We start from the raw sequence: 71,332 nt of genomic DNA, 5'->3' as shown, positions 1-71,332 counted from the left end.
TCCAATGTACATTGAAAGACGGTCTTAGAGTGTCCTGCCGGGTCACGTGGCCAAACCAGACCAAACTGCACCTTAAAGGGAGTTGCAGGTGTCCCTAGAGGGTGGTGACCGTGTTCAGGACAAATTGATTGCTTTGTGTCTCACTTCAAATGTTCAGAGCGACCTGCTCATACAGTTGTTGTCAAATGTCTGTATTCTCGACAGAGTCCACATTCTACATCAGCAAGATGCGAACTTTAAGAAAAGTCTGTACTAGGCTTGCGACAAGTAGAAGTAATGGATAGAATACAAAGGACGGAAGGACAGCTATGCTGACAAGTGAGACAAAGGGACAACCAGGGAACAAACAATAAGGATGGAGAGTGTCATAAATCTGCAGAGGAAGACGAGCAGGAAGACTAATATGGTGACTGGGGTTAGGAGTAACCCTCGTGGAACAAATGTTTTAAAGTGCCGATTTAAAGGATTCTATGATAGGTTGAAGGAAATGGAATGGAGGAGAGTTCCACTGTTTTGCTGAGTAGTACCTATACAATCTAGTGACCATATGTCGTTGTTTTGATGATAGGGCGTCATCAGATGAAAAGCGGGATATACTGGCAGGGATGTAGGAAAAGAAGTTAAGGGAAATAGTCAGTGCAGGAACCAGTGTAGAAAACGAAACAGATGACTGACATGGTCTTATTTTGCTCTAAGCGCCAGACGTGCGGCGGAGTTTTGTACTTTCTGGAGTGAATGAAGAAGGTTTGAGGGGCAGCTAGCAACCATCAAGCCGAGATAGAACAAACTCACAGACAAGAGTGGCGACAGCGTGTGTAGAGAGAATGTGGCGGAACTCATAGGCGGCTTGACAGACAGCTGTAACCTATAACAATAAGTAGACTTACAGCTGACTATAACTTATCTATCACAACAGTCAGACTGACAGACAGCTGTAACTTATGTATCACAATAGGCAGACTGACAAACAGCTGTAACTTGTCTATCAAGGGTCAACGATGAATCTGAGACTAATGACGGACAACGTGAAGATGATGCTGGTGTCTCACACCCTAACGTACTTGGGTTGACAACATAACAATTATTATAAGTTTCATCTGTTCATTAGTTTATCACCTGGGCGGACTGATATACAACATAATGACCTATTCATTAATTACTATGATCTATTCATTAGTTCCTCACCTATGATATAATCGTATTCTGCATCAATGGAGGTTGTGAGTGGAGTTGGAGACTCGGCAAGCAGTATGACGACCACCAAAGCTATCACAGCTACCAGCACCACAGCAGCAACTGACATCAAGGCCGCCATCTCTCGTCTGAAACAGGTGGATTAGTCTGTAAGGTTTGATCGCTGTTGCGAGCTCGTGTGTGTGAGAGAGAGAAGGAGGGATTTTTAATTGTAGATTCCTATATGTTATAAGTCAGGGTTTGGAACGTCCAGGTCGCCGAGAAAACGGCATATTCAGTAACAAGTAATTATAATTAATAAATACTAATAAAAATAACAACAGTAACAACATAAGTTTTGATGGACAAGGGAAGACCCATTACAAGATAGTATGCAAACGAGTATATGACAAGACATACGCATATGCACATGACTTCTTCATCAGCTGTAGCCCAGAATAATCATAAGAAGATAAAAAGATTAATTTTAAAAAAGCAAAAGCACTAAGAATCAAAGTGCATGAAACACCTGTGAGATGAACTGCAGGACGCGGCAGGTCATGACAGCAGATAAAGGAAGACAATTGAACACTTTTATAGCGCAATGAACTAACCAGACTGTTTTGGATAAACTTGGAAAAGGCAATGAGCATATTTCTCTCTCATCTTATGACAAAAGGCGGATTTGGGTGACTCAGGAAGGCAGGCTGCTATTGTACAAGTTTCAAAAGTTCGGCGAAATTACAGTTTGACCGAATAAAATAAGCTAATTTTCAAGTAGATTATTTTGTATGTTCCGCGAATGTTGTTACAAATAGCAAACGAGCCATTGGAGAAAAAAAGATTCCCCTTTTGTACAGCCAGTCATTCACGTAGTTGTCATTACATATTGGCAGAACACTGGCTGCCTCCTGTACAAAGAAAACTTCCCAGAAAAATTTACATGTAAACATGTTACATCTACAAGAAAATGGTAAGAGTATTTCGGATTTATTTGTAAAAAAATAAAAAATAAAAAAAAAACTTCCTTGTGTTAGTGGCTTTGAATATGTGTGGCTCCAGCAGGGTGCCGGTAGTTATAAAATATTTTTGATTTATAGATTTATTTCCAGCAAGACTGTCACAATGATATATGCACAACATTTGAAAGATTATCAATTCCTTATTTTTATATTTGCTGTGTGTATATTCCTCACAATGGTTTTTAAAAAGTCTTTCATTTTCCTCTCCCAGGTCTGTAGAACATGAACAAAGCTAAAATTGTTTCGCCTCACTTTTGTGTGAGTGTCACATAAGGCAACATCTCACTATTACAGCGGTCGTCCTTCTTACTGTACTTTTACTGTCCTTAACCCTCACCTATGTCTTCCTATCCTTCGTCCTTCTTACTGTACTTTTACTGTCCTTAACCCTCACCTATGTCTTCCTATCCTTCGTCCTTCTTACTGTACTTTTACTGTCCTTAACCCTCACCTATGTCTTCCTATCCTTCGTCCTTCTTACTGTACTTTTACTGTCTTTAACCTCACCTATGTCTTCTTATCCTTTAGGATAAATTATTGCTTTTTTCTGCATTGGAGATACGGTAGTTTGTTTTCTTGGTTTACTCATTTTAGTAATATGTTTACCTTAGTTTTAAAACTTGTATGCAGCTTTATTTTTCGCAACGTTGCTGTAAACAGATGTCAGCAACTTCACGTGACATGCACATTCTGCTCTCGAACGCTTAGTGACATGCGCACACACGCTCACTAATTCTGGGGCCTATCATTTTGCACACAAACATTCTCACAACTTGTTGACACTGTTCGAGATACCGTCAAGTAACCTGTCCTGCGCTATGACCTCTTGTTACTCAGGCACAACGCCCACCCAACGGAGTGTCACGTGACACGTAAAAGTACACCTAGTCGCTGTTACTGAAACACTTCGGTGAAACCGCTACAATCGTGATAACTTTTCTTCTGTTTTCATTCTTGGACACGAAGGTGATACTACCTTAAACTGTACTTGTGCACAGAAACCAAAGCCCACTCGAAGGTTACCATCATGATGCTTAAAAACACCTTTCATTATTTCTATTCAAATCAATATTTGAGGACAAAATAATTTTACTGACATCGGCAGAAGAATACATAAATTTTATTCTATTTCAGGGGACTTGGTTCTGATTTCATTTTTTCTTGTTTACAGACTATTAGCATACAACTACTATTACAGTCCAAAGCTTATGTGAAACAGTCTAAGAATGAAATAATTTATCTGAGATGATTCAATTTTAAATAATTTAATTACTCCGTACAGACTTTCAATAAATTTCCCAGTAAATAGTAAATAAATTAGACTTTAGTCAACATTCTCAAGCAAAAATATAGGATAGGGGAAGGGGTTGGCAGTTTTCTAAAGAGTTTGATGATTAAGATAATGAATAGTCGGAGTTGACAATTTCGGATGCATTGGGATTTTCCTTCAATGAGAGACAGAGAGGAGTCAGTGAGCTTTTCCTGTAATTCAGTCTTTCTTTCATAATTTTATTTTACGATTCACTTGTGGTCTTACGAAGAGGAATAAGGCTTTTGACTGACCAAGAAATGTGGCACCATCATACCATTTACTTTATGGAGGTAAAATAAAGCCGATCTATCTCTTTGGCTCTGTGTTTCTTGCACTATTGGCCTATCCATGGGTAACCACTTAAAGGGCAGGTGAGACTGGTTACACTAATGAATTGTCTGTTTTGATTGTCAATACGACCTCTCCTAAATAGTGGCGTACAGATGTTGGCCTCAAACGTTTCGTTGCATAAGTTTCCCCAGTCTTACTGTTTTCCACAGAAGCCATTATCATAGGACTGGTGGTAGTTAACCTGCAGTTAACCTGCAGTTCACTTGCAGTTCAAGGCCGAGATGTCCTCATATTTCAGCCACCTATAGTCTCAAGTTGCGACTCGGTGTCAGAAGGTCGTTGCTAGTTTTCCTCACCCGACCATCACTCGTGCACGGAGTAAATAAACAATCAAACAAACAAACAAAAAAGAACAATAGCAGCTTAACACTTATTCTGTTGCCTTCGTCGCCATATTCCGACGACAGACATCATTTCTAACGAAAACACGTTTGCACATGTGGTGTCGAACCAGGAACCTCAACTCAGCCTGAAATGCCTGAAGAATATTCCTATCCATTTAAAAAAGTGTTAATACTTCAAAGATATTTATTATTATGTGTTGCAATATGTTGCCTTTGTCGAGGTTTTCATGCGAGGGGATATAGGTAAATTTTGTAGATACGTGATCAGGTTCATGAGATAACATCAACAAAAGTAAACTTCCCGCTAAAATAAACCTCAGTCGCCATGTTTTATGGACATTCCATTCAGACAGTATTAAGTATATTACATTCCGTGACATACCGTTTATAGCCAGGATTCTAGCATTTCATAAACTTTTTGTTACTTATGAAGCGAGGGTAAGTAGTTGCATTGGGGAATATGGAGAGCTCAAGGAAGAGGGTCTTGTTTCTAAAGTTGTAAAGCTTTGTCCATAGACCTTATAACCAGAAACAAGACGCTTCTCCCTGAAGCCACAACAATCCATCGCTTATAACAGGAAGACCACAGTCACGCTTGGTTCGCTCTGGGCACCTCAATCCGTTATCTAAACAATACTTTTCTAAAAGTCGGTACACAACCCTCCTTCAATTACTAATGTTGTCGCTGGCTTGTCACCGAGTCGACCATCTTGACATTTAACATTAACACATCGTCTCCTACACATGTTCGGCTTTTTTGTGTTCGCTCTCGTTTCCTGGGAATATCTAACCCTTCTTTGATGTATGCATTACATTCTTATCACTGATTTATCCCTTATACTTACAAAGACTATTATCTTGCCCTCTCACCTACCACCGTTACCATGATTCTAACCAGCACCATGCAGACATCAGTAACATTCTGCGACAGTTAAAGAAAAATCTTACCAGTTTCTCACTGGGGGCTCTCCTTGATGGCCCGTGCAAAATAAATTCCGTCCCTACGATGCACCCTGCCACAATGCACCCTGCACCGCTTCTGCACTAGCAGCTTGTAAGACTGGGTACCCGCTCCCTCCCTTCTTGTGACAGGAGTCTCACGATTATTTATCCCTCTCACACTGACATTAACCAATTCTTTTATTTCGCTCTCCCAGGTATAAGCACCTGCACTGACGACGCTAGGTCAGCAAGGTCAGAGGGTGAATGTTTGGGTGCAGACTGCGCATGCGTTGGGTGTGAACAAAGAGTGTGTTTTGGGGGGGGGGGAGGGAAGGGTCTGCAGATCCACGCAAGTGGTGTTTGATATCTCTCACTAGATACTCACGTCTGGGCTGTTCTTACAACTGTCACAATTGTTCCGCCTCACTCACTTTGCCCGTGTCACATGTAGCAGCATGTCATCGTTACAGTCCTACTTACTGTACTTTTACTGTCCGTGTTAATCTGAACAGTAACTTGTCAACTTATCTTTTAAGAAACGTTGTTACATGTTGTTCTGCTTCAAACGGTTAACTATCTAAAAATTATTTTACACGTTTTCGTGACATAGTCTTTTTTAAAACCAGGTTGTTGTTTTTTTCGGAACGTTTCTGTAAACAAATGTCAGCAGCCTCGCGTGAGGAAGGAACCTGCAAATTTCTATCCCACACGCGCACTGTTTCTCGCTCATATATACCGTTTTGCACATTCTCACAATACTGGTTGTTACTGGTCTAGACCCAGATACCAACATGTAATCCTCTCGTTACTCAATCCGTCGTTGGCAATCACGTGTTACACTAGCTACGTGGCGCCGTCGCCGTCTGGCTACCATAGCGGCTGGTTCCATTCCAGTCAGTGGATGTTCTTTCAGCGACTGTCATCGGTTTATTTCTTTGTTTCCGCCATCTCCGAGTTACAGAAGGACAAGAAGTTGTCACTGCCTCGTTAGACTTAGATACGAGGCAAAAACAAAATACTTCGGCAACTTTCACACATAAACATTTTTTATTTAATTAAACAGTGATTATTTATATTTTTCGTTTGCCCACACATTTAGTGACTGTTCATAGTATCCACTGTTCATTCCAGCAATCGCTTTCCTGTATTTTGGATTTTTTTATTTTCATGCCAGAGGTTTTGGGAGAAAATAGTAAATTAACATTGTAATCAATGTAAGCATTAAATTGTTTAACCTTGTAAGCAATAAGCATCACACGGTTTATCATGTCACATTTGTCTCAACCTGGTAGACAGAATGAACAATTTCTTTTTCATTTCTTTCAGAAAATCATGCATTTTTCTTTTTCTAGATTTCCAGACAACAGGTTAGGAACAAACTACAAAATCTCTGTGCGGACTAGCGTCTGCTGGTTCAAAAGATGATGCTTCCGAAGTATACTAAGCTCTGAAAAGACTCGCAAAAACGAACATCATCACGTGTCAGTGTCTGATGTGACTCAAGCGCTTCATATGCGATAAGAGACAATATTAAAACACTGTTTATCTGCTTCAAGCAATATGTAAAAATGCTTTAAAAACGAGCAGCTCGCTGTGGATGGTTAATAGCAACTGTAGAACAACTCCATCCACTTTACAGTCAAATATGCAAGCACACACACACATGTACACACAACTCTCTCCCTCTCTCTCTCCACACCCTTAGCCACATCCTCGCCACCGGGATTAAATACTTACGGAAGACGAAATACAAACAACAAATTTACTAATAATTTTAACCTGCATGCATTTAACCATGCTGTACAATACCTAATGGTGTAAAAATCAAGACGGCTGTCGTTTAAAAGTCAGTAAAATGTGCCGTTACAATTTTTAAACATCAGCTTTCTGTCGAGGAAAGTTTTCTGGATAAATGACGGATAGGTGGACGATTTTTTGGATGGGTGGATGATGGATGATGAACAAATAGATGACAGCTGAAGGAAGAATGAAAAATAGATGTGTGATAATGGATGTGGTGTAAGGGTGGGTCATGGATGACGGATGATAAATAGGAGGAGGCTTCTTGGATAACGGAGGATTGGTTGGTGGTAGGTGAATGCAATCGATCACAAATGAATGAATTTAATGTTAGTAAGAGGAATATGAAGGAAAGGAAGGATCAGTCAACGAAAAAGCTTCAAGCAGTTCAAGGTCATGTCGATATAAGTATTCAACACCTCTTCCAGACATTATTCATCACGTGATCTGCTGCTGGCGTCACACGGCGGAGCGGCCTCGGATGAGGTCGGCGGCTTTTTCCGCGATCATGATGACGGGGGCGTTGGTGTTGCCGGAGACTATGGTGGGCATGATGGAGGCGTCCGCCACACGCAGGCCGCGGATGCCTTTGACCCTAAACACAACAGGACAGGTCAAGGTGTCATACTGCGAGAAGATAACTGTAGCAAATAACTGTTGGATTTCGTGATTAGACAATGTCTTTATGATGCCTAAGATACAGTCATTACGTACCACGAGAGTCGAGCTTGAACAAGTCTTTATAGGTTTTTGTCGAGCAAGTCGAGACAAAAAAAAGATAAAGAGCAGTCCCCTCAAGTTGTTACTCGTCCATTCTCAAGTCTTTCGCGGAACTGCATAATCGGAGTTACACAAACTCCAAGTTCATCTTTTTTTATTTTAATTTTTTTTTTTTTTTTGGTATGACTTTCTAATAATAGTCAACCAACGTGTGGCTGCTAGATAGTCCAAAGTCAGACGAACTAACTCTTCGTTTTCTCTTTTCGTTTCTACTTAAAGTCGCGATGTGATTGGTAATGACGTCACTACAGGAGGAGTGTCTTTTATTTAATATGTCGGTTAATACTTTGTCTGCACAGTGAGTACATGAAGCATGCGATAAATCCCGAAAAATGTGAATACCTTAGAGGTATACCTGATAGTTGCCGCGTTCAATTTTGCATTGTGAATAATATGCGGAATATCTATCATATACAGATAAAAAAAAACATCTGATAAGAGTTGCTACTGCACTGTAAGAAACTATATAAAACATTGTTTTCTGTGGCACCGCTCACATGACATAAATGAGTGCAGTGTAGTGGATCAAGGTCTCTGAGACTAACTTGTCTAGGTAAAACACTACATTACTTAATATCTATCTGAGTTTCAAGACGAAATAAAAATAGTGGAATTAGTACACAATTGATAAGCTTATAATTATAAACACAGCAGCATTCCGACACCATACAGGTCGTATCCAGGATGGAAAAGGTTATGGTTGTGCAAAGGAGCCATGATTTATTAAAGTGCGTCCTGCAATTAATTAGCTTTGCGTTAGAGAATTTTTTTCACAGACTAACCGGAGAATCTAGTGTCTTGCGAGCTGGGACCTAATGAAGCTCAAACCTTTACCTCAGCTGACTGTCGACCACCGTGGTGTTGTCAGTGACGTCACCCATTTTGCACGTGCCAGTAGGGTGGTAGCACGTGTGCACGGAGTAGCGAATGGCGCAGCGCCAGTAATCGTCAGAGTCCAGCTCGTACGTCTTCGCGCATGCGCTCACTGGTTTGTCTGCCAGTTCCGCTCCAAATTTCCGTAAAGCAGAAGTGTTCATCAGCTCCTTACAGACTTTTATACCTGACGTTGAAATAATTTTAAACGTATTATTTATATATAAACACACACACACACATAATAGCTCCTTCAATTCTGATAAAATGTTTTACTTGACCTTTAAAGCATAAAAATGATGTCAAAAAATATTTTTTATTGTTAAACTGAACACATGGTAAAATATGTTAGAGGTCTTACAATTTCCTCTTTCTACAGCTTTAGTAAGTAGTCTTTAAATAGCTTGGAGAGGAGGAAGCTATAAAGGAAGAACGGAAGGACGAGTGGTCAGTGCCTCACTTACCGTACAGAATGACCTCCACGTCCTCTGACCTCTCTAAATAGTGCGGGTCAATGACGGGGTCATCCAGAGGATTCCCACTGCGCAGGCGCAGTGACCCCACGCTGAGAGAGTTCAGCAGCGTGGATAAGCATGACAGTCCGACTTTATTTTTTCTTCCAGACTGTCGTTGTAGGTTCTACGAACAACAGCAAAGGTGTCGAGTAAGGCGTGGCTAAATCCTAACGGAGATTCAGTCGAAGGCTGTTCTCGTTCACACTTTCGTGATCTTTATTGCGTTTGTCACATTTTCACTCTTCAGGCACTCATACAAATTATCATTCAGAAATTACCAGAAAAAAAACAAAGTTTGTTTCTCTAGCTGCCTTGATTGATTGGATGGATGTCTTTTTCTCACCTCCTCAGTTAGAATGTGGGGAGCAATAATGGAAAGGGAAGTAAACACATGAAGCTGAACATCTGGCCATCCCAGCTGTCTTTTTTCTTCATTGGTGGCAAAGAAAGCAAGGGTCTCTATGGTGTACGTGGAGCTGAGGATTCCTAAGGACAGAAAAAAAGAATATGTCTAAAAAAAATCAATAGTTTCTTTGGGGGAAGGTGAAAGAGGTCAGTATTTCTAGAGAACAAATTGCTTTAGTCAGAAGTGCATTCCATGTAGTAAAACTATCAGTTTGAAATTTGATGGGAAAGGTCTCCTGACACAAATAAAGCTGAGAACTTAACAGTTACCGTAGATTCTTTTGGAAAAAAAGTAAGTTACCTTTCCCAAAGAGCCAGTACTTGGCACGCTCCCACAAACTGCTTGCCTTCTCCTCGGTCGCACCGATGGACTCGTTGATGCTAATACCGATGTCCATAAAGAGGTGATCCTGCAGGTTATCACCCACGGGTAGGTCAGCGTGAACTTTGATCTGAAGACAGCAACGTGAAAATAAAGAGAGACGATTTCGGGGTGATGAGAGGGTTGCGAACTATGTTGCTTTCGCTGTAAACTAACGGGTGCTAGCTTTTTTCTCTAATCACCAAGAAAACCTCAGTGAAACCTTGCTGAAACCTGAAAGAAACAGGTTAAATCTGAACAAAAAATTACGACAATCAGAGAATGAGGTTGGGAAATAAGCTAAACATCTTATCCTAAACGAAAAAATATTTAAATATGTTGCCCATTTAAATGCATAAACTTCCGGTCCTACAAGCATTGCTTTTCTCTTCCTCACCCCCCGTCTGCTCATCCTTCTGACCTTCTAATATAGAGACCAAAAAATATTTTTTAACCGACTCGATATTAAATGAACACCGTCTCACCTAGCATAGTCTCGCCGTTGGGATCCACCTCGGGGTAGCCCAGCTCCTTTCCAGCAAGTAAGACCTCTTGTGCAAGTTGTGTGGTGTCCGGAATATCCACCTTTAGAGGGCCTCCTTTCCCATGGTACTCTGCGAAGACAGCGCAATCTATATCATGATTTATTATAGTAACATCGCTTTACTGGAAGGAGATGAGAAAAAAAATTTCAAAAAGTGCTGAGTCCAGATGGAAAGCATTTGTTAACGAATGTATCTTAGAAATCCCGATACATATATTTGCTTAACTTTTCTCTCGTTTATTTACCTCTATCTCTCTCACACTTTTTTTAGAATCTTGCAAGCATTATCTTTTTGAGAAAATAAATCTGTTACGCTCAGCTCGTACTGGAATCCAACAAATCAGGACTGAGTATGTCTTCCGACTTCAAGAAATAAGGCAATACATCCTGGTAACTCCAGCCTTCCGCACCGGCTTTGGCCCATTATCATAATCATGGCGACTGCCCCGGATGTAGATCATGCCATTGAGGTTGGAACTTCCCCCCAGAACCTTTCCTCGTGGCCATACCATTTTCTTTGTGGAAAAAGAAAGTAGACAAATGTTTGGTTTTGCACATGACAAACATTTCTTCTCAATACTGAAAACAAATATTTGATTTGTGTGTGTGTGTGTGCGCGCGTGTGAACGTCAATGTGTGTGCCTGCATTTTTCTATATGTGCTCGAGTTGAAAAAGGATGAGAGATGCAAGATAATTGTTTCTTTCACCTTATCAGAGATTTTCTGTCAATTATGCATGTAATATACAATGTAAGTCTCATACAATATCGAATACGTACACGTTATTATATTTATGTAAAACATACACATCCAAAATGCTATATAATATTGAATACGCATGCATGTACACACGCACGCGCGCGCACACAGTTATCCACTTCGTACTTTGCATAGGCTAATACATTCACACCTAATTCTCTCTCTTTATCCTTTTCTCCGTCACATCACTTATGAGATTTATAGATCACTCATCTGTAATTAAATAAATCAGATCATAAATACTATATAAGTCTGTACTCTAATACAAGGGTACATGAATATCAACACTGTGTGTGTGTTCTCTAATCCATCTGTCACCTTTTGTTTATAGCCTTCTAGGCTGTGGTTCTGCGATTCAATGTAAAAGTCCCAGCTGAAGTCTTTGGTCCACATATGCTGCGCGCCATAAAGAGGAACAGAAAAATCTGTCACGCCCTGGTCGTCTGGCCCCGCCTCCAGCAGCAAGACACGCACGTCATCATCTTCGGACAGCCGACTGGCCAGCACGCAGCCCGCTGACCCCGCCCCCACTAAAGCACATGAAAAACAAACGGCATCTCAGACGTGGTATTCATTTAGTGTGCAATTATACAAATAAATAATGTAATCGTAAAGCATGACAATGTACATTGCAACGCAGACAAAATCTTGTTTGGCACGGTTGGTATTCCACCTGAATTTTCTCCCTTAATTCTCTTGCTCCGGTTTGAGTGCATCACTGTGACAATATACATCTATTATAGTATACGCGACAGTAAGGTTATTACACAGCTCTGGCAACTCTCGTGCTAGACTTGCTTTTCATTCATTTATCTCTTGTCTGGTAGCAGTTGAGGAATGGTTATGCTGGTACTGGTTGTCGGAGGGAGCAATTGGATAGACACATAGTGGCTGAACAAAACTTAAGACTGTCGAGCGGAAGTCAGCAATTCCTGTCAGCGTCGACCTCATCCAAGGTAAATAAGGTCTTAGGATAGAGTGCCAGATCACGTGGCCAAAACAGACCAGCAAACGCCACTTGACTGTTGTGAGAAAGGGGTTGCTGGTGTCCACGATCTTACAGATCTTACAGAACTCATGCAGACAGACAGACAGGTGTAACTTGTCTATCAAGGGTCAACGATGAATCTGAGATTAATGACGGACAACGTGAAGATGATGTTGGTGTCTCACACCTTAACGTACTTGGGTGGGCAACATAACAGTTATTATAAGTTTCATCTGTTCATTAGTTTATCACTTGGGTGGACATATACAACATAATGACCTATTCATTAGTTCCTATGATTGATTCATTAGTTCCTCACCTATAATATAATCGTATTCTGCATCAATGGAGGTTGTGAGTGGAGTTGGAGACTCGGGAAGCAGTATGACGACCACCAAAGCTGTCACCGCTACCAGCACCACAGCTGCAACTGACATCAAGGCCGCCATCTCTCACCTGAAACAGGTGGATAAGTCTGTAATATTTGCTCGCTCTTTGTGCGTGTGTTAGAGAGAGGGGGGGAGGATTATTTATTGTAGTTTCTTTACATCGTACAGGTGAAGTTTTTTCTAATGTTTTAGCTTAAAATGTTTCAGTAAAAAATAAAATCTCTTTTATTCTGTTGTTTCATTAATATAGCGACCAAAAGAAGAAATTGTGACTATGACATAAAGTAATCGCCGAAGTTAACAACAACACAATCGCCCTAAAAATGCGTTGACATTAAAGACCAACCTTAACGGTTTGCTATTTTTTTGTTTAAGATATAAGTAAATATAGGCGATATAAAACTAACCAGTAAATTTCAGCTTCCGAAACCCATTCGTTAATAACCCGCTATGATTCGCACCTTCGATCAACGAGCGCCAATAACAGTGCATTCAGTGTAACAGTGCAGTCAACACCAATCAGACAGAATGAGCGACAGTTCGGATTATTCGGACGCTGACAGTATAAATTTCTCGTGGTTCTGAAAAACTGCTACTTTACCACGAGAAATGCAGACTTTCAACGTCCGAATAACCCGATCTGTCTCTCTGACTGGCAATGTTGTGAATGGTGTACCAACGTGACGTACGTAGTACACTGCATGTTAGCAGCGCTCGTTGATTGCAGGTGTGAATCGCGTACTTTGCTAGAGAATAATTAAGTAACGGATTGGTTTTGGAATTTTTTTTAATGTAAAGGTTATGTCTATATCGTCTATAACTACCGATATCTGCACACAAAAACAACAACAATAATAAAGCCGCAAACCATTCAGAAATTTCAATGCCACTTGTAGCGAGGGGAAAGAACTCTTACCAAATTAAGGAATTCAAGTCAGGTTCTTTCCCTTGATCTGTTGGTTTCATGTACAGTGTACTAGGGTTATTAAATGTCCCATGAACTGAACATTTGCAACAAAAAGTAATTATACAAGCTCGAAGATAAATCGCGTATACGCATAAAACTGGTTTACTTGCGAGCCAGACAAATGCACGAGCGGAAATGACTTCAGAGATAAGACAGAACAGATTTCGCTCGGACACCCGAAAATAACTAAACCAGCTCATAGATAGGAATATGCTAAAAGTATACATGAGTACTTACACGTTCGTGCATACACTGACTAGGAAGCTACAAACGTGAATGTCCGTGTCTGCTCATCAAGAATCATAAGAATGAGCGCAGATTTAGCAGAAGCTATAATGAGTTCACAACGGCACGTAGACACTTTGTCAAAGCACGCAGTTATATATATATAGAGTCTATGCACTGCATTGCAAGGTCAATGTCAAGTTTGCATCTGATGCACAGCTAGACCCCTATATTATCAGCTAAATAATAGTGCATCTACTTCATTGCGGTAAAGAGAGAGAGAAAAAAAAAACACAGATACATGTGAACAATATATCTACATCGTACAAAGAGTAGGTATAGGGGAAAGATTGCAAGTTTGCTTCAGCAAGAATATCAACTACAGCTACAGCACGGAATACAAATTACACCAACTTGTCATATGCGGAAAACAGAATGTGTGCTTGTCCGTATGCGTGTATGTGTAAGGGAGTGGGTGAGGCTGGAATGTTTTGCATTATATACAACTCTACATGGTTGATCGACCCTGATCATACGTACGTCTGCTCCTAATTTTGTCTCCAGTGAGGTCACTGACAGTGTTTTGGTTTTGATTTATTAAAATGTTTATGTTAAACTTTACAACTTGATTCCAAACTTTTTTTAATCTACCAAGCAGAGCAAATTGAAAACATCGTCATTTCAAGGATGCCGTGTGAACGCTTGCTCTGAAAAGTGAGCACACTCAGCCTCGAAAATGCCATTTCGGTATACCTTTACTATAGTTTCAGATCGTGCGCATGCATGCATAATACAGACTCGCAAACAGTAAAGTGAACGTCTCAAGGATTACAACTTGTACTCCAGTAACAGAGAATGTGATGAGCAGAGCTAACGGTCATTCACTTCATCGAACTGCTTCTATAGCGAGTAGAATGTTTCCACGTGGACCTTTTTCAGGCGTATCTTTTCAAGCTTTGGCATTACAAAATTTTGTCAGCTACTGGTTAAATGGTGGTTCAATAATAGTAATATCTTTTTTATTCCTTTCTACATGGCTCCAGCAGGAATATATAAACAGTAGTTATAGATGTTCCTTATCTACTTCTGCACATGATAACTTCTGCCATAACTGTTATAAGATCAATGTGTCATGTAAACTAGTAATTTTTTTTTTTTTCTTGTGTTCCATTTTCTATCTATTCCTCTTGTTCCATTTTGCAGGCAACATAATTACGACTATAATCCGCACATAAACGAAATTTCTCGATTTAGGGAGAAAATTATATTTCAAAGAACTGAAAATTATGACCATAAGAGATATGAATGTACACAGCATGCAATATATTCATACAAGGAACAGCAAATTATACAAATGCAAGAGATATGTACACACTGTTTAATAAGGGACAAAGCAAATTATACATGTTAGAGACACAAATGTAAAAGATGTACACTACTACAATACATGCATATGAGGCAATGCAAATTATGATGGCCGGTATCATAAAAATTTAAGAGAGATATACCACAGTCCAATATAAAACATAAGCAAAGCAAATTATACAGGTTGGTAACAAATGTCAGAGATTAAATTGTACACAACGTGCAAAATAATCACATTAGATACAGCAAACATAACACGTTTGTGGCACAGAAATACTAGAAATATGAATCGATATACCAAATACCATATACATGAGTGTGCAGGGTAAGGTAAATTATTTAAGTTAGTGGCAGAATCTATGTACCACATTTTAAAAGTGCACAGAGAACATGAAAAATAATACTATCATTTGTGGTGCTTACTTAAATAAGGTTCATTGATTACATTCCTCGAAAACTTATGCATGTCCAGTTTACAAGGTTGGCAAGCTTAAGGGTGTGGGTGGTCTTTTTCCCTTCTTCTGTTCTTTCATACAATTTTTTCATGGATTTTCAAAATCCGAACCATCTATCCCCAAGTCTTCATTGTTATATAATAGATCAAAATAATATGTAAATCAGTAAAGACAACTGATCAGGTGTTCACAACAAAATATTTAATCTAATGAGAATTACCAGAGCCATCACTTAAATATCTTGTTTTCTTTGTTCTTTCGATAAAGGTTTTCTCCACTCTCTCTCTCTTTTTTTATACCTGTCTTTGTTTAATGTACACCGGCTACAAGTACTCTTGGCTCAGTTTATTCGTCGTTGAAACTCAATGACTATTGCGTTAGCGAGCATATGTACACATACCCTCTGTATGACGAAGCTCTTGTTACATTTCTGGTTAAGTGCATACTTGTATATAGCATACTTCCCGTCCAGGTGTGGACTATTTGTCACTCGCGCCCTCGTGAAAACCAAACCAGTCATCAGTCGACGAAGAACATTAACCAAAAGTCCTCTGCATTGACACACTGTGGGCACGGACGTGCTGTAGGTGGGCTTGCCGCTGCCTGGGACGCGGGAGTGGTAAGAACAATACAGGATACAGATCGACCTACAATTCTCGGTATGTGCAGATTTCTGCTACCAATATTTACCTATTTGTAACGAATCATGTCACTTAATACTTTCCCCGACTGTTATATTGATGAAGTGTTGTCGACTTTTATATATGATTTACGTGTCCTGACTAATAAAGTTTTAAAAAGTAACTTCTATTTTTTGTTCGTCAATTTGCATAAAGTTTTCGGCTCTGTTATAAATATTAAAATATGAATGGTAGCGGAACCAGTTGGGAAATATCATATGAAAACAGCTTGATGAATCGAATATGACCGCAACGGAGTACGTTGTCAAGAGTTGAAGCATCCAGCAAGCATGAAGACATAATCCACATCGGTGTAAATCTCACCTTGCTTATCCTCAAGACACCTATTTCCTCGAGCTTTTACACTGTACGATGTTACTCACCCACTTACATATCATCGAAAGAGGAAATTTTTGCGTATGTGTGCTTGCGTGAGAGTGAGAGAGAAAGAGAGATTATTATCTCATATTCGTTCACTGGTAATCCGTCAAGCATGCGAACACGTTAACTGAACACCACGCTTATACGAAACTTTCATGCAGACGCTGACTTCCGGTGTTAGTATCTCCGCATGTAAATGTACACCGCGAGTTCTTGAGAGGCATTATACACTATCAGCGACAATGTGTTTCGCTCTTAAGTGGGACATAGGCAGAACCCTTGAAAAGAAGCGTTCAAAAATAGGTAGACTGAAGGTTCTTAAGGTGATTATGAAGATGTGAGTAATAATTTTGGCGTGTCTTGTGTCGAGCTGATAAAGACAATGGCCCGCATTTTTGTCACCCCCTTTTCCCACTCCCAGTCCCACATTGCGCTGTTTGGAAAGCTTTTATACACCTCTGGTCTCCGTGAACCCATTGGCACGCAAACTCTGGTAGGTTAAAATGTGTAAGGTCATGCAATGAATCAAGGTGTGGTCGTCTTCAGACAGCTGGACTGTGAAGCATCCTATCTCCGTTACCCCGATTACCTCATACCAACGAAAACGTCTAGAGACACAAAGACTGAAGTAAAGACGAATAGAAAGAGGTAAGATGTTTTAAACATAAGATGTAGTGTGTGAAAAATCATCACAATGCTGTTCTTTAACGAGAAACTAAAATAAGAAACCGTTCCAGAAGAAAATTCCACTGGAACTCATATCTGTGTGTTCATGTGAGCACGGACCTATATAAGAGATTGATTTGGGTGACTGAGGGAGTTGATTGTATTTGCTTAAAATGAAGAAATAATATTGTCAGCAATATTAACTAAATTTTTTACAGTTTTAGAAATATTGCATTACTGTTGTCATCATGTAGCTTCCAACAGAATTCAGAATAATATACCTTTTTCATTAAATGATATAATAGAAAAATTATAATCTAGATTAAAAAAGGCATTTAAATGTAATTCAAATAAAGGCATTTAGATGTTATTCAAATCAATGTTAAAGATTATGGAAGAAGTTTGTCAGGCTTAATCAGGGCTTCTGCTTACGCAAAAAATTGCGTACAGTATGCATTAAAAGTTCGGAGGACCCCTTCAATTTTCGTCAATGGGGTCCCCTTCAAATTTGGGTGAAGAACAGGGACCCCTTAAAAATCTGAAGAAGGGGTCCCTGGGACCCCAAAGAATTTAGCCTTAGCAGAAGCCCTGCTTAATATAATAATTACATTTTATTTTAGATGTCTTTAAGCATGTTATTAATATTCAGATTAGGTTAAAGACTACATGGCAGTTTTTTGTAAGTTAAATAAGATGATTTTAATGGAACTTGATTATTAAAAACATTGAAACCTTAGGTGGGAGGGGTGTTTGCATGTATACATATTTCTTCCATACATAAATGAATGTACACATCATTTATTGTGAATAATTCATCTCAGATATGACCAGATCTATATGTGAGAGGTTATTATACCACGTACACACATGTATTTAACAGCAGGATCATTTATTTGTTTGTTTCCTTTGAGAGTGTGAGAAAATATCAGTGTGATAGAGAGGGAAGCATGGATGGGAAGAGAGGTTCAGTGATTGGTAAACATACTTACTTAGAACTCCCCCTCTCCACATTCTAAAGTTCCACACCTGCGCTAACAAAGACCTTCAGTGGTATTGTAGGAAAGTAATGCATTGATGTTTGACAAAAGTGGATGAACAGTAGGCCTGTAATAAACTGACATTCCATCACACTGTACAAACAGACTTGTAACAGGAAGAAAGCAGCTGGCAGAAGAGAGCAGAGAGAGAAGAGATGTCTACCTGTATTTGTATTTCAAGAATATGTGCAGGAGAGAGAGAGAGTGGAAAATTAAATGTAGATGGAAAACTACAAACTACAAGCATTACAGAGTCAAGAGTGCAACTCTTTAACTTCTTACCTCAATAATATTCGCCATGTCGTCAGGTGACATGACGTGCTGTTTAGTTTGACAGCTTTTATATCTTTTTACCACACTCATTCAGAAGTTATTTTGTACTTATGTGCATTAATAGCTCACGGTTGATCATATAATTATCCTAATTAATATTCTTTAAAAATTACATTTAAAAAAAGTTTTCTAAAATAATCAGGAGAATGTGCTAACCCAGAGAATAAAACTAGCATGTTTAAATTGTATTTTTTAACATCTGCCTTGTTTTATCTAGACATAGATTTAAGGGGTTCTTCTATAAATGGCTTAATTTTTAAGAAATAATTATGTGTTTCTATAATGAGGAATAAAGATAGCTGCTTGCAATATCTTTATCCTGTAATGTACCGTTATTTACAGGGAACCTGAATCTAGCTGCATAAATATGTCTGGGTCAGCCTGATCTTGTAAGTAGAGAAGAGCACACCAGGATTAACAACACAGGCATTTCAATGATGTGTATGCTTTCTGTTATCATAGATCAGATCATTTCTAATCTCCTCCTAGCAGCGCACACTTCACCAAGGACTGCATCCTTTATCTTTAAACTGTTTCCTTCTCTTTTGCAGAGCGTTTAGCAAGGCAGCCAAGAGAGAAGAAGGCTGGTCATCATATGGATTGCACTTGTTTTGATCTTGTGGGCTTTGCTGCACAAGGTAGGTCTAGAGGCTCAGACTCTTTCAGTTTGTTTTAAAAATAACACCAGCCATTGTCAGATCATTTCATCTATGATTAAGCCTTACAAATATGAGACGTATACCTCCAGCTGTTGAAATATTTGTTAGCTGGAGACCACTATAGACAGATCTATTACTACACTACTCACTTGGTAAGTAAGCCAAGACAGACATGCTAAGAATACACTGAGCTATCTCCATCCTTCTTACTCAACAAAAGAAGCATCCAGAGAAGTAGCTAATTTAGCCCTGTTTGAAAGAACATTTTCTCTATTATGAAACATGTATAAGCTAATAGAATGATTGCAGAATTATTTTCTCTTTGGGATAAATAAATGAGAAGAATAAAGTGATTGTTTATAACTCATAAGTATAGAGATTTTTGCATTCTTTTAGGCTATAAATAAAGCAGTCTGCTCTCTCAATAATTCCTCATTTAGTTTATATTTCTTGTAGAAAAAAGCAGTGACAGTATTCTCAAGGACATTCTAGAAAAACGTTTATTTTTCAGTCCACAAACACCCAAAAGCATTTACTAAAAATAAAGGCTGTATCTGAAATAAAAGCTGTATTGATAAATTTTAAGATAAAATGTGGTTAAAAGCTTACATGTCTTCATATTTTTTCCCAGGTCAGATCCAGTTAAACCTCAAACTCTTGTTCATAAATTTATTGCTGTGGGCTGCATGTCACCCTCAACTGGCCCTCAACAGTGCAGCTCAAACTCTGCAGTCTGCTCAGCATGAAGAGGAACTGTCACCAACCTTAGTCTTGCAATCAAGCCTGCTCCCTGATGTTTTCTTTGTTGACAAATTCAACCCAACAGCCCAGACTCACTTTTCGCATGTGGGTCCCTCCCTAGACAGTTTAATAAACACACCAGCCTCAGATTTTCCAGATGCAGCTTCTCAAAGTACAACATTCACTTTAAGTTTGACGAAAGAATTTTATTTAGAATCCTCTGAGAAAACTCTTTTTCCAGTGTCAGCCAGCTTCATTGATTCAGTTGCAGACACTCCACGATGGATAAGTCCTAGTCTGTATGAGACCAGTGGTTTACCACCCTTTGAAACTCCAGCCAAAGTATTTAACATTGCTTCTCCAACAGATATTGTGTCAAGCTCTGACAGTATTCTTGAGAGTATTGAGAGTTCTTATCAAATACTGACACTTTCATCATCATCATTGCTCAGGACACCTTCACCTGTATATAAAGTATCTGATTTGACATCTCAGACAAGTGACAATTTCAGTAGGTTCTTATCTTCCCCGATGTCTGTGCACTGGACAAGCAAACTTTTGGACATTAATGCCACTGTGGTGATAAGCTCATCATCAGAGCATATAATACCTTCCAGAGCAGAGGAAACCACTCCCGCTGACTGGCCATCATCTGCATCTCTGATAACCAGTTTGCCACCTGGTAACCTGTCTTGTGCACAAGGAGGGGATGACTGTGAAGAGGTTAACGAAGGGCTTGATGATGGTGTACGACTAAAGGTCATCATAGGAGTGGTATGTGGGGCTGCAGCTTTGGTTCTGCTGCTTGGTAAGAATTTTTGTTAGTCTTTTTATAGTTGCCATTACCTTTCTATGAATGCTTCTTTCAAGCATGTTTTATTTACATGAAATTTTAATGCATGTAGTGAGCATCACAATCTTATTTCAGCGGTTACATCTATCCAAACTGAGCATATGGCAGAGTGGGAGATTATTTGTATTTTGTGTTTTAGTTAAACATTGTGCTAAACTGAGTTTTTCATTTACTTTTCTGAGTGCCTTAAAAATATCTCATTTGTCTTATGATAACTCCTGATGTATCTTTCAAGATTAAAAACTTCTTTACCACTGGAACAAACCACAAACTTCTTCAACATTGTAAAACATGCTTCACAATAATCCAGAACTTAAAGATTGTGTTTCTCGGAAAGAATAAATGCTTGTCAAATCAGTGAGATATAACTAGATGCGTATTAAGATTTTTTTTCACAATTTTGTCTTTTATCTTTGCAATGTCTGTATTTTTGTTATCTTGTTATCTTGACTGTCTTATGTTTTTACAGTTGTCTTGATTGGCTTTCTGTTTCGACGACGGGGTAAAATGTCTTCTGGATCAAAGATAGATCTTTCCAGCTATTGGGATGACAGTGTCACCTTGAGCTACATTAATGGGCATGCTGATATTCCAAAGGTATTTTTGAAGTTTTTTTATTTGTTTGTTTTCTTAAAATAGGACCCTTAACTGTTATTAACTGGAAAGTGTTTTGACATTTCCTCATCCCCACCTTTCTACTCAACATCCAATACTGTCAAGATTGGATGCCCTGGGTTCATATCTTGTCTCTGGCATGCTTTTTTTTTCTGCATGTGAAACCTGTTTACAAGTGCTTTGTCATTATATAGCCTTACTTTCTTGCTTGGCGTAAAATACCAATACTCTACCTCCCCTCCCACCTCCTTGGAACAAAATCTGAAGTACGTCTTTTAATTGTGAAAAGGTAATTGTGGCTTTGCTTTTTTATTCCAGAAACATAGTCATAGGCATTTGTTATTGAGCATTTTTCTTTCCTATAAGGAGGAATATTATCTGTGTGATAATCTTTCTTATTTGTATGTGTATCTTCCCTGAGCCAAATTTTAAGCAATTTTGAACTGTGAAAAATAGCTGTGGTATGTCTTATCAACTGAGTATATCAGTGTGTATTGTATCTAATGCACATCTTTACACAGGACAATGCTGATGAGATGATTTCACTAGACAACGACTCATTCCTCAACAGCCTGGACAGCATGTCCTTTACCAACATGTGGACCACAGACACTGCCAAGCATACAAACTTTTAACTTGATGTTTCCATTCCCACGAAAGCTCAGTGGTTGGGTTTTGATTAGTTTCCTCAAGCGTACTCTGTGGTAACTGTGCTATCCATCACAGAGAACATCATTGGCTATATTTAGCTATAGTTGTGCACTCCAGCACTGCCAATTCTAAGGCTGCCTGGCTTTTTGGGCTGCTGTTATAGAGAAGATCTGCTCTCCCTTCTCTTTATTGTTTTTGATTTTTGTTTTTTCCTTCTTTTTTAAAAATGTGTCCACTACGTAGCCATAAATGAAGCCAGCACTTTGGATTTTTTGTCCATTTCTTTCTGTTTTCTTGTTTTGTGATATAACCTAAATATTTCTAGATAATAATTATATTTTAAACCTCTCTGCCTCACAGCTTTTCCACAAGGTTTTCTAGCTTTCATTTTTTTGTAAAATACCTCTCTGCTGTGTATGTGCACATGCACATATGCATGAGTGTATGTTAGAATGTGAATGACAGAGAGGTCCTGTATATTATTTTGTTTATGGATTCATCTGGATGCACAGTACATTCAAAAACATTCAACACCTTAACTGAGACTCATCTGTGCAAGTATTAGCAAATATTTTAAATCTATAACTATAGATTGCATTTGTTTGATATAATTCTCGTGACGCACTTTATGTTATTATACATATCATTCTGGATAATACATGATGTCTGTCCAGTGCATTTAAAACATATTTTTGCAGTTATTCTTTCTATCGCTGCTGTTGTTGCTGTAGCTCTGTTGTTCCTTATCCAGTGGGTCATTAATCTGTGCAATTGAATTGGCATTAATGTTCTACCTGTGACTTTTTTGTAGCAATGTGACTGAAATGTTGTGACTTTATTGTGGAGTGTATGTTACATTTTTGTTATTACCTGTAACAATTGTCATAACATGTCTAATTATGTATCTGGAAGATACTGTTCTACCATTGGGAACAAAAGCCATAGGTTGAAAGTTTTATGTTTATATATTTATATCTTTTCCTTCATTGTCCAATACATACACAGCAATTTGTGCTAACGTGAAATGCGAAAATTAAGATAGTGGGATTGAGTTTAACAGCGTTGTGCAATTCCTAAATTTTGCCAACTTTTCAATAGTTGTAATGGCTAATCATGAAAGAATCTCCCTTTCGTGATAAAAAGATAACCAAAGAAGTTTTAAATAATTAAGATAATTAAAATAATTAAGCTCTAAGGTAGCATTTTGCAAAATGTATAGTCTGTTCACACATAACCAGATCTCTTTCCATAGTGTGTGTGTGTTGAGTTCGCTTTGGGAAAGGGGAGGGGTTGACAGAAAGGCAGGAATAAGATTGGAGAGCCTTGTTAGAATTTTTGTGATTTGAGGTGTTAGGTTAAGTACATGTTAGAATTCATCCGTTTGCTTTCTAGTTACTCAGAATGGTTCCCAGTCACTTAATCCCCAGACACTTCATCCCCGACACTTAACCCCCTAGACTTTTAATCTCTAAGTACTTAATCCCCAGACACTTAATCCCTAAACTAAATCCTTAACTGAAAAAATTATGAAGTCAGCGAAAAATTTAATTGAAATTCAAATTCAAATCATGCTTTTAACTTCAACATCATTTGAACATCTACAACATTAGTTAAAGTTCATATAAGCTAGTAAATTTAATGTTCTTTAACAATATATACAGTATATACGTATGCTCGAAGTAGGATAGAAGTTCCGGCATGCGATCATGTTGTGGCATTGACTCTGCAAGCAATTCGAAGGAATCGACAATGTCTTCTTAACGTACATAGGCCAGTGCTGGGAGGCATCTGACCATTCCACGTCACTCATTGTCTTCGTCATCGTCACTTCTCATACCCTGGGGCTGCATTAGGCATTAGCTCTCTAACTGCATCCAACAATCTATTATAGGTTGCACTTGATTTATAAAGGATGAAGTGTCAGGGATTAAGTGCTTAGGGATTAAAAGTCTAGGGGATGAAGTGTCGGGGATGAAGTGTCTGGGGATTAAGTGACTGGACACCACTCACAATACAACAGTCAAAATACTTAACATTTTTGGAAAAGTATTATTGTTTTCTTTTTTAAACTATATATTTAACTACTGGTTGTGACATATATATGTTTGCGTGACCTTGAGAAGGTGTAGATTGCAGGGAGTCATCCTCACACATTCCATATGTCTATGTTATGTGGCTGTCCCATATTTTGTTGCCGAACATGATGAATCATCAACAACTAGGATTCAGTCAATCCCAGCATCATAGGAATTTTAAATTCTTTATCAACTGAGCCACTGCTGGTTCGTGATATGTACCTGTCAGATTATGTGAGCACTTTTTAAATGCCTTACATTTAAGAACTGTGTTTCTTTCCTGGCTTATTGTGTTTCATTTTAGATCTGCATTGTAATTTAAAGTTCTGAGTACACCTTTTTCTCTTTAGTGATTTTCTGAAAGCTTGAGGGTATTGGTGCCCCTTTTTAACAAAGGTAAAATACTCTTGAGTAAAAGCATGTGATGTCTTGAACTTATCTTTCAAATTGCAAAAGAAAAAAAGCTAGAGTTTAGTAGTTATTTATAAACTTAATTTTAATTTAGTGCTTGTAGTATTTGCACTATATATATTGTGTAGTATGTGCATTTGAGTGATGTCTGAGGTATGAACATAAATGGCATTTTAATGTTGATCTTTATATGTATTTAATTGTCCCATTCAGGGTCAGGCTGTAGATTCTGATGGCAGGATGGTGCCATCTTCTGATCATGTGGATCTGTATCCCCTGCTTTAATTTATTGCATCTTAAACTGCCAAGACAAATTTTGTATAATAAAGCATTTAGGAAAAGCAAATATTTTTTTATGGATGTTCAGAGTTTAAACATCAGTTAAGAAGTGCATATAGAAAAAAATAGCTTTTTGCTGATCTGAGCATTGCAACACTAAAAATGAAAATATTTCTGAAATTCCAAGACTCTTCCCTCCAAACAGGTTTGCTACTCTTTAGCAAAGGAAGAACTTCATCTAATGTGTTAGATTTTGCATTTCATAGGCTCGTAAATGTGTGGCATGAGGCTTTGCACCAAATGACTTGATGATGGGGCTTTGCATTGCATTGTGTTTGCTCCTCAATAGTTCTCTGTTAAATGCCCATGCCACGTTTTAATCAGATATTTTTACATCTGACACATCACGTTTTGCTTCCTCCTAATAAAAATTAGTGTGTTCTGAGAAGTTATTTGACACATCACATCCATGGGCAGCTAAAGACATCCAGAGATAAAATATAATGCTTGTTTTTGGTGGACACTGTAACAGTTTGCAGGTGAAAAATAACTTGTCAGAACATTCCTTCCCTAGAGATTTATCGCTTGAAGTGCTAGATTTGTTATTAAATATGTGCATTAAATATTAAGGAAATAATAATAAGGAAATTGAAAAACAGCGGCATTTTCCTAACAAAGGAACTGCCAGCCTTATTTTCTTAAGAAAGCAAAAGCAGGTAAAAAGATCATTTCTGCATCGTTTTTTGTTATGACTGTTTTTTTAGTATTCACTTCCGCTTCTCATTACATTTTATTTTCCAACTCAGTGTTTCAAATATGCCAATAATTTTTAAAATATCAGTTGATCATTTTTCACATTTTTTTTTTGTCGTCTGTTAGGTTTGTATCCTGAACTTTTTACCTTTTATATTAATAAAATCAAAAATTAACTAGTTCCCCACCTATATAATCTTTTAAGAGGTGAACAGTTCCACTAAAATGCTTCATTCTGACCTCACCTAGGTGAACAAGTAAATGGTGTTGCAATTTATGCAGGCTAGTGCATATGCCTGCAGACATGTTTTTGATAGGTGTGTTCTTGGTCTCATCAAACATGGTGTATTATAGGCAAGGAGAGGAAGAGATTTTGGTGCGATTTGTGAATGGACATTGATAGTAAGTGAGAAAATGTAACTCAAGATGTATATCATCATTTACTGGATTTACTCCCAGCTGTGCACACTTGTGATAATTTTCCCAGAACAGCATAATTCTGAGCTATTTGTCTAACATATTAGTTGCTCTTCACATAGCTGTTGTAGCATTCATTCTTTCGACATATTGATTGTAGTCAGTTATGGTGCTATCCTCCCTTAAATCTTCTGATACTGCACCTTTGTTATCAAATGAATGTTTAATATTGAAGGAAAAAGTTTTATATTAATGAAGGTATGTGTTGAGACACAGATAGTGTAATTATATGTATGACCACATAGACTGTGCACATCATTAAATATTTTTTCCTTTTTTTTTTAAATATATTTTAGTTTGACCATTATCTCAATTTTTAACTATGCATACTTCATGCATGGCCTCAGGAAATTATGTATCTATGTAAGATTTTCATGTAATTAAGCGATAGTATTGTAGATGGAGGAGGTTAGGATTAAGAAAGAGTTGTTTCACCCTTCCCTCACTTTATAGGTACTTGCATGTTTGATCTATGACAAGTTTAGTTATCACTTTTTTTCAGAGGGAGAGTATTCACAAAGCCTTTAAGACGCTACCTTTTAGTACTACTGATATAATGTTCACATCAGAGAGGTTTGAGAAGTTTTGTTTTCAAATTTGCATTTTGGCTGGAAAATATTGTAGTCTTGTTTATTGATCTAGACTGAAAAAAAAATTCTGCTGAAGCCTAATACCAAACTTACAATATGTTCATAGCCTTGAGTCTTCCAGATGGTCAAAACTTTTTTTTTTAAAAAAACTGATTAAACATTGCTGGAAATTTAAAATGGGAGGGTAGGAGGCTCACCAATACGCTGATAACAATAAAAGCTGTGAATGGCTTTTAGTGCTGCTTATTTTAATGTCCATTTTTTTGTGTTGATCATCACTTTTAATTTAAATTGTGTGATAGTACCTTTATTCATTATTCACAAAGAAATGCATCTTTTCATGTCAAAAGGATTTTAAAATTGAACGGAGACTGAAATATCTGGGAACAGTGTCTTATTGAAAGAATGGGTTTCACTACTCTTAACATATTTATCCCTGATTCAGTCAATAAACAAATACAATCATGTCATTAGAGTTTATATAGTATTTATAACAATTTTAGGTTACAACCAGTGTTACTGAAGTGACACATTGAAGTTATAAACTTCATGCAATCATGTATTTTTGCTGCAGACTACACATCATGTTGAAAATAAAGTCTTTTTTTACATAATTCTTGTTTGAGCATTATTTATAAACTGCTGTTCATCTATCGAAATGGTTTGGTGCAAAATTTGATCCAAAATTATGAATCCTCTGAATCATTTTCTTTTTCCTTTACACTTGAAATAAACATGCAAGTTTGTCATGAATGAAATGAACAATTTTATACAGCAAACTCTTATCCACAAATGCATCCCTAAAGAAGCAGGCAAGAAAAGTGACAAATATCTATGAAAAAGTTTTACAAAATATTTATATATTGCACTTGTGTAGCTGACATTTAAATGCATGCAATGGTTGTGTGCTGTGTCCAGAGACGTTATAGGGTATAACGTCTCCGCTGTGTCTTACCCTGTGCCCGTGAAAAAAATTTTTTTTTTTTGTTATACAGTACAGAAATTTGCTTGAAGAATTAGTCTTATGCTAAAGCCATTTCCACAGAATATGGCAAATAAGGCACACTCATCCTTCAACAAATCAGATGCATACTAATTATTCCTTTAAAACAAACTGGCGATAAAGAACATTTTATGGAGCGAAGCATTGCTTAGAGGAAGGCAGCAGCTCTTCTTTGCAAGGTTCCGGTTTAGGTCCCTGATGAAATGAAATGCATTGTTTAGGAATTCTTCGTTGTTCACTTACAGATTCTGTTACCAATTACAGATTCTGTTACCAACAGGAATATTTTTCTCTCCAGCAAATGTTACTGGGGCAAAGAGAATTTTGCCTTAAATTACATTTATAAAATGTTCTGATGCATGAAAAAAAAATTACCTTGTATGTTTCACAAATAAGTTTCAAGAGATTCTTCATTGCTTTATTTTTTATTTTCTTTGTATGAACATGAAACAATAATTGAATAATGAAGCAAATACATCTTCAGAAATTAGTGTTTGTATGGAAATGTGCACATCCATGCACACAAATAAATTCATGTAATAATTAACAAATGTGTCCCATAACCCCACCAGCACCATTTGTTTTATAGCCAATTAAACATGCAACAGGCTAGACACTGAAAGACATTCCAACTCCAATAAAAACTGCAAACGAGATACCCAAATAGCTGTATCCTCATAAGATGATTTTTATCAGCTTTTACGAAAATCAAAATGAAGCAGTTTAGGACTGACATCCTGTCGGTAGTCGACCCCATTCCGCTCACCTTCGGTCACGGGATCGTCACCCGGTCAGTAATTACCCCCAACCACCATGCAGCAGGAGCAGCCACAGTTGACTGTGTCCACTCTGATGCTTTGCATTGTTCATACACCTGGAACAAAATTAAGCAGAGATATAAAGCTATCATATACAGCAAATTTAATTTAGGGATACATGGTGTCACAAATGCATAGATTTATGAAATTGTTGCAAATAGGATGTTTTCAACGTCATGATAGACATCTTATGAAATATGAAATAAGCAAAAAAAAAATGTAGATCTGTCTCGTGTCTAGGCAAGAATTAAGAAATTAAATGTCCCAAATTGTTATAACAAGAACAGGGAACATTAAAACATTTACCCAGTAGGGTAACTGCATAAATGGCTGGTAAGTCTGAATGGCAGACCATGCAAAGCACAGATGTCTACGGCACTTAGTATTAAAAGAAACAAAAGACGGAATATAAAAAATGAAAAATCAGAGGCCATGAAATTCAAAAAGAAATTATGAGAGCAGCGATTTTTGATCAAGAAATACATTTTGATAATGTTCAGCTTTGAATCGATACATTGTTACTGTTACTGAAATTGAGAGGGCGGTGGTTTGAAAGCTTGATTACGATTGTGTAGGCGATTGTCGGCCTTCGACACGTGACGAGTTACCTACCTTGCACTGCTCCGCTATTTCTGACGCACCAGATCGAGACTCGGTGGAAATCAGCAAACACTTGCCACAGCAGGCGATATTAAATTGAGCAGTAGTACCGTGTTCATCATGAGACGAGAAATCCAAAGACACGAAGAAAATGACTACAATCCTCTGTACACAATAATATATACAAGCACTAACTTCGCTAGGGTATTTGATTTGTCATGTGACTGTGTGGGGAGGGGAGGAGCGGATCGCATGATTCAAGATGTTTTGGCATATAAAGGATATACAGACAGAAGTTCGTGATAGGGTTGTGGCCATGAACGTGTAATACAAGTTCGTGCTTGTGGCAGAGCCCAAAAGTGACCGTCAGCAAACCTAAATAATGACCTTCAAAATAGATATAATAATGGACAGGTCGATCTGATGCTTTCACAAGCTTCTTTCTGCAAATAGTGATAGATATAAGGCTCACAACATGTTCTCATGACACTGTCCTAAAATAGAAAAGTCAGCATTCTCTTGCCATCTTTGTAATCATTCCATGAACTTCATATAGATTCATGTGTATTATTATGTAAAAACATTTAATAGTTTTATAAAGTTTAAATATAACATGAAAATTGTGTGTTTCCAAGAACTGTACCGGCTTATAAAGGATGATGCCAACATGTCTTGGTTTACACGTCTAGAGGACAAAAAACATATGTAAATATTGTAGTATGGAACATGGCACGCACACACATGCACACAGGACAGGTACAGGCTGGTGGTGGGGGATAATTACTGACCGTGTGACAACCCCGTGACTCAGGGAGAGCGGGAGGGGGTCAACTAGTGACTGGATGGAGGGGCAGTGATGTTTTTGAAGGGAAGTTGGGCGTGAAGGTCGGGTGAAGAGGGCAGGAGTCAGAACGTGAGGGGAACTCGAAGAAGTGAGAGCTAGACTGAGCGAGAGCGCGAGTGTGTGGTGTGTGGAGGTTTCGCCTTAGCCAGAACCATCAACTGCCGTTAAAGTAAAAGGACTTGAAACCCATGAAAGTGTTGTGTTTGGTTCTTGTGGTGAGATCAGGAAAACAACCCCATCTACCCTGTTACATAAAGAAAAACATATGTATGGATACGCCATTCCAGTCAAGACACATCATTTTAATAACTTCTCAAAGCATTTTCTTAACGTCCAAAAACAAAATCTTCCATATGTCTTGGTTCTTTTCATGATGCAAGGAACACAGTTGCATGAAGACAGGCAAAAACAAATGTACATTAATCAGACACAAAACAGATTAAAATGTTTAAGGAAATATTGATCTTGTCACATGAACATGTCATCAAATCCTGGAGGTCTTTCATGGTCTGGATCAGGTCTGGAAAATAGAAAAAGTTATGTACTGAAGGGTTTTCTTCAGGGTATTTAAATCATATTTAAATAAAGCCATATTTAAATAAAGCCATATTTAAATAAAGTAGTTTCAAGCTGCATGGGATAAAGAGCATTCACAATAATAATTGTCATCATAGGTATAAAAGTAAATAAATCTTTTAGGATATGTATGATGTGTAAGTCAGAATGAAAAAATATAAAAGGTTTATAACATACTCAGGTCTCGTTCCAGGTGGGCCAAAAGGATCAAATCTAGCTCCCGGTGGAACAGAACCTCTGAAAGTATATACAGATGTCAACAAATTATTTTCTCCTCAGTAAAATGCATGTACACACTTTTATTTTGATTTTCTTTATAGTTTAGTAAAACCTGATTATCTACAAATGGAAATATAGCTTCCAAACATAAAAGAGATGGGAGTCTCAACCTGCTTCTGGGCAGTAGTTACAGGTATGCTGTACACTTTGTACAGCATCATCATACAACACATGCAAATAGTCTCAAACAATTTACTTGATGTCAACACTAATGACTGAAGCTAATTTCAGTAGCCTGCTTGCTGGAAATAGCATGTTTTGTACAGTCTATCAATTTTATTTTAATTTTCAGTATAAGATATACATCCATAATAAATTTGTCTTTGGCTCATACAAAAGAATACTGAAAATGAGAAGACATATCACAAGTTGATCAAACACATACACTCACACACCTTAAACAAAATAATGCTCATAATACACAATAATATAAAACATAAATAATCATTTTTTTATGTTTTATTGGTTCATTTTTATTCTGTTAAGTAAGGTGACCAGACGTTTCGGGGGCGAAAGCGGGACACGTGCCGATGATGGTGTCGTCACCGTCAAAAAACGCCGAAAAAAGTGATTTTTAAAGACAACCAGCACATTTGATGGACTTGCCAGAAAGCCAGAAAGCGGGACATTGGGCGTCCTGCCCGATGAGAAGGCGGGACACGAGGTCAAAAGCAGGACTGTCCCGCCTAAAGCGGGACGTATGGTCACCTTATGTTAAGGACAATGACATTAAAAACAAATGCAGGGATGAAAAAAAACATTAACAAGTAATTTAATGTTATCTTTCTAACTGTTTACAAATGTTGACCCAGATGTTCACATTTATTGGTCCAATGTTTCACACTATCTTCCTCAACACTTGCAAGACTCTTAACCATGTCCTCTCATCTTATTGCCAATGCTGTTATCGCAGACAAAACCCCTCTTCCCGACTTGTTCAGTAATCATTTCTTCAATGTCTTGATTAATGACTGCTGCAAACAACTTTGTCATGCTTCTGTTTTAGCTAAAACACTACTTAAATAACATTCAGAGCCACACTTATCATTCAACCAAACACAAAAAGTACTCACGGAGGCAGCACATCAGGATGCATTCCCCCTCCTCTGCTTGGTCCAAACATAGGAGGGCTTCTCTCCGGTCCAAATAGCGGCCCACCACTACGGCGAGGATCCATGATCATTCCTCCTCCACCCATTCCTCCTATTCCCAACCCACTCAGTGGATCAAGGTCATCACCACCAACTGCAAATGGATCCATCCTTCGAGGGCCTACCCTGTAGGTTACAAAAAGCATGAGAGCCAGTTTACAAAAGTAAACAAGAATGTGCTGCAGTACCTTCACTTTTACTCTGGTCATCTGACATCTCTGGTCTAGTGGTTTATATGATCAACTACAGAGTTCAAGGTCTGAAAGGGCCAGTGGCAAGAAATGTTCGCTGTTCCCCCAGCAACTACCCTGATATATCACAGAAGGCAAAGGGAACACTCCCATGCCATAAACATGATTAACCACTTATATTCTATGCCCCTTTAGCCTCTAGGGCTTCTAGGCTATGGAACCTCCTACCATCTAAATTCCACTTTATCCAACTCACCAAGCTGGCTGCCTTGGGCCACCTTCCTCCACCAACAACGGTGACTTGTGCTTCTTTTTGCTACTTGATGCTGTAGTGGGTGGCTGCTGACTGTTGTCATGCTGCATGGGTGACTTCCCACTTACTGCAGGAGCAATGAGAGATTTTTCCACTATAGTGTTCAGCTGTTCTAGGTTTCGGAATACACTGTAACATATTTCAAACACATATGCAAGGTAAACTTTCCAAATGTGGCCTTTTCCATTTCTTAGGAGTTTGGTCCATGTAATGAATAATCTGTTCAACTTTAAAACAATACTTCTTACTAAAGATTATTGTATCTGGATAATTCACGTCTAATGTTAAAACATCTGTACATTTATATTTCAAAGTTCTTAGAAACAGCATATGAACTTACAAAAGAAGTTAAAAAGAGGGGGGAAAAAATCCCTTTTCTAAATTCCAACTGTGTACGGGGTGGTGGGGGTGGTGGTGGTGGTGAAGAAACGTTGTATCAGAATTTTTTTTATGTCATTTATAGAGGTGTATCATTGGGTTACTACTAATTCTGGTTACAAAGTGGAACAAAGACTCAAGTCTGTAGCAAATATGGTGTTTTCACACACACCTGCATAAAAAATATATTAACACAAGTAAATTTATCTGACATTTAAGTCCTATAAATATGCCTATAATCATTTCCATACGTGTTTGCGCTGGCAAAGTCATTGGTTGTAAATTGTGAAACTTGCAGTTCAACAGACACCACATTTTCATCACTCTCCCTCTGAAAATAAAACCATTAATCAAGATCATTATTTCATCTTCATTCAGACAAAACACCTTTCTTGCTTCTTCTTACTTTTATAAAATTTGCATCAGAAACAAAAGGATGTCAAAAACACATTTTGAATTGATGAAAAGTATCTTATTCTTTGTGGATAACTGCCATCTAAAAATACATCATGCAAAAGCAGTTTGTAAACAGTGGCTCTTCTCTAAACAATATGCAAGTAGTTTTTTGTGTTTATACTGTTACAAATGGAAAGGAAGATGATGTGTCTTTAGTTTAGGTAAAAAGGTATGCATATGCTGATGTGACTTTAGTATATATATAGCCACAACATAGTTTTCACTGTGCTGTTGATTATTATTAACACTCCTGTTGTATCATTAAGACTCTGTTATTCTGTACTCATCTTTTACTGATCTTATCTTAACTTTTCCTTTCACTATTTTAATCTTTGTCCACCAATTAGGTTCTACACGCTTCTTGTTATGCATGCCCACAATCCCCACTACTCTCTCTCTCTCACTCATACACATACAAGTATGCTCACATCTCAGACATGGCATTCTCTGCATGTGACATTTATTGTTATTGCTGGCTGCTTTGCCATGATATAGCTTTAGTTGCCAACTCCACGTAAAATACCAACACCCACACACACACAAATATACAGCTATTTAAATTTTCTCAAAACTAAACAATGTACCTGAAAATGAAGAAGAATAACTCCTTCTACTGGTACAATTTTCAAGATAAAGCTCTTATTTGTTTTAGTGTGTTGGTAATGAAGTATGTAAATATCACTGCTGTTCCATCCATTAGGAAGAGATTCTGTGCTCCCTTGTGCACCCTGAAAAATAAATGGATCAAATATTAATTAGATAGTAAATCACACAGTTTATCACACAGTTCCCAGATTCATAGCCTGTTCCTTAGTAACTGGATAGATAACACATGTCAGCTACAATTTTTATAAGCTATAAAATGGTTATCTGACGGCTACCTGCATCCAAGTAACAGCTAGGTGACAACATGAGAACAAGAGAAACCTGCTAGTCATTACAATAATATTCTGGCTCTATAATATGGCAGCCTGTAAGTAAAATTGCTCACAGACAAAATGCAAGAGCTGTAAAAAATAAAAATGACCATGTCAAATAATCGCTACAAAATTTCCTTGAATGTCTCAAGGTGTGAGTGAAGCACGATCTGAAGAATCCGGCCCATGCACCACTATAATAATAATTTGTTAATATTGAGTAACAAATTGATGAGACCTTGATGTCATGTCAGCTTCATCTTTTCATTTGTTGTTTATGAAGCAGAACACACGTCACTTCTTTAATGCGCAGTTCATCCATTAAACGTCATATAGTTACTAGTATATTCTACATACAAGTTTTTATTAGTTCTAAACACTCACCCTCATTAAGTGTTTAAATACTGCTCAATATTGTGAGACTCATTCTTACTGCTGTATGTTAAATGATATGCATTTTATGCAACTAACTTAAGAAACAAACTGATTCTGAAAGTAGAAAGCCCGATGGACTTACTGGATTTTCCCCTGCGCCTGTGCATCTGAATCCAGAGCAAATAATTTTCCAGTGAACTGCACTTACTACAGCATCTTCAGGTGACCGAAGTTGTGACTGTACGCTGCTAAATAAAAATTCAAAACCTGGCAACGTCATGGTAGGAAACGTTGTATGATAACAAACTTGATCATTCCGTGGTTAACCTCCCCTTCCCCGTTTTTGCCACAAGAGTAACATCCCTTGTAGTGAACACCGTGAAGATCATCACCCTGTGCTTGCACCTGTACACATTTACACATGGCAGCTAGCAGCGAAGAGAGGGAGTACTACGCTGCTGGCAAGCATCTTTGATGATGGTACATTAAAAATAATAAAGTTGTCTTCACTGCCCTGCCCCCGCATACCTGTCAGCTACTGTATGGTGCCTACCACCACAGTCGATCTCTTTGGTCAGCTTGTGACGATCCTCTGGCGCAACCGTTAGCGCCTTTCGCCAATACAACGAGGGTTGGCTGTCCTGGGTTCAGCTCTCGTCTCGGGCACGCTGTTCTTTCTCTGCATGTGGCATCTGTTTACAGGGCTGGCTGCTTTGCCGTGATTCCCTCTAGTTGCTGATGGCGTAAAACACCAGTTCTGTCTCGGTCAACTTGACTGTCTCTCCTCTCTACACGGAAGAAATTCCCCAGATGCTCTTTCACCTTCTCAAGCTCCACTGTTTGGCATTCTCTGTCCCTTTCACATCAACTGTGTCTGCGTTTGAAACTGTCAAGTCCAGTCTGAAAACTATTCTGTTTAGGAAATACTTTACATAATCAAGTAGTATTCCGTTAACTCAATAGTTTAAATCAGTGATGCCCAACCTTTTTCGGCCTGCGGGCCATATACATTTCCGACATGCGTGTCACGGGCCGCTTCGCCAAATACAAAAAAGAAAAAAATAGAGCAGATACAATTTTTGTTAGAAACAAGTTGTACTTATCATTATTTATATGGTAAATAGTGGGATATTTGAAGTTGTTTTCCCGAAACCAACTTCTGAATGTCTGGGTGCATTGTAGAGACACCAAGTCGGAGCACTGAATAGAAATGTTTGTCCATCGAAAAAAAAAATATTGAGAGACGCCCCTACGTAGGGATAAATACTTTTTCTTCCCTCTTTTCATTTTTTTTTTTTTTTTTTTTAGTTTTTTTTAATTACAAACATGCCGATTTCCTGCATTGTGGGCAGATGTTTCGCTGGCCGGATGACATCGCGTCGCGGGCCGGATATGGCCCGCGGGCCGTAGGTTGGGCATCCCTGGTTTAAATCATCTGTTCACTTAGTTATGTCCACGGTGTCATCCATTTGGTGACGCTTGTGTCATTTTCTTTGTAGTTTTTCATATACAGCACACTGAGCTTGCATCTACACATGGAAATGCGCACTACAAAATTATTAGAAAGTCTCGTAGACAGGAGTACTGCAAAGTTTGATTAGGATAACTACAGACAAAATGATGTGGATTTACATAGTTTTCAAGCATGCACTAACATACTGCTTCAATCTGTAAGTTGTATATCAACAAAATATCCATCTCAAGTGATTTATCATTTATGTTTTAAAAGGATGTCAGATATCTCAGAAAATCCATGGATCTATGCATATCTTACTAAATACACAAATCTTAGTTTTATAATTGAGTACACAAATAAACACGTGCACAAGCACAAGAAGTCACACATACAAGTTGTTTATTTAAAAATTTAATGATCATTCAGTTGGGTGTCATTAGAAACATGGTTTCCATTAAGAAGTTTTCATCAAATTCTCCCCTTCCACAATTCCACATCTCACCCACCCCACCAGACTTTCTCCCCCTTCTTAAGAAAAGAAAGCAAGCAAAAGGTCGTTTTAAAAGTGTGTTTGATTTATAAGCAACAGGCATGCACATGGATATCCACATTCATTTAGGTACTCACACATGCCCAAGGACTGAAAAGTTAAAAGTAACCGACAAACCATATGAAGGCTATTAACAATTTTTACACCACCAAACAGTAACTGAAAATGTGACTATGCATTGACATCCAATCAAACAGTAAGTGAACTGTATGAGATGGCAAGGCAACTAAATGCATTTCTGGCTCACAAAAACATTATGCACAGAACTTTACACAAACAAAAAGCACTTTTTTTCATTTTGAACAAAGAGATCTAGACAACTGCCATGTGTGCTCATTTTACAGCTGTTCATATTGCTCTCGAAAGCAGCTCAGTAATTTTTAAAAAGTGCCTTACTTTGATAGCTTAGAAATTTTGTTTAAATGTTATGGTTATGTGCCAAAGTCACACTTTAGCAAAAATCAATCCTTTTAATGCCAAAATAAAGTCAGTTTAAATTCAGCCTCACTATGTTTGTTACAAACTGCTTAATCCTATTTTGGTAATTTGGTACATCTAATTTTGTATGCCAATTCAGCCGGTCAAGTCTTCCAAATTTCAACAAGCTTTTTCCGTGCATAAACGGTCATGTGCATATGGATGCGCACATGTATGTTCATTCTTTATTATATATAAAGTACGAAATACAAATTAGCTGCCATTGCTAAGTTTCCTTTTACTTACTAAAAGAAACAATATTTTGTAAAAGAGAAACACCTACAATTTCAAACATATTTAGGTATTTGCGTCACACTCAAGAGCTGCATGCAGATGACTGCAAATTTTTTTTTTTTGAAAGATCAAGAAAAAAGTTTGTTGTTCCTTAAAAACAAGCTGTGTACAAATATCCCTGGCAGTTGTTTGATCATAAGAAAATTGAAACAGATTGTGGATTCCCCCCGTTCTAATGGGAGAAGTGGGGGTATTGGTGTTTTACACCGAGCCAGCAACTAAGGCTGACAGCCCTGTAAACAGATGTCACATGCAGAAAAAGAACAGTATGCCTGAAATGAGAGCTAAACCCAGGATAGCCAACCTTCACTGTATTTGTGACAGACGGTAACCATTGTGGCACCGGACCACCTTTCTAATAAGAGAAGCACAGTTAAGTAAAGATATTTGGGATGACTAATAAAGACACCTCACTTAGCAATACAGCTAAGAGTTTAGGGTTTATGCTAAGATCATTAACCTGAGGGATTAAACATTTTCATGCACATTGTGGAGATATAAATTGTGAGCAATCCTCCATATACCAAGGCGAAAAATGTATATTCAAAGCAAACAGGAGTAGAACTTGAAAGCTTAATAAATAGAGTACAGTGGCATTTTTGCAGTAAAATATGCTCTCATACTAAAGTAAAAGCAGTAGTTTCATATGCTGAAAGACAAAACAATAAGCCTAACAGCAGGTTTCTTCGCCAAAATAATTTTATTTAGTATGCTTTTAAACATACCAAATAACTGCTTCATATTCATTTTTTTGCCACTTTTCCCAGGAATAGATTCAAATTTCATGGCAGCTTATATTCTTCAAATAAAACATAATTCATTACCATCAAGTAAAAATAAATTATTTTTTTTATAAACAAAACATGCATTGTTATCAGCAGACTGCTTAGTCAGTGCAAGATCAACTTTTGTTCTGAGTTTAATTAAAACATGATTCAGCACAGTGTGAAAGACAGCATTCATTCACTGATGATGAATATCAACAGAACAGAGGCATGGCATAAGATAAGTAAACATGACTAGATATGTGTTTCTATTTAGAGGCTAGGGAAATTATACTCACTTTTCTACTTTGTCAGTGAACTGAAATAACCTCAAAGATAGTATGCATAATTATAAAATTATCCCAAGGTCGTAAAAAACTTAATACATTTTTTTTCACAGGTTAACTCCAGAGATTTATTTACTGAATTACAAATTGAATTGATTTAAAACTCCTCTTGGCAAGATTAAATTAAACTTAATTTTCAAAAATACATTTGATAAATATAAAAATCTAATTTCACAGCGTTTTGTACATGATACTTCCTTGTGCAACAACTACATGCCAAGACAAAGACATGCAAAACAACACAAGTACTAAACAGCATAGGGAGTTAAAAAAAGAAAATAATAGGCTTAAACAGCTTACATTTACCCCCCCCCCCTTCCAAAAAGAAACCTTCAGCCATCTACAGTCTCAACAAAAAAACAGCACATCCATTTAACTTTTGCTCAAAAATACATGTCAACACATGTCCAAAATAACATTCACTCACGCACATTCAACACCATGAAAAATATCAAATTTTTATGCTTCTTTCTCGATCTGAAAGGCCAGTTACTATGCTGGCCAAAAAAAAAAAAAAAAACACCAAACAAACAAACAAACGGCAAGGATCACATTTTGCTTGTGTTTCTGTCCCCAGTAACTTCACTTCCTGTGGAGCACCATCTTGGTTTTGAGAATGAGATCTACACTAGCATGACATAAATTTTGTTCATCAAACAGTTTCGCTCTATGAACACATGGCATACAAACTGTTGGCATTTTCTTGGACTCTCTCGGCAGGCATTGAAGTCCAGTATGTATGGAAGGTTCCATGGTGCAAGATGGCAGTGTCTCAATACCCTTTATCAATAGTGTTAACATGTGCTAAACTGCTGTAGACAGCTGCACATGTAAACATTGTCAGTCTTTGCTTGAAAATTGTCTCCTCTTACATCATGTCTAGTCTTCAAATAGGTAAGAAATACATTCATCTTGTTTTCAATCAACCCATGTTTGAACACCTAGGTTACAAGAAAGTGTTTCAGAAGATTCTTATAAATTTTTTCTACAGCATCTAATTATTCAGTTCCCACTAGTTTCTCAGAACACAAACTATTCCTTTCATCTAACTAACCATACTGAGCCACAATACACAATATTTCAAAGCAATAATACAGCACGTCAACAAAGTTTCATGATGGGACTTTACACCACAGCAGTCTTCTCAAGCTGTCAGTTTAGATGTATCATGGTATTCATGGTACAGACCGATGCAAGACTCACTGCAGTCCTTGAGCATGCTGCATGTTTCATGAAAAAGGCCAGGAGGGCATCAACTGCTGCTTATTCAACCACTTAGTCTGAAGCCCATACCAGAAGAATTGGGGCTAGGAGGCCTGAGTTCCTGGACCTGGACTTGATGTAGAACTCGAAGAGCAGCCTGCCTGGTTACTGGAGTTTTCTGACAGACAAAAATAAATTGGAATGAATGCTTGTCTCTTGTTTATGCATCCACTATAAGAGGAAAAGGAACTAGAAAAGATATGAAATGTTAATAGATGCTGTCATACATCAATGATCACAGACATGGATTTCTGAAACAAAAAGTAACTTGAAATAAAAGAAAATATGACTCATGTAAACAGTGAACCCTATTTTCTTCTTTTCTAACTTTATCTAATTGTAAATATCAACTTTAGAAAATTTGGATATTGCTACATTTGCTCATTCAATAACAACACACAACTTTAATAGCTATTTGCCATTCTTGTTCATCGACCCTTGTTCATGAAAGACCATCTTCCATCTGATGCTAACATTATTTGGATCTCCCATGATAGCCCCTCTTGATTATATTAGGCTCTAGTGATAATCATAAAGCACAAAGATGTCTTCTAGTCTCCAAATGAAGTGTGCAACAAAATAAGAGTAATAATAATTGAATTTTTAAAGCACATTTCCCTGTGTAGAGGCAAGCTTAATGAGCTGTACACCAAGACCACAAATGACCCAACAGTCAACCATACAAGCATCAGCAAACATGGCATCATGGTAAAGATGAAAAATGTGCATGGATGAAGATGAAGAACTAAGCAGTGACCAGAGTAACATTAGTTTGAAAGATAATAGAGTCAGATAAGCTCAACAATACATGTAGATAGCAAGTTGCACCTGCTAGTTCACTGGTTCATTCCTATCTTTTCAAGTTTCATTCCCAATTCTTTTAATTGCAATGCATATTAGGTGTAAGATGAAGAAACTGATCCTGACTGAAGAACAATGTAGCCACTCTAGTGTTATGTCATACTTCTGCCAGAGTTTAGCCCCGTTCCAACCTCTGCTTAATACATTATATAAATATACAAAAATCATCATTTTGCACTCCTTTTATAGCTAAGTATGCTGAGATAGCCATTGCAAACAAAGTGCTAAACAAAATGTTAAACACCCCAAAATGTCACAGGCCCAGCCTGAAGTTTTAAGGTTTGACTGTATTAACTGCAAGTGTAGATGACATTTTTACACCTATACAACTTTTCACTAGTGCTGCATACATACTTTGTCACTCTCAATTAATCAGACCACAACCTTTTGATCAGTTAGATTATCAAATGACATACAAACATTTAAGTACAGTCTCTGACAAGGTGTGAAAGTTGCAATAAAGGTACTGAAATTATGTAAGTATGCAAAATGTAAAGACAGTTTAAAGGGAAAGGCAAGGGAAAAGACAAGTTAGGTTTGATTAATAAATACTGACATTCTGAATCTTTTCCACTCAAAATTTTGGATTGCAAAATGATCATTACTTGACAATAGTGTCTCAAATAACATTAGAAAGTGAGGCAAAGGACATCAGAACCACATGGGCTGAACTGAAGGGGGCTGCCCAAAAAGGGGTCCGCTGGTGAGGTGGTGTTGCGGCCCTATGCTCCTCAAGGAGTAACAAGGACTAAACAGTGTCTCAAACACACTCTCAGTCAGGCACATGGGGCTGCTGTGTTCTGTTGTTGAGTGACATCATCAAAACTATCTGGAACCTGCATTTACTTTTCTAAGTGTAGCTGCCAAAACTCCGACATCCTGAACTTGGATATTGTGCAGTAAAAATTCATACCAGAGAAAATAGATAAAATGTTGAGCAAATTGGAGAATGCTGGTGTCACAGAAGAAAAGGTTACAAACAGCAACTGAGAACTTTGCTAATGTGGAAATTACAGTCAAAGAAGCTGCCAGGCCAACAATCTATTTGAAAAATAGAATGTAACTGCAAAACTAAATGTCTATTGGAAGGTGAATTTTTATAGATTTTCACACACAAATGAAGCCAGTGCCCCACATGCACCCTGCCTTCTCAAAGGTAGGAGACCAAGTCTAGTCTGTTTACATCATTCTATAGAAAGCAAGATTTCCATGCTTCTCACAGATAGCAAGCTATAAATTAATGTTACACTGATCAGTTGGCAAAAACTGCTAACCGTACCCCAACATTGCTCAACACCTTTCTTATAAAATGGGTCTGCCGCAAAACTGTTACTAGTTCTCCGGAATAGCTGGACACTTTTCTTGTTAGTCTGCATATGTCATGTGTAAGAGTCAGCTTGTTTTTTGTTTTTTTTTCTTTTTTTCACAAAAGAGTAACTAAACATGATAACTTTCATGAATCAGCCTGAAGCTATAGTACATATAATTGAAGTAGATCTTTGCAACCCAAAATTCTGATAGGACTTAATTTAAAACTTTAGTATTTGTCATTTACATCTAACAACAGTTCACATGCCTTTCATCTTAATGAGGATGATAGTGCAAGACTGATGGTTCAAAACCATGCACATCTCTTTTATCTTAATTACCAGAACATGAAAGTTTGGCCATGTCTAGGGGTAGGTCTGCTGTGGTGAGGCCACCTGCCACCTGGTCCTGTATGTCCCCTAATGCATTACGTCTGCCTGTTCGCCCCGTAGCTAGGAACTCCTCTAGTCCCTTGCCTGACAGCTCCACCTCTGCCATCTCTTCGTCAGCAGTAGCCCTTCCTACGTCAGCCTCTCCTTCTACCTTCTCTTTTGATAAAGTGGACTGAAATAAACATAAGCAAAGAATGTTTGTCCCATGATGCTTTCCTACCAGAGATAAGACTAATTTTGCCAGTGCAAAATCATCACAGAGAGCTCACAGATGAGCTATTCCTGGCAATCAATGCTTATCTCCGTCTTTACAATCTTCTTTATGCTGAGGAAGTAACATGCTATCAGTACTTACATAATCCACTCAAATTAAACCAAAATCATACTATTTTGACAATAATGGTTCATTTCAAGCAAGTCCTTCAGTATTCTTGCCAAAATTCTCTCTTGACTTTTCCTGAAGGACTGACCACATCATTACATGTCTACCTTTGCTTTTCATCTATAATTTGTTATTAAAATGTAGTTTTTGGGACCTTCTCAGAGAATTCTCCTTTCCCAAGATCTTCTGCTCTAGTGTGGATAAAAAAAATATGTGATAGCTGCATTATGTAAGCCAACATAGCTCAACAGTTTATCATGTAATAAAATGGAAAGAATGTGTTTGATTCTTCTGGGGGTAAACTTTTGATTACTTTGTAAGACATCCATTTGTTCTGTCCACTCTTATGTGGTTTTAAAGATATTGAACAAATAACAGAAGAACCAAGTTTTCAACAGAAGTGATGTGAATTGCAAACAATATGGGTTTGTCGCAACAAATTGCACAAAACAGATCACTTCTTCCTATTCCTCAGCATTTATTACACACGTCTCACTTTAGCGACCCCCCCCCCAACTCTTCACACTCTCTCCTTTCTGTGTAAGTAAAAAACAAAAACCCTCCTGTTCTTAATAGTTTTTCTTTAGAGATATTTCTTTAGTATGTTTACAAACCTCTTTCCCCCACTCCGCATGCCTTTTGTCCCTCCTTACACACAAACACTCTCACAATCAACCACACACGCACAAACAGATATATAAGCAGAACACTAACAGCATATATTCAGTACATTTCCTCAGCGTAAATGAATTGTTTGAATTTACCTTTGTTTTATTCATACACAAAGATATAAAAATAAATGAGAATTAAAGTGTCTTCCCCTGCGCAAACACTTTTATCAATCAATCTTCAGTGTTTTGATTTTTCTGACAATATTGGTTACAAAATCCAAAGTAGCTGTAGTGAACAAGAACAGTCTTCCCTCACTTAAAGACTTTTATCAATCTTCAGTTTTTGGATTTTTCTGAAAAAAGTGGCTTCAAAATCCAAAGTAACTGCAGTGAACAGAAATAGCAGCATGAGACTGTTGTTGTATGCATGATGTTTCCATGCCTACCCCGTGGCCTGCTTTTCCTTTTGACAAATAACTTGAGTAAATGTGCATAATAGTAATAAATGCAAAATTTGTAAAGTGCATACTCACACTCCTAAGGAGTATGCTCGTAGGGCTTAAGAACAATAACGGAAAATGGACAGCATATGAGGGACAGGAAAACAAACAAATAACATATGATCTATAAAAGAATAAACAACAGTACTAATGAATAATAAAATCAAATACAGAAAACATAAAGAGGAGCCAAATAACAAGAATAAAAACGAGAGCTGAGAGTAACATGATATTGAAAAAGGGTGTGAAAAAAAGGACTAGCATTATGGGAAAGGGTGTTAGGAGTAATGTTTACAGAAGAGGTGCGTTTTCAGGGCACGTTTAAATAGCAGGTAGGTGGTGGATATGGAAAGGGAGAGAGTTCCATTGTTTCACTGCACAATAACTAAAAATCCTGTGGCCATATGTTGTTGTTCTAGTGACAGAAAGAGTAAGAAGACAACCATTAGATAAGGAGCGAAGTTGTCTAGCTGGGATGTAAGGGAAGAGCAATTCAGAGAAACAATCAGGGTAGGTGCCAGCAAAGAAATTAAAGCACACCACGGTCAGTTTGTACTGGATGCAAGAATGGATGGGAAGCCACTGCAGAAAATGAAGGAGAGGGGTGGAGTGGTCCTGTGTCCTAGCTCTAAGTGCCAGCTGTGCAGCAGAGTTCTGTACTTTCTGGAGTTTGTGAAGAAGGTATGCAGGACAGTCAACGAGCAAAGAGTTGCAGTAATCAAGCCTGAATAGAACAAACGAACAGACAAGAGTGTTGGTAGTGCATGCAGACCGAATATGACGGATGGCGCTGATCTTGCGTAGCTCATAATAGGCAGACTGACAGACAGCTGTAACTTGTTTATCAAGAGTCATGTCTGCAGTGACAATGAATCCCAGGTTCCTGACGGAGGATGCAAAGGTGATGTTGGTTTTGCCCACCTTGATGTGATTTGGTGGACAAACAAGTGAAGATGGATTTCTTCTTCTTGAACATAGGAGGGCTTCTGTTTTATCATCGTTGAGTTTAAGTTCGTTACCATCCAGTTTTGACTTCATTAATACAGGCTTCTATGGTGCTGGTAACAGAATGAGACTCAGCCGGTGGAGTGGATCAGTACAGTTGCAACGAATTCAAAATTATAAAAAGAAACATATGAGTAGAAACATTATTTCTGAATACTTTCACCAATGATCTGCAGATGATCTGACACTACTAAACCAATCTGATAATTATGTAAAACACTTGCACTCAGCCTAGTTTTCTGATACACTCATGCCAGGATCCTGACCTTGGTCTCACCGGATACTCTGCATTGCAGAGCTCCAAAACAATGAAGTCAGTCACTTAACAGTGGGTTTCTCATATCCTTTCCTCAGTCAACAAATATTAAAATCAAAGAATGCTGAATGCATCTATAAAATTTTAAGATTTTAAGAAATAACAGCTTTTACAAGAGGACACTATTTTCTTCAATGTTAAAAAACTGGGTTTTTTGTTATTACATTTTATTTTTTTAATTACAGAATGCGCATAAAGAGAAGGGATTTTAATGTTGGTAATGGTACATCTTGATCTTACTGTACTGACAAAAATATTTTCAAATAAATGTACCTGTTTACCATTTTTGTATACTTCTAGGACTACTATAATCCAAGATCCAGGTGAACCTGTATAACATTTGAATACTTCAAGGCCTGTTACATCCACAGATTGACATTTCCAAAGCTGCAGGTAGGTACCTGTTGAAGTGGATAAACCGTTTCCTCTCCCCTTCCCAACCCCTTACCTCCCTCAAGCTAATTTAGGAAGAAGGAAAAACAGCTGCATTCCTTTTTCCCTCTTCACCGATGGTTGAGTCTTCACTCAAAGCAAAGCATTCCACAAACAGCTTTGCACAGAACAAGTCTGGACTCTCAGAAATTCCTGGAGTGTCTTTCCCATAGAAAAATACAGAAATCCTTTGATTTGATGGGTCTAAAATGAGGCTATGCATACTTAAAACAACTCAACTTGTAAAAGAGCAGTTATGTTCAGTGCTCTCAACCACTTCAAAAATTTTGCTTTAAAATTTCTTAAAGAGCTTAATGTAAAATAAACCTTCCCACTTAAGAATCAGTCTCTTAGCTGTAAATGACAACATTCTTAATGATACTGCAAGTGCATTCAGTCTTTGAATACTAGTGCACTTAATCCAAATATTTTTCAAGTTTCACACATACCAAGTTCTACAACATTCAAAGAACCTTTAATAAGTTAAGAAGATGTAAATGCTGCTTATGACTTGATTAGCTTTCTCAACCTTAGAGGTACTTCAAAAATGGAATAAGGATGTGTGTGTCAATTAAATTACTTATCTAGATATGAACTTTGGTCTACCAAGTTCTCCATACAAAAAGTCCCCAAGTTTTCAAAAACGTCAGCAAATGGTTTAAATATTCACTAAGTCTTTTGCACACTTCAGAAAGCTGCCACAATCAATGAACCTCTAAAACTAATTGCTAAACTTTTATGAAATAGAAATGAAGTCTACCGCTGAGGGTAAGAAACTGTCAACCTAAACCTTTAAACAATTTTTAGCCAATGAAATAATAAAGCTTTATCACCTATCCCAAGATTCGCCATAAAACAGCTCACTTAAAAGGTCATAAGCACATACATGCATGTTCTTCTATTTTACACATAAACAAAGGAATGCACATCCACACACACACATATATATATATGCAAATGATTTCATGCTGCTTAATCTTATGTAAGCACTGGACAGCAAGTTGATAATAATTCTCTGGACAGACCTCAAAATTTGCTTGAAGCACACTAACGTAAGCAAATAAGCACAAATGCACAAGAAAAAAGGCAACTCCCAGCACCAAGTTTCTACCACCCTTGTTTGTGGTGTTGCCCACTTAGTCATACTGTTTGAATCATTATTTGACAATTTAATCAACATGCACGAGGCACCTAAATATTCTGGAGTAGAGAGAAAACAGATTTCTCATGAATATTCATTAGCACTTGTCTCGGTTTGTATCTCTGAGACCAGACCGGTGAATGAAGGTCAAAAGGAGGCTAGTGGTAGTGATTGGAGGTCCAGGTCAGCAGCTGAAATGATTCTACTTAAAATCCATGGCAAGCATTATCAATTAGATGCAAAAAAGCAGGTGAGTATGGAGCCATCATGGTCATCACTTCACTGCAGGAGTATTGGGTATGCTGATGTTGCTGGTATAAGTTACAAAATATGCAAACATAAGCACATACCACAGAAGGGCATCAAATGTGCCATTAAAAAATACAATCATTTTCTCTTGTGCGCACATATGGTGCATATGGTGTTGGAAACTTAAAGTACCCAAAACTACCAATGATCACTCATTTAAAAATGTGACAAATCCATATATCTAAGCCCACAACACTCAATTTTCACCGTATCAGTGACAAGCGATTCAGCCATTATATCATGAACTGCCCCTTATTCAATTCGGTAGGGCGGGCTTTTTTTAGGGTTAGAGAGTGAGCCAAAATGGTGTAGGTTAGAAGAGGCCCACCTCCTACAATACACTTGGACAAGGCGGGCTACTTTTAGGTGGCCTAACCTTTATGATGAAACAAGAAACAAACAACAAACAGAAGGCATCAAACACTCAAAGCCATGCAGGCTGACACTATTCACAGCACTGAAGATGCCAAAAACATTTCAATACAGCCAATCCAAAGGGAGGAAGGGGAGTGGGGGAGAAATCACACAACACCAGCTAGCATACATACTTTTTGATGCCCACATCTTAACAAAGTGATCTTAGAAATTTAGAGAGCCATAACACAGGTCCAGCAAAAAGGTAAGAAATGCAGATAAAGCTGCGGCCACATATGCAAATGAATGTGTTCATAAGTAGCTCACTGTATGTATATTTCAAAAGGAGATAAAACTTCGGCCGGGTGGAAGACTGAAAAAATAAATAATGAAGTGGCAGAGGATATAAATTTCAATCAAATCTGATGTTCCAAACAATGTGTAATAACAGTCTACACTTCATCTCTTAAGCTTCTACATCCCTATTACACTGAACTTGCACACACCAAAGCAAGCAAGAAAATGAGGCGATAGGCATGCACCAAAAAAAATCTGATGACATTGCCAGCAGCAAGTATAAACAAGAACTGGTCAAGCTGTACCCACAAGGAACCACCAATCAGATGCCACAATCAATGGTTACCTGATCCATGTACAGAAGTTGAACACTCATCCTCACTGTTCCCACATTGTGCCAATGCCTACCACTGCTGAAACATTTATCACAAATCATATTTTCTCATTTTTTTCTCTCATCTAGATACAAAATTTACAGCACATTAATTTGACATCCTTTGAGTTAATCACTCAGCTCACACAATTGTGCATAAAATATTTTAGCATACACAGCCTGTAAGTACAACTTTCTTCATCTTTTGGTGAACGTTTCCTTCACAACGACAGAAACGAGTTAGAATTCCTGTGCAGGCAATCCATGATGTTTTCATGTTTTTGGCTCAAACCACAGCCACCCACTTATGTCATCACAGCAACTGCTGCCTGGTAAACGTCTGCTCAGAACAGCAAGCTACCTGTCTGCTAGGTTTAAACAGAATCTGGGTGATCGCCACTCCACCCCTTTGTAACTCAACTTTCTCCCTACTGAGTAATGGTGTCACAAGCTGATTGCATCAGTGAATTCTGCACTTCAAGAATGATAATCAGCCCATGGTAACACAAACTGAAGTCACCACAGAACCACGAACTCTACCTCACAAATACACATAGGGCTGATCATTTTAGCACATGAATAAAATGTCAGTGCAAGAAACACCTTCAAACACATTTTCCCATGAAGGAGGGGAAAAGAGAGTAAGCATAAATGTAAAGCCGTGATGAAAGATCAGGATATGGTCTCTAGGGCAAGAAGGTCAATCTATGGCAGCCAAAAGGAGAAAGTTATCAAAGTGAAATTGGCAAGCTTGCTTAAAACTAATACATCAACATCTTACAATATTATTGGCACTTGTTTAACCCACTATACACCCAAAATACTGTCAAAATAATTAAGTCAGAAAAACTATATTAATATATGGTTTATTTCTGTTTAATTTCCTAATAGTATAACAAGGGTATCATCTCTATTATAAGATCATTACAAGTTTTGAAAGCAACAAATAAACTGTTATTCTCAGAGACAATGGAATCCAAGAAGAAGCTCCAAATTAAGAGCCAGAATCAAAATTTTTATTGCTTAACACTTTTAAAAGAATACTTTTTAATAACCATAAAAACTTAGTTCTACACATTTAATTTGCAATTACTATTTCATTTACAGCATTTATTTTTCTTGCACAATGAACACTTTTTACATTCTTTAAAAAATATATAACACTTCCCAGTGTTAAAAATCCACTTATCCTCTATTTCATGAGAATTGATCATACAAATGCAAGAATGCACAAAACTGCATTGAAAAAGTATAATACATAAAAACATTCAATTTTCCTAACATGAGGTTCTCCTAGGCAACTACTGTAGCAGGGCACTGAGTGTGTTAGGCTTTTACTCACTTTGCACCTGGCTCTAATCTATTTTTTTTTAACAGTTGCATGCACACCCATGCACAATGTTGCCACCATTCCACCCTTACATATAGATATATCATAACAATGACATAATTCATGATCCTAAAAGTCCTTTTAAATGGAAAAAAGTAAACTGATGAAGAAGTAAATACAACTGTCCTTTCTAGACCAGTTACTGCTGGTTTCTTGACATGAACTACTGATGCACTAGTCTTTTTTTCAAACTATCATGAGGTGGAATGAAACAGCCCTAATGCTACTTACAGATTTTCTAACCTGCTGTCTTTTCAAAATCAAAATCTATGGACTATGTCCCTGAACTGTTTTAATAGACTTTTTTCCTCCATTCATTGATGAATGACTAGAAACTTTCAGGAAAACTTGATAACTACTTCAAATCAAATATGTAGACAGACTGACAGGAATAAACAAATAGAAAGTGCGATTATGCATGACCAGAGTATGACAGAAAAAACCTTCTAGCATGCTTTTTATCCTCCTCTTTAGATATATATCTCTCTTACATACATGCTCTCTCTTTTTACCTCTTAACACACTCTCTCTCACACACACATATACATACCCGATCATTTGGGAGAAACAGTTTTGTCAATCCATTTTCCAACTGTCACTTAAAAATGCCTTTAAGGCAGATGTTTTTAATGTAAGGTGAAAGTGTTTCAATACTTTCCAGACTTAAACATGTTAGTTTTCATCAATGCAAACATTTGTTCCTTAAGGCACAGTAACGTAAAAAGTGTTTGGATGTCAGACTATGAGGAAACTTTGAAAAAGAGAAAGGGATGTGAGAAGTACACTTTAATACTGCTCTGGAAATATATAATGCTAAATTTTCTCACTTCATTTTTTTAATCAATATTCAAAACAACAAAACTACTTTTTAAATAATCTGTTTCTGACAGTCATTTAAAAATGGGACAAATGAAAAAGATCACTTTTATATTCAATGCATATAGTAAAGAAAAACAGAAGCTGATCACAAAAACTGTGGGCAAACAAAAACTCAATATTTACTGTGTACTATGTAAAGAAGCAAAAAACTACGAAATATGAAATAAACAAATAATAAAGAAAACAAACCAAATTTGAATGACTGAAAATAAGCAAAAGCAACAACAACAACAAAATTAGAAAAAGAACACTTTTAAGATCTTGTTTTGAATGGAAAATGTTTCTTGATCAAACTTTATCAACAATATGTATGAATATGAATGAGTCACTCAAATGTCTGCAATAATTCTTAAAATGAATACTTCTATTTGTACTTATATTTATATATCCCTCTTTAACCGTTCTTGATTTTGTGCTTAACACTGATCGTGCAACAACATCAAGCCTGTATGTGGATATTATGTATTTTGAAAACCACTGAGCTTTATTAAATGGTACTTTTGTCTAAAAGTGCCTCGACGTGAATGCCACGTCGTAAACAGCTTAGTAAAAGGGGAGTTAAGCAGAATGGCCACTTAAGACAATCGTGGCAGGAAGCCTGACATCTAATTTTCTTAATTTGTCAGCAATAGATACGCATTCTGTGGTCGTCAGAAGAGCTCGCTCGTATGAGCCCTTAAAAATAAATCAACCGGACAGTTTACTGGTTAGGCATAGGCCAATAATGCCAACAAATAAACACTGAAATTAAAGAGTTGCAGATAGATTAAATTCTTATTTTATCAACATAGTATGCTCAGGTCTGAATAAGCCAAATCAACATTCCTAGTGTCATTTAATGCTCCAGCTGTATTATATTATCACGAAGGACAATAAGTTTTATTCGCTGCTAATCTAAATTTTCCTCGTTTCCATTAGACCAAAACTGGTGTAATTGTAAAGCTAAATGGTCAGTAGATTGCTTAACAGGCATCATGCTTACGAATATTTCATAACTATACTCACGTATTATGTTACTTCAATGTCTGAGTCCTTTTTGATTTCAGGTATCATAAAACTATGTAAGTCAACACAAGAACAAGAGAAGTATAAATCTCAACCACACTTCATTGAAATCATCCCCTACTTCTCAGAAACCGGAAAGAGATTGACGTAGTAACAGGAGAGGCTACTCTTAGAGTTTTACTGCGCAAGGGGCATAGACATGTCCACGAGAAGGGTGGGGTTTAGAGGCTAGAAAGACATAAATAAATATTACCGTGAAAACGAAATAAAAACACTCATTCGTTATTATAAAATAATGAATATTCTAATAATTTAATAAGAAATATCTATGTTTTCAATCAAATAAAAATCCAGGTTTTAAAACGTCATAGTAAGATACAGTTATTTTCCTTCCTGCTTGTTCCAGACGTCCTTTAGTGACGTCATTTGTCACACGCCATTTTGTTTATGTTTTGTAAACATTGTGACTCAAGATCAGAAGAGCCACCATCATTTTATTTTGGGTAATAGTACTGGAAACACGGACTGTCATTATTGGAATTGTTGCCAGCATTTGTTCTAAATATTACTTAAGCAGACATGGGATGCTGTATTGGCACGGTAAGTTGTAACGAGTGATAGCAATTACTGGCTATCGAATGTGAAACCCAGTAAACTCAAGCAGCAGTTAATGTCCTGGATTTAAAACTGAAGCTGTTTATCGAACAAAATATTGATGAACATAATAGATTAGACGTATCTGCGCAAATGAGAGTATTTTGATGATTACGGACTTAATTGGATGTTTTCGATTGTTAACGTTTTCATGAAATAGATCGTAAATCAGTTTTACCGTAGTAATAGGATTTTTGCCTCTCTACATAATAGTGTTTTGCGCATTTCATTTTACATGCTCATACTCATCCTCAGATCACAGATTACCTTGAAATGTCAATGTGTGTGTGTGTGAGAGAGGTTCACAACATGTTCCTCTCATCCTAGATTGTCACCAACTGTTTTAATTAAGTAAATCACCATTCCTTGACCGACCTGTTCATCATAGGTTGTTAGCCAGTATACGTCAGATAAAGCAGAAGCTACAGTTGAAATATTCTGTTGCGATATAGTGTTTGTTGTTTTACTGAAAGGCAAACAAACAACAATAACAAAAAAAAAAAAAAAAAAAACCACTCATTTCTTTCAGACATAGCAAACAAACAAAAAAAAAAGAAAGAAAAACCGCTCTTATTCTTCATACATAACAGATCTACAAACGGGAGTGATTTGGGGAGGTGGGGGGGGGGGGGGCAATGGGGATTCGAGAAAGACAAACTTGTGCTTCATACAAGAACTTTATCCGTCAACGTCAATGGCACCTTATATTTAAAATACTCTGCTCGGATGTGATAAATCCGGTATTTAGCTAGTTAGTCTTGCATTGTTGAGTTCCTGCTTAGATAGTAAATGATATTACATTTTTAGTAAGTTTAGGGCTCTCACAATAAAAACATATCCAGTTCTCAGATTTCTGTTTTGTATTGGTTTTTTTTTCAAATGGAAAAAAAGTAATGAAACCATTTTTAAAGTAAAAACATCTTTGTCTTGTTTGATTAAATTTTTTTTAAGTGTTATTTATCTGTAATGATTTATTTTATTGCATAGATTAGTAAGTTGTGCTCATAGCATTATAAGCTGTAGTAAAGGAAAAAACATTTTAATAATAATAATAATATGTTTATTCAGGGCTTCTGCTAAGGCTAAATTCTTTGGGGTCCCAGGGACCCCTTCTTCAGATTTTTAAGGGGTCCCTGTTCTTCGCCCAAATTTGAATGGGACCTCATTGACGAAAATTGAAGGGGTCCTCCGAACTTTTAATGCGTACTGTACGCAATTTTTTGCGTAAGCAGAAGCCCTGGTTTATTTATATATCACTTTTCCTCACCATTAAAGGTGATCTCAAAGCGCTTTACTAAAAAGAAAAACACACAAACATAATAATAATAGATTCTGGTCTCAAAAACAATCACTGAAAAATAGCCAAATTCTAGCAGTAAGATCATCAGGTTAGTTTCACAATTACTGAGAAATGGCCAGATCCTGTTCAAGAATTTACAGACTGAAATGCTGAAGGCAACCATCAGCATGTTGGGGTAGTCATAGATTGTCATTTTCTGTTATCTGACAATTTATTTCAGACTATGATCGCTAAAAAACAAAAAAATTACATTTGCCTATACAATATATCCCCCTGTGGGACCCCGGGGTATGCTTGCCTAGCAAGCATTGCAAGAATAGGGTCCCTGCCATCCAGCCAGGCATGTCGTAAGAGGCGACTAAGGTGGACACCTCACCTAGAGGTAAAATAGGTTGTGGTAGGGCTAACAACCCCACCATGTAAAAAAAATCCTGTTACAGAAACTAAAACCAGAGAACTCGTCACAGATGGCGAAGGTAATGAAGCACACCAGGAGACTGGACTAATGACGGACGACAGCCAAACCCGAAAGGGAGCTGGCGCCCCGACAGCGGATTTACTGAAGCCGAGGCAGAAGTTGAGGGTGGGGTGCTGGAACGTCCAGACCTTGTACCAGACTGGCAGGATGCTCCAATTAGTCAAGGAGTTTGACAACTACAACTTGGACATCCTGGGAGTCAGTGAGGTCAGATGGACCGGCACGGGAAAGAGGAGACTAGCGTCAGGACATACCATCTTGTTCTCAGGAAGATCAGACGCTCAGCACTCTGAAGGAGTAGCTCTACTCCTCAACAAGAAAACGGAAAAGGCACTGCTGGAATGGAAGCCTTACGGACCCAGGCTTTTGAGAGCAAGATTCCATTCCAAGTACACCAAGCTGACAGTGCTAGCCTGCTATGCACCAACAAATGACTCTGAGACAGAAGACAAGGATGCTTTTTACGATCAGCTCCAGGCAGCCTCAGAAAGCGTTCCAGCCCACGACATGTTGCTCATCATCGGCGATCTCAATGCCAAGGTGGAAGTGACAACACCTGCAGGGAGCATGTCATGGGCAAACATGGAATCGGAAGCATCAATGACAACGGAGAGAGACTGGCAGACTTTTGTGAAGAAAACAACCTACTGATTGGTGGCACACTCTTCCCACACAAAGACATCCACAAGGCAACATGGACATCACCAGATGGGATCACAAAGAACCAGATAGACCATGTCATCATCAACCGAAAATGGAGGAGCTCACTTCAAGATGTTAGAGCCTACAGAGGAGCAGACATTGCCAGTGACCACACTCTTGTGATAGCCACAGTTTCTCTGAAGCTGCGTCGATCACGAGGAAAACAGGCACGTCAGCAGAGAGTGGACTCTGGCAAACTAAAAAATCCAGTCATAGAAAGGGCCTTTACTATGGAAGTAAAGAACAGGTTCCAGGCACTAGGAGACCAACAAGAGATGACCTTAGACGACTTCAATCGAGTCTTACAGGAATCAGGAGAGAAAATACTGGGCTTCCAACGGAAAAAGAAAGAACAGTGGATCAGAGAAGAGACATGGAAGAAGATAGAAGAGAGAAAGTCAGCCAAACAAAGAATCAACAGCACCAGATCTGAACGCCTGAAGGAACAACACAGACAAAGATATGCAAAACTGAACAAAGAGGTAAAGAGGATGACAAGAACTGACAAAAGATATCACATAGAGAAACTGGCAGATGAAGCAGAAAATGCAGCAAGTAAAAATGACCTGAAGACACTGTACAAGATAAACAAACAGCTAAACAACGGGTTTAAGAACAGTGATGTGCCAGTGAAAGACGTGAACGGTAATGTCGTCGAGGGAGAGGCAGGAAAACTACAGCGCTGGAGGAGCATTTTGAGTCAGTTCTGAACAGACCAGATCCCCCTCAGCTTGCAGACATCCAGCCAGCAGCTATAGACCTTGACATCTGCACAGACCCACAAGCCTGGAAGAAGTGACAGCAGCAGTCAAGACAATGAAGAGCGGCAAAGCACCAGGGGCAGATGGAATAACAGCAGAGATGTTGAAAGCAGACGTGAATGTGACAGCTCCCAAGCTGACTGAAATCTTCAGGCAAATTTGGGAATCAGGGCAGGTCCCTGTTGCGTGGAAGACAGGGCTCATCTTCAAGTTACCCAAGAAAGGAGATCTTGGAGACTGCAATAATTGGAGGGGCATAACACTTCTTTCCCTCACCAGCAAGGTCTTCAGCAAGATTGTTTTGTCAAGACTGACGGCAACTCTTGAGAAAGACCTCCGACCACAGCAAGCAGGATTTCGCCCTGGGCGATCCTGCTCCGAACACATCTTCATTCTGCGACAGATTCTGGAGCAGAGCAACGAATGGAACACACCGCTGTACATCAATTTCATCGACCTGGAGAAGGCTTTTGACAGCATCCACCGCGAGTCCTTATGGAAGATCCTGAGGCATTACGGAGTCCCTGCAAAACTTGTTCAGGTCATTGCAATGCTGTACAGCGATTTCAAATCCCAGGTTGTCTGTGACACGGAGCTCACAGACCCCTTCAACGTCAGTACCGGGGTGAAGCAGGGCTGCATTCTGTCGCCGTTCCTCTTCATCCTGGCCATGGACTGGATCATGAAGACTTCCACCGACAGCGAGAGGAGAGGGCTCAGATGGACCATGACTATGACAGCAACAACAGCACTGGAAGACTTGGACTTTGCCGATGACATTGCCCTGCTGTCACACCGCCACCAAGACATGCAGGAAAAAACAAAGGCCTTCTCAGAAACAGCTGGAAACCTTGGCTTGAAGGTCAGCACAAAAAAGACTAACAGTATGAGAGTGAACGCCAGAGTCCAAGACAGCATCAAACTAAATGGAGAAGAGATTGAGGAAGTTGACAGTTTCACCTATCTTGGGTCCAAAATGTCAAACACTGGGGATGCGGAGGTGGAGATTCGAGCCCGACTGGCGAAAGCCAGTCAGGCCTTTGCCTCACTCAGGAGCACATGGAAGGCAAAAAACATCAGCCAGAAGATCAAGCTGAGAATCTTCAAGTCAAATGTGATCAGCACCCTCCTTTACGGATCAGAATCTTGGAAGATGACCAAAACCATCAGTAACAAGCTTGACGTCTTCCAAAACAGATGCCTCAGGCGCATACTTAACATCTTTTGGCCAAACACCATCACCAACGAAGAACTCCACCGAAGAAGTGAAACCGAGTCCATCACCACGCAGGTTCAACGAAGGCGTTGGCGATGGATTGGACATGTGCTCCGCCAGCAGACAGCAGACCTTTCCAGAGTCGCCCTACGATGGACTCCAGACGGCCGAAGAAAACGAGGCCGCCCAAAGGAAACTTGGAGAAGAACAGTGGAAAGGGAGATGAAAGGAAAGGGCTGGACATGGGGTCACCTAGAGCGGGTTTCAGCCGATCGACATCGGTGGCGGACTCTGGTTGAGGCCTTATGTGCAACCTGATGCACAAAGAGGAATAGATAGATAGATACAATATATCATTATATTATATATAAGATTTAATAATTACATTTGCTTTTGCTGAGGCTATGCTAGATGCTGTATGTTAAATGATGGTAGCACCTTGAAAGCTACCATTTTAAAGTAAAATTTTTCCAAGTTATATCCAACATGCATTGTACAGTGTCACTCACCACTAGCCTGTGTTGTACATCATCACTCACTGCTAGCGTGTGGTGTGTAGGATCAATCACCACTAATATATGTTGTGCAGGCTCTTTATCACCAAGGTTTCCTTCCCTTCCTCTTTACTGATGCAAGGTGCTCTTCAATCAGTGCATCTGCAACTTTGTACAAGAATGATAATTGTCATGTGTAACAAAGGCTACCCACAGGGATTTCATTCTGTTTGGCTCCACTTGCCGATACAGAATATTCACTGACTGCCTCCCACACTCAATCACTCACCACTAGCATGTGTTGTACAGCATCTCACCACTGGCATGTTTTATCTTTTATATCATCATTCTTCACTAGCATTCACTGTTCAGCATCACTCACCACTAGCATATGGTCATAGCATGTGTTGTTTACTATTAGTCACCATTATGATGTGTTGTACCACATGACTCGATCACCACTAGCATGCAGTGTACAGCATTACTCACCACTTGCTTGTAAGAGGCCTTCAAGTTCAAGTGTTTCTCACTGTTGTCCAGGCATTTGTTTCGTCATAAAGTTTTGATGTTGCAGCTGGCCTGCTGTTGTGGCAGTGCAGCATGCAGCTTGTGCTGTGCAGCCTGTCCATCATGCAAGAACTCCACTGCAGCGCGCATTGGTTACTCTCTGATGCTACTGATTGGAACTATTGTTGCTGCCATCATGCTGGTTCCAGACATTCGAGAGCAGCTCGACAAGGTAGTTATTCATTGCATATTTTGAAATGTGCAGAAAGTGACCAACTCATTTTATCTCAGAATGGTTTCCTAGTGAATTAATACATTAGAATTTTTCTTGAATTTCAGACTGGTTTAAACAGGCACAATTCTTGAGTTAAAAAAGAAAATAAAATTCCCGCAGCCCCTGTCATCCAAAAATGCTTGGAAAATGTAAACAACTGCAAATATGTAATATGCAACTGCAAAATGAAAAGCTTTTAGACTTTTAAAGTCTTTTTAATGGTTAAAATGTTGTAAGTAGTGTGATACAACATTTTAACCATTAAAAAGACTTTAAAAGTGATAACATTCACATAAACAGTAGATGATGTTTGTAATTCCTATTGCTAGTAACATCTATTGTGTTGGTACAGTATGGTCACTATGGGATCAGTTCGACTTTGGTGGGTGATAGATATGACTTGAGTGATAGGGTTTGGGTAACAATGACCACTGACCCAATGAACTAGCAGTCTCTTTTAAAATGTACTTATTTTAGGTGATTTCTGCAGAAAATAGTAAAAAAGGATAAATAGTAAGCCAGAACCAGTTTATTTTCATATATACTTAATTTTTTCCAATATGTTATTTCAGCAAAAAGTCGAAATAGTGCACAAACTGTAAGTTAAGTTAGGGAGGTAGTTGTAATAAAGTGAAATATGTCTGTGAAAAATGTTTGGGCTGTAACTAAGAGTGGGGTCATGATATGGAAAGTCTTAATAAGGAGGTTTTACTGTAGTAATGCTTTGAAGTAAGAAATTGTTGAACACTATTTTATGTATGCAGATACCAGGGCTGTGCAAAAACTTCATCAATGTTGACATCGATCTTCCTCAAAACTCTCTGCTGAAAGCTCAGCAATGTGACAATGTGGTAGGCTTTTTGGCCGTATACAGAGTCTGTTTTGCTATGGCGGCTTTCTTTGTGCTCTTTGCTCTCATCATGATTAAGGTCAACTCCTCAAAAGATCCGAGATCAAAGATACAAAATGGGTGAGTTTTAGTAGGATCATAAATAATATCATAAAGATAAGTGATGTTTGCTTGTGGCAGACAGCAACTTCAACATAATAAAACCCGCACTGTTTAGTCACCAGATTTGGCAGGAAAATTCTTTTTAGTGCTAGTTCAGTCATAGGTTACATTTATTAGATTACATTTACCCAGAGCATGTTTATTATATTTATTTTCTCCATTCAAAGATGCTACCAAGGCTGTGTTTATAATATGCAGGGGAAATATGGACACTGTTATAATTTGAATGGTACCAATGATAGAGAGAGAGAGGGGGAAAAGAAGGGAGGAAAAAGGTGAAGGGGAGAGAGAGAGCAAGTCACTGGTTGCTGCACTCAAAAAGGCTTGTTTCCATGGCTGTTGTATAGAGCAGTCAACATTGTGAGTTGAAATCAATGTTTCCTGATGCTGCTGCATGAATAAGCTTGACTTAAATGATCGATATGAAGTTCACAGTACAACTGCAGGTGTAAAAGTTAGGAACAGAAATCAGCCCAGGAAAAGTTGGATAGTGGTTAATATAATGCTGCATCATGAATGCTTCCATCTTATGTATGGATATGTGTCTTTGCCTTATTACACTTTTTTGAAAAGTATAAATACTGTGTATATATAATGTACATTTGTATTTGCAGTAAGTAGTCACATAAATCGTGGGAGGGAGGAATTGGTGTTTTATGCCGAGCTAGTAAGTAAATCTATATCACGGCAAGTCAGCCAGCCCTGTAAACAGATGCCACATGCAGAGAAAGAATAGTGTGCCCAAGATGAGAGCTGAAACCAGGACAGTAAATCGTTGCTGTATTGGTGACAGGTGCTAACCATAGGACCTCTGGACCACCCACATATAAATCAGGAATTCTCTATTCTGCTTGGTTGTATCAAAATCGTGTCAAATCTATGAACACTATAACTTTCTTTGTGAATAAAAATGTTACATGGCATTCTGGTTGCATTGCAGTTTCTGGGCAATCAAGGCTCTTATTATGATTGCCTTATGTGTGGGTGCATTCTTCATCCCTCGTGGCTCCTTTGGCCAGGGTAAGAGGTACTTTTAAACTGAATATTGCGTTCTTGCATGCACGCACACACATCTTGCCTAGTCTTGATAGTTCTATGTGAGTACAGGTAGTCCTCGACTTACGACGGGGATCCGTTCTTAACGCTTCGTCGTAAACCGAATTTCGACGTAAGTCGGATCATACGTTCATACAGTACTGTACCATAATAACAGTACTGCAAACACTTAGCCTATCCAAACACCTATCCTAACACAGTAATCTACATAATTATCAATAAACATAAGTACAGTAAAATATTGTAGTACAGTACGTTTAATAATGAAATATTTTTCTGTAAGTGCTGTAACAGTAATAAACAGTGTTAGGTTAGGCAGACGTTTCCAAAACAAGCCTGTTTCATCCATGTTGAACACTTGTTGAGCACAGTAACCGCCCTCCTCAATTATCTTAGCCAATGCATTAGTAAACTCAGTTGCTGCTTTCTCATCAGCACTATCAGCTTCACCTTGCACTTTAATGTTATGGAAGTTGGCACGATCCTTAAACCTCATAAACCAACCCCTACTCGCCACAAATTCTTCACTTTCACTTCCTTCTCCCTTTTCTCTTTTCAACGCCTCAAACAGTCGCCTAGCCTTCTCCTGAATAACCATAAAACTCACAGGGATACGGCGTTGATTTTGGTCTTCCAACCAAAGCGCCAATAATCTTTCCATCTCAATAATAAGCCCACTATAAGTTGTTTTGTTATCACTGTCGCTGTAAGTGGGAATGAGTGTCGTAACCACGAAACGACGTAACTCGAGACCGTCGTAACCCGAGGACTACCTGTATTGTAAACAAAAGTAAATGCTAGTTTTTAAGTGTTTGTAAGAGAATATGGGCACTTGTCCTCTTGTTTTAGTTTCTTTTAGTGTTCTCTTTAATTTATTGTGTATCATTGCAGCTTGGATGGTGATAGGACTTATTGGAGCTTTCATCTTCATCTTCATTCAGCTGATCCTTCTTATAGACTTTGCCCATGGATGGGCAGAAAACTGGGTTGGACAGTATGAAGAAACTGGCTCCAAGACTTACTATGTTGGTCAGTATTGTTGCCTTTACACAATGTAGGATCTCAAGAATTGTCTAGTTGGCATCACCATATTATTTCATAAGAAATATTAGGATTATTGCTAAAATTATAATGCCTTGCAACATTTTATTATGAAAAAAGGGGATCCTATGCTTTGCTGTTTTTAAATGTTTGTAAGAGAATATGGGAAAACATAACATGAGCACTAGTCCTTCAAGTACACTCTTAAACAGAGATTAATTTATGTAGGTCATCTGATATGTGTGGGTTTTTGTTGTTGTTTTTTTTGGTTTGTTTTGTTTTTGGTTTGTTTTAACACCGGATGTTTGGTTTTTAATGGAGGGAAATTGATTATTTTGCTGAAAGAGGTAATGGTGTGAAGTGGGTGGAATATAGAAAAAAAATCATAAACATTTACTTCATTTCAGGCCTTCTGTTCTTCACAATTGTCTTCTACGTTGTCTCCATTACTGCAGTTGTGCTGTTCTACGTGTTCTATGCTAATGTAAGTGATTTGCATCATCATCTCAAAGTCATTTATAATCCAATTCATAATTGACTTTCAACCAAAGAAACTAGACTAGGTATATTTTTATGGAGGAAAAGGGGGAGAAAATTGTGGGCAGTGTGCACACTTGATTTCACACATTGGTACAGACAGAAAGTGCATAATTGTTGTACATTTTGTAAAGATGTCTAGTTTCAGTATTCTGGGATAATACCATTTTATTTGGCTTGTTTTTTTCCCAGTGCCTAATAAACTCATTTTCTTTTAATAGCAATGTTTATTTGTTCAGGGTGGATCCTGTGGCCTGCACAAATTCTTTGTTTCCTTCAACCTGATATTGTGTGTTGGTTTTAGCTTGCTGTCCATTTTACCAAAGATTCAGGAGGGTAAGTGTCACAAGGAAACATGAAATAGGCAATAGGCCGGTGTCATCTAATCTAACATTAGAGAGAGGAAGAAGCATGGAGGCAGGTTAAGAAGATTGATGGTAAACAATTAAAACACAGCATAATTGGGACTGATTGCACTGTGTTGATTTGGGGGAAAGAAGGGGACCAGTAGGGCATGTAGACCAATTAATCTCACAAGGAATTAAAATTAGTGGGGAAGAAGGTCTGTCGTCAGTAGAATTCTTACCAAGCCAACACCCAAGCTAGAAGGGATATCCACATAGCAAAATATTGCAAAAAGCAAAAAAAAAAATCGCAAAATTTTGTTCTGACTTGGCAAAAGGGTATTTGCAGATACCCATCAAAAAGAAAGACTTGTCGTATGCATCCATTGGCCTTTGGAATACTTGTATTTAATACTTGTATGTCTTATAATTTTTATTTTCTCTGTAAACATTTGGCAGAAGTTGTTATAAGCAAATTTCCTGACTTTGCTAAAAACTAGATATTGTCGTTTGAATTTTGGGGGTTGCTCAATGGGAACATGTCCCAACTAAGGGTTTTTGCTTATACAGCCTTTGTTAATTCAAATATCCATTGCAGCCCAACCTCGCTCCGGACTTCTCCAGGCCAGTGTGATCACAGCCTATGTCATGTATCTGACCTGGTCAGCAATGACAAATAACCCAGGTAACACCAACCTGTGCTTAGGCGTAATGTTTATGTTGGTTATTTAACAAATGTGACATCAAATTAGGTTTGAATGTTTTTAAATGTTTTTTATTTACTTGTTTCCCCTACTCCCCCAGTTGCAACAAGAATATCATTTAAAAATAATTTTTTTTTCTGTTGTTAAAGAGAAAAGCAAGGGAAATAATAAATTGCACTTAAGTGAAAGATAACATTCTGAGTCATGTCCAGTAAATTTGCAAATGAATCATTGGCTTACGCTACAGTCACTTTTAAAACATAGTTTCAGATCAAGTCACGAAGGCCACCATGTCTGCATACACTTTTGCAAAGAAAACAGACTCTTAAGTGCAATATAGATACTGAGCAAGAGAAGTGTCAGGCAGTGCTGGAATATTGTTAGCAGTTTTGTGGTAGACACATTTGACAAGAAAACTTTATAACACAACATCTGTATCTACATGAACTGCATCAGAGAAGAGTTTTAGATGGAGCTATAAGTAAACAATCATTTTTACATGCCTAAAATTTGAGTAGAAATGATTTAGGTTTTCAGTTTTCATCATTTAAGCCCAACTTGTTTTTTGACTTGATTTTTCCTTTAAGCCAGGTACGGTAAAGTGTATCCCTTAACCTTTTTTAGGTCATTGGGGAGTAAGGTGTTAGAAGCCATTTTTCTTGGGGTCATCTTTATGTGAGGGTGGTGTCCATCCCCCCTCCCCATCTGCTTTACCTTACCCAATCCTTTATCCTCTATCCATTCCTGACAGTTGAGTTTACTGGGAAAAGTTTATTGCACTCTATGGGTATGCTTCTCAGTTCGGATGTCAGTGTTCTTTCTGACAACTAGGCTAGCCATTTCACCTTTGTATCTTATTGTATCTAGAAGAGTAGGCAAATTGATTTCAGAGAGATCTAAGATATTTCTTTTGTGGTATTTGGGGGCAGAGTTGTGTGTATTTATCGGTAGGAAATATTTGTGCTATGTATTCAGTTGTACAGCATGCTTTTTTGTGCAATCAACAGATAAAACCTGCAATCCCTCCTTGAATCAAATCACTAATCCTGACTACAATAGCACTTCCTCACGTGTTGATACTGGAGATTTCACAAAGACACAGTTTGATGCACAGAGCATTATAGCTCTTATTATCTGGCTGTTTGCTGTACTTTATGCCAGGTAAGAAATGGACTTATTTATAAGATATTTTTTAATATGAAAATTTACATTTTTGCTGCTGGGTGGATATTTTTTTAAACATTGGCTTTCCTGGCCCCATTTTCATTTGTATCCCCTTTAAAGTATCAATATGTCCATCAGTTTTATAAACAGTTTGTGGTATTTGAGCAAAGTTATAGGATAAGATTTATGTTCTGTTTTAGCATCCGTACATCCAGCAACAGCCAGGTGGGAAAGCTGACCTTGTCTGAAAAAACAATTCTGCAGACTGACACAGGTAATCAGTTTGCTGTTCATTAAAGGATGTGAAGGAATTAGTTTAACATCATTGTTTTTATATCGGTAGTTAAAAGTATCATGTATTTGTCTTCAGAAGACCATTTGTCAGGGTATTTCTTTAGAATGATGTAAACTTGAATTTGTGCAAATCAAAATAATATACAGTTTCTAAGGACCGGAAGCCTAGCCATTGTTGGATGCAACCTGGCATAGAAAGGTCTTGTATAAGTTCAAGAATATTTTCCATTTTTAAAATTGTATGTTGATGTTGACAATGCCCTAAATATTAATTTTTATTTTCCCTTACTAAATGATGAGGAATTGTAACATATAAATTACTCTCTGTTGTTTCTGATTCCTAAGGAAGTGTTGTGCATATATTTTTGGAATAGAGTTGTAGCCTTCAGTGAAAAAGATGTCAGGAGCATCATTACTTGTTTTACATGCTGTATTCTATCTCTTTTTATGTGATTCAACGATCTAGAGAATGTGTGCAGAGTACTCAGCACCTCGTGCGTGCGCGTTTGTGTGTATGTGTGATGTAAGCATGTAACCCATATCACATTTCATTCACCCTGCAGGATTTGTTTATCTTTAAAGAACTGCTGTTTATTTCTTTCTAAGAAATTCCATTGGCAATAAAAGATTTGTCATCGTTATTTCTGAAATGTGACAAACTTCTTTTTTATGTGATTGTAGTTTCTTCTAGTGTAAGTTGATAAATAAAGAAATGGAGATATTGTTTTGGGTAGTAGATAATATAAAAAAATGTTTGTGTGTATTTATTCATAAATATAAAGCTGAGGTTTTGAACTATTTTTAGTCAGTCAAGCCTATTGACTTTTTTGGGGGGGTGGGGGGAAGAGAGTGACATAGAAAGACTAGGATATACTGTAACTAAAAAGCCAGCTTGCATATGATTTCCATTACATGTTATGGGGGCTTATGTTGCATGTTAGAACATAAAGCTTTTGTGTAAAATTGCAATTTTAAAAGATAATATTTGTCTTGTGTGAGCTTTGATACAGTGATTGGAGTAGGTATTATATGTTTCCCTGTGCTTCTGTTCAACAGTTGCCTGCAGTAGGTAGCACACATTTCCAGAGACTCTCTTTTTCAAACAAATGCACAAGGCAGTTCTTATCTGCATGTGTCCAGCATTCATTTTCTGCATGTGGCATGTTGCATTTCATTTTGCTTGTGATTACAGTTGTGGACTTTTATAGCAGACAGTCTGGAATAAGGTTCTCTTTTACCATTTTCAGACTTATTCTGCAGAGTGAAGGTCTTAAATATAGCAGCAGTCTCAATAATATCCAGAAAAATAAACAACTTTTAAAGGGGTTTTAAACATTTAAGTTTTTCTTACGTCCACTATTTCTGTTAGATATTCAGATGCTTGTCATGAAGTGATTGCTACATAAGCATCAGACGTACTTCACAAAAATGTCAGATTTTCAGCTGAGAAAGATCTTATGACTATTGCATCATATGCGTGATAAATCATTGAAGTGAATGGAGATAAAGAGAATTTTTAATAACTCAGCTAAAAGTAACATTTTTCAAAATTTAAAAGAAAGGACTGCTCCTGTCACTTTTTAATATTTAGAAACTATGTTAAAGAGAAACACATAAAGTTCTGATATAGCTTTTCCATTTTCTTTACATCACTTTAAATGCTGGTTGAGAAATATTCAACTTTCCTCAAATTGTCTATTCTAATCTGTAGGTGTGGTTGGATAAGTCATTAGAGGGCAGTAGTGATAGTTTTGTTGTTTGTATACAGGGAATAAATACCAGAGTGGTAAGTTTCTAGTGTGGTTTAAAAGTACAATATCTACAGTGCTTGGGAAGTGTACTAAACATATAGCTTTTTGATTAACATAGTGACATCAGTATTGAAGTACTGATCTGTCATTTCCTTTCTTTTTCTTACTGTCTCACTGCGTGTTTAGCAACATAAGGAGAAGATGTGATTCAAGTTATATATATAAGATACTATAAATGTAGATTATGATAACTGCTATAGTAAAATAATAATATCTCATTTGTAGTGCCTTTTGTAGCATTTGTAATTCCAATAGGTAAGCTCAGTGTTTTACAACTTGAAGATATCCACACAAAAAAGTAAGAGGTAGTGGCATAGATCAGCGGGTCATAGGTCATAAGACATTCATCAGCAGAACATATACAGAATGTATTGAGCTCGTGGTATTGGTAACTGTACAATAAAAGGAGGCCAAAGCTTTTGAAGAAATTTTGATTTGGTATGTGATACAATAAATAACATTTGATAGAGTATAATTTGAGAGAGGTGTGAATTGGAACGTGAGAAATTAGTGTGAATAATCAACAATTTGAGAGAAATGATGGCGTAGACTTGCTACTTCCTATCCACAACCTCCAGACAAAAAAAGAAGTAGAAACTTTTAAATTGAAGAGCATAATCATGATGTTTTGTTTGCTTCATTATCAACCACTGTGGTATCACCATGTGTAAAGTTGCAATTTCATCAGTCTCAGAGGGGTAGTCTACTTTATTGAAAATAATTTGTTTCCCATCACTCAATTTTTTTTTTAGGAAAAGGAAGTGAGAAATTCTGCTTAGAACTTTCCTAAAAACTGACAGTAGTGTCACTAACAAAATATTTTTATAATTTTAATTGCTGTATTTTTTTTTTTTTTGAAAAGCTATAGGAGACTAACCGAAGCTTTTTTTCTATTTTCATGGTGACAGGGGCTGTACCATATGGTTAGTATATTACTAATATCAGTATTTGAGAAAGAGCTTTGTCCTCGATTTCTGTGACTATTTTTAGTTTCAGTTTTGCACATAGAGAAAGTCATTTGCTGCAGTAATTTGAGGATGTGGCAGTATGAATAGATTGCTGTTATAACAAGCTTATCCTCATGAGTGGAAAGTGCTTAAAAACGTGTGTGCATCTGTATGAATTTGGGAAGAAAATTTATCTAAGATATATATGTGCAGTTATTTTAATTCGCTGCAGAAGACATCAAAAAAAGTAATTGACACTTGTGTCAAATTCATAAATTTGAAATAGTCACTTGAGCTAATATTTACATGCAGTATAAATTAGTGTAAAAAAGATCCACATTGATTCTTTGAAGGGAGAGGGGGGTTTAAAGATAATGCAAGTGTAGAATAAACTAACTGTCAAAACGGCCTTATATATGAAAGATAATCAGAACAGGAAATTATGTTTTAAGAGTTTTTGTAGGGGGAAGGGAGTACACATAGAAATAATTTGTTACAGACATTTTATATTTATAATTTTAAAACATGTTTTTGGCATATTTTAACCCGTTGACCATTTTTTCAGATTTCTTTGTTCCAAATGTTTGCAATTTTGTGTAACACTGTGTTCAGGATTGTGTAAAGATCAGCTGTATTAACATCAGCTAACCATTTAATAAATGTTTGTGCATAAACTTTGCACACATATGGATTAACAAAGTTTTGGGACACATGGTACCTTTTTTTTAATGTTATGAAATGGAGCATAAATAAGCTTCTAGTTTGCATGCTAAGAAAGAATGTGTTTTTAAAATCTCTTGCAGATTGGCAATGGTGCCATATACTCTATTTTAATTAATGTCCATGCTAGTAAGATAGAAGGATATAAAATGTCACTGATAAAAATGTCTGGTTTAAAAATAAGCTTGTACTCTCCTTTTATCCTTCCTTTAAAGATACCATTTCTTATATATCTTGTCTCTTTTTTTTCTTTCTTTCCTATTTTTCTCTTCTCCAACTATCTATCCTGTCTGTTGAAAGAATAGTTAGGACAATGGTGATTATCTAATCTGCCAGATTTCTAGAAATTTTTTTTTTTCAGTCCATCATGTTCAGAATCATTTTTTTCCTTAAATTTACTGTGACCAAGTTTCATAATTCAAACAATTTTTGTTTTAACTCATTGACTTTACAATCCAGATATGGATAAAATAACAGTTTTGTAATTGGATTGTTTTAACAGGGTGTTGTCTTTCCTACAAATTTTTGGCAGCTTTTATGTTAACCCCATTTTATCAATATAAGAATCATAATAATGACCTTTATTTTAAATAAAGAAAAATAGAAAATCTTGTTTGTGGTGAACAGGTAGCACTGGCAGTGAGGATGAAGAAAAAGGACGGCAGAAGGTGTGGGACAACGAGGAGGAAGGAGTGGCTTACAGTTACTCCTTCTTTCACTTTATGCTATGCCTGGCCTCACTCTATGTCATGATGACTCTCACCAACTGGTTCAGGTATTCTGGTCTCTTGTTCTACTCATGTATATCATTAATCTCTATGCCACATGGCGTTAAAAGTCTTCGATTACCAGGCATCACTGCCAACTAATTTATGTGTTGATTTATTGATGATTCATGTTTTGAGGCATATAGATTGTACAAGCTTTAACCTGTGAACACATTTGCCTCATGTATGTGTGAAGTCCTGTCCAGAGAAGGGAATGGTAAGGGAGAATTGAGGAAATGAGGCTTAACATTTGACATAAAGTGAGGTGGCCATTTGTGCAGATAGTGCTGAATTTTGTATTGACAGAACTCACTTTTATGCTTCATTTCAGCCCAAGCTCTGATTTTAGAACCCTCAATGCCAACATGGCATCAGTGTGGGTCAAAATGGCATCCTCCTGGCTTTGTGTGATCCTGTATGTGTGGACACTCGCTGCTCCCATCATCCTGCCTGGCCGTGACTTCAATTAGCATATTTTGGCTTGTCAGACCTGGGAGCTGCTGCACTCTGCAACAGATTTTCAGATTGAGCAAATTCAACAACTTTTCATGTTCTACTCTTTCTTGCTGTGCGCAGGCACTTCTGCAGATAAATTACTTCTCCATGAAAGACAATGAGTAGCCGATCATAGTGTAATTATCCTGCTAAGCTTGATGTTGTAATTCCTTCTAATAACTTTCTGATGATGTGTCAGACAAATAATAGCTGATTCAAATTGTAATAACCAGCCACCAATGGTAATATTATTTATACATCATTTGTGCAAAGTTCCACTTCTTTCCATCAAGGCATTGACTGTCACTCAGTTCTATGAAGGACTGTTACTTGGAGCAAGTGCTTGCAAGTGTGCAGTCTACCACTGTAAGATTTGTTGAAACTGTAGTTTTCGGCTAACAACAATTGATGCTAACACTCTGTTTAGTTGCCATGAAAACCTATCTATGAAATCATCAGCCATCTTTCTTGTGGCTGGCTTTGCTCTATGTGTTGTTGTCAAGTTTTGTGCTCAGATCTGTCGATAATTAAATTTTAAACTGTATGGATTTTCCTGAGCTGAGTGACAGTCTTCTGCAACAAGAGCCACTCTGACAAACTCAGAGAAGTGAGTCGCAGATGCACATACTTGTTAGAGTAAGAAGATGCTGTCATATAGCATTATAGCAACACGTTTCTGCTCATGCACGACCTTAATTTGTCACACTGACACAAATGCTTTTGTGTGGATAAATGTAAATATTTACATATCTCTTCCATTGGTTTAGATTTCTCAAGAATATGTCAAACATCAAACTGTGAAAAATTGTCTGATGACAGTGTTTAAGAAAGAATACTGCGTCATATAAACCCACAAAAGAAAAGAGACTATGTCATGTTTATGAGTTCTACACAGACATCAGTGCTTTCATCTTTGTCATTGTCTTTGCTTCTCTTCAGTGTAGTGCATAAGCAAGCTGTATAAATTTTTGGCTCAATAAATTCCTGTGTACAACTTGCAGAAACATGCTTTCTTTAGTTTGATGCAAACACATATGAAGTTACACAGAACATTGTGTGCCAGACTGATCTTTCAGTTTTCTTTCCCTTTTAAAAAGCTGCTCTTTTGAAGATGAGAAATTTCTTTCCTGAAAAATTTCTTGTAAGTCATAATTTTAAATGCATTATCCCCCCTCAAATTTTATCAGCGTAGTTGACTTGCATATAATGCCAGACAGATTCTTCTGTAAAACTTGCATGTTTATGGTTATATGAACGTTTGTTTGTACGGCAAGTTGGCGAATATTAGCTCAAATGGCTAGTCACCAAAACTGGACAGACTGGAGCAAGAGCTTAAAATTTGTCAAAACTTAATTACTCTGTACAATGAACTGTGTCAGCTTCTGTATTTTCAATGCTGTTTGAAATGTAAGAAAGGTACATCACTGTGTGAGCTGAAGCACACAAATTTTCACATATGTACACAAAAACAAGAAAAAAAAATCAAAATTTTACCACTTTCAAAGTGTTGGACAGTTTTTGTCTGTACTTATCAGTTTCTCCTCCATTTCTGTTTTTGGCATGCAGGGAATAGATTAATGACTGTGCTTATTGTAATATATGTGCAGTAGCTTGACATTTGGTCTCAGGAGAGTACAAATTTCCCATGGGAGTTCTTGAAGATGAATATCTCCAAATAAGAAATATTTCAAGTAGAAGTAGATATTGTCTTCATTTTAATATGAAGGATTCACCTTGCATGTTGGGGAGGAGTGTGGGGGAAGAGGGTTAAAGAGAAATAATAACAGGAAAAATAAATGTCTAATGTAATTTAGAAAAAGGCATGTTTTTATATTGTCACTTTGTTTCCCAATAAAATGTTTGGAAATCAAAACTGTCTTCAGCATTGAAGTGACATGCAAACATCATGGCTAACTATTAGGTAGTGTGTTATTTGTTTTATTGTTTTTCTCAGTAACCTGGGGAAAATAATGGGAGAAGGAAGTGGATGCATCAGACTCTTGAAAAGACTGAAAAACTAACCAGCAACAACAAAATTTCAGGAAGGTGGTCCAGTGTGGCTGGGCTGATGACAAGAGACTTCACTAATGGTGGGGATGGGGAATAGTCCTCCCGTCTTTGTTAATAATTTATAATGACCAGTCTTTGTTAATAATTTATAATGACCATTGTATGGTTGGTTTGATTTTTAAAAGCAAAGTATTCCTATGTATACAAGCTTTCCTTTAAACTGTTACACATTCTGATTGAACTACTATAACATGATAAATATGTCCATGTTCATGTATGCAAGGTGCATTTAATACCTACCATGAGAAAGTGCGTTCTTATGTTCCTGTATGTAAAGGGCTTTGAGCCTGGGTTTGGTGCAGGAGATAAAGCACTAAATAAATGTGCACAATAACTGTACCACCTTTGCATCTGCTGCTTAGACAGATCATGTGACTATGTGACTGCTTTGTTGGGATAGACGTTTTACACCAGCAGAAATTAATATAAGGCTTTGGCACAGCACAACATGTCATATTCATGTAAAGAAATGGTGCCCAAATCGAGATCTGAACCCAGCACAGTCGGTCTTCACTATATGTAGGTGACGAGCACTTGATCCTTGTGCCACTATAGACCACCCAACTGTGTTTTGGGTGAGCGCCCAGGTCAGCAGTTAATGTACAG

General features: G+C 37.7%; 6 protein-coding genes across 12 annotated transcripts in view; 2 read left to right on the top strand and 4 right to left on the bottom strand.

Moving 5' to 3' along the window:
• The window catches only part of LOC112562925 (glucose dehydrogenase [FAD, quinone]-like), a 27,284-nt gene extending 21,927 nt beyond the window's left edge, over positions 1-5,357 (bottom strand). For both annotated transcript variants that reach the window (XM_025236544.1, XM_025236543.1), the window contains exons 1-2: positions 5,151-5,357; positions 1,186-1,322 (exon numbers count right to left, since the gene is read on the bottom strand). In XM_025236544.1, the coding sequence (XP_025092329.1) occupies positions 1,186-1,315 (130 nt within the window). In that variant the 5' untranslated portion in view covers positions 1,316-1,322; positions 5,151-5,357. The remainder of the gene's footprint in view (positions 1-1,185; positions 1,323-5,150) is intronic.
• A 930-nt stretch (positions 5,358-6,287) lies between these two features.
• LOC112561531 (alcohol dehydrogenase [acceptor]-like) lies at positions 6,288-13,891 on the bottom strand. The gene is given in 12 exon segments (XM_025234089.1): positions 6,288-7,539; positions 8,559-8,784; positions 9,062-9,236; positions 9,456-9,598; positions 9,819-9,969; positions 10,102-10,112; positions 10,364-10,492; positions 10,749-10,847; positions 10,850-10,937; positions 11,500-11,711; positions 12,489-12,625; positions 13,763-13,891. Coding segments are annotated over 11 exon segments (1,500 nt in total). The 5' UTR covers positions 12,619-12,625; positions 13,763-13,891; the 3' UTR covers positions 6,288-7,403.
• A 2,080-nt stretch (positions 13,892-15,971) lies between these two features.
• LOC112562928 (cell wall integrity and stress response component 2-like) lies at positions 15,972-23,712 on the top strand. Its single transcript, XM_025236549.1, has 5 exons — positions 15,972-16,229; positions 19,219-19,305; positions 19,958-20,875; positions 21,390-21,517; positions 22,057-23,712. Exons 2-5 carry the CDS (start codon positions 19,263-19,265, stop codon positions 22,168-22,170), a joined length of 1,203 nt encoding a protein of 400 aa, XP_025092334.1. The 5' UTR covers positions 15,972-16,229; positions 19,219-19,262; the 3' UTR covers positions 22,171-23,712.
• A 6,047-nt stretch (positions 23,713-29,759) lies between these two features.
• LOC112563058 (proteasome inhibitor PI31 subunit-like) lies at positions 29,760-35,031 on the bottom strand. Its single transcript, XM_025236766.1, has 7 exons — positions 34,815-35,031; positions 33,965-34,108; positions 33,176-33,255; positions 32,490-32,675; positions 31,965-32,168; positions 30,790-30,849; positions 29,760-30,556 (listed from the first exon to the last, which is right to left on the bottom strand). Exons 1-7 carry the CDS (start codon positions 34,950-34,952, stop codon positions 30,505-30,507), a joined length of 864 nt encoding a protein of 287 aa, XP_025092551.1. The 5' UTR covers positions 34,953-35,031; the 3' UTR covers positions 29,760-30,504.
• A 1,492-nt stretch (positions 35,032-36,523) lies between these two features.
• Positions 36,524-51,544, bottom strand: LOC112563059. 2 transcript variants are annotated; one of them, XM_025236767.1, is made up of 4 exons: positions 51,379-51,544; positions 48,078-48,144; positions 42,334-42,556; positions 36,524-39,941 (listed from the first exon to the last, which is right to left on the bottom strand). In XM_025236767.1, the coding sequence occupies exons 2-4, from the start codon at positions 48,105-48,107 to the stop codon at positions 39,868-39,870; spliced, it is 327 nt and encodes a 108-aa protein (XP_025092552.1). In that variant the 5' UTR covers positions 48,108-48,144; positions 51,379-51,544; the 3' UTR covers positions 36,524-39,867. The 2 variants fall into 2 exon arrangements, with proteins under 2 accessions (XP_025092552.1, XP_025092553.1); XM_025236768.1 differs by having other exon boundaries at positions 48,078-48,141.
• A 245-nt stretch (positions 51,545-51,789) lies between these two features.
• LOC112563056 (probable serine incorporator) lies at positions 51,790-70,529 on the top strand. 5 transcript variants are annotated; one of them, XM_025236760.1, is made up of 14 exons: positions 51,790-51,978; positions 57,558-57,722; positions 58,529-58,734; positions 59,717-59,796; positions 60,724-60,861; positions 61,281-61,357; positions 61,650-61,746; positions 62,353-62,439; positions 63,466-63,619; positions 63,823-63,896; positions 65,685-65,702; positions 66,636-66,650; positions 68,022-68,169; positions 68,493-70,529. In XM_025236760.1, exons 1-14 carry the CDS (start codon positions 51,958-51,960, stop codon positions 68,629-68,631), a joined length of 1,419 nt encoding a protein of 472 aa, XP_025092545.1. In that variant the 5' UTR covers positions 51,790-51,957; the 3' UTR covers positions 68,632-70,529. The 5 variants fall into 5 exon arrangements, with proteins under 5 accessions (XP_025092545.1, XP_025092547.1, XP_025092546.1 ...); XM_025236762.1 differs by lacking the exon at positions 65,685-65,702; XM_025236761.1 differs by lacking the exon at positions 66,636-66,650.
• The last annotated feature ends 803 nt before the right edge of the window (positions 70,530-71,332 follow it).

The sequence above is a fragment of the Pomacea canaliculata genome, linkage group LG4, assembly GCF_003073045.1.
Source record: "Pomacea canaliculata isolate SZHN2017 linkage group LG4, ASM307304v1, whole genome shotgun sequence".
Classification (NCBI taxonomy): Eukaryota; Metazoa; Mollusca; class Gastropoda; order Architaenioglossa; family Ampullariidae; genus Pomacea; species Pomacea canaliculata.
Note: the sequence above shows the minus strand (reverse complement) of the source record. Positions and strands in the feature narration are given on the sequence as shown.

Bases quoted from the DNA above. Each gene is read 5' to 3' on its own strand.
- LOC112562928 (XM_025236549.1), top strand. From the start codon at position 19,263: ATGGATTGCACTTGTTTTGATCTTGTGGGCTTTGCTGCACAAG. The intron at 19,306-19,957 runs GTAGGTCTAGAG...ATTTTTTCCCAG, and splicing joins TGTGGGCTTTGCTGCACAAG to GTCAGATCCAGTTAAACCTC. The intron at 20,876-21,389 runs GTAAGAATTTTT...ATGTTTTTACAG, and splicing joins AGCTTTGGTTCTGCTGCTTG to TTGTCTTGATTGGCTTTCTG.
- LOC112563058 (XM_025236766.1), bottom strand. From the start codon at position 34,952: ATGACGTTGCCAGGTTTTGAATTTTTATTTAGCAGCGTACAGTCACAA. The intron at 34,109-34,814 runs GTAAGTCCATCG...TTTATTTTTCAG, and splicing joins CAGGCGCAGGGGAAAATCCA to GGTGCACAAGGGAGCACAGA. The intron at 30,850-31,964 runs GTGAGTACTTTT...ATATACTTTCAG, and splicing joins CATCCTGATGTGCTGCCTCC to AGGTTCTGTTCCACCGGGAG.
- LOC112563059 (XM_025236767.1), bottom strand. From the start codon at position 48,107: ATGAGTGTTCAACTTCTGTACATGGATCAG. The intron at 42,557-48,077 runs GTAACCATTGAT...TGTTTATTTCAG, and splicing joins AACTTCTGTACATGGATCAG to TCCACTTTATCAAAAGAGAA. The intron at 39,942-42,333 runs GTAATTAAGATA...TTTGTCTGTCAG, and splicing joins GGCCAAACTTTCATGTTCTG to AAAACTCCAGTAACCAGGCA.
- LOC112563056 (XM_025236760.1), top strand. From the start codon at position 51,958: ATGGGATGCTGTATTGGCACG. The intron at 57,723-58,528 runs GTAGTTATTCAT...TTATGTATGCAG, and splicing joins TTCGAGAGCAGCTCGACAAG to ATACCAGGGCTGTGCAAAAA. The intron at 68,170-68,492 runs GTATTCTGGTCT...GCTTCATTTCAG, and splicing joins ACTCTCACCAACTGGTTCAG to CCCAAGCTCTGATTTTAGAA.